Source organism: Trachemys scripta, chromosome 3, assembly GCF_013100865.1.
Source record: "Trachemys scripta elegans isolate TJP31775 chromosome 3, CAS_Tse_1.0, whole genome shotgun sequence".
NCBI lineage: Eukaryota > Metazoa > Chordata > Testudines > Emydidae > Trachemys > Trachemys scripta.
The window spans coordinates 60,757,061-60,829,149 of NC_048300.1; the positions used below are offsets into that span (position 1 = coordinate 60,757,061).

Below are 72,089 nucleotides of genomic sequence, written 5' to 3' on the forward strand. Positions count from 1 at the left end.
CTATGCCAATCCAGCCTGGGAATTTCTGTGGAGCAATGAAAGGAGTGGGAAGAGGCTGGGAAGGGGAAGATATGGAGAAGAGCTGAGGAATCTCTATTCCTATAGAGCAGTGGTTCTCTAACTTTTGTACTGGTGCCCCCTTTCACATAGCAAGTCTCTGAGTGCGACCCCCTCCCCTTATAAATGAAAAACACTTTTTAATATATTTAACACCATTATAAATGCTGGAGGCAAAGTGGGGCTTTGGGTGGAGGCTGATAGCTTGTGGGCCCCCCCCCATGTAATAACCTCACAACCCCCTGAGGGGTCCTGACCCCCAGTTTGAGAACCCCTGCTATAGAGTGTGGTCTCCTTCTTTCTCTCACTCTTGTTTTTGCCAAGCATGTAAAGCTTTGAAAAAAGAATTGCCTTCCTAGATAGATAGATAGATAGATAGATAGATAGATATTTTTTAATTGTCTGCCCAAATGAATTCCCAGGTCAGCTGCCCCATGCTGTCCCATCCAGGGATGGCTGATCTTCCGCAAACTAAACAAACGCTTGCAACAGCAACAATAAGCAACAGAATATTAACCACTAAATCAAACCATGTCCGGTTCCTCCCCCATGAGGGTTATCATTCTCCTTTTGTCAAAGGATAGAAAAGAAATACTGTGGGAAATCTAATCTGAACCAGGTAAAGAAACTGTGCCTACAAGATATTTTTGAGAGTGAATTCCTCTCCAAGAGACTTTGTGTGGAAACCATGACTAAGGAAGGGGTGATCCGGACCATAACATGCCTGGCGCACCCAGGTGTGTAAATAAATAGACCCAACCATGCCTCCATGTTGAATGGCTGAGAACAGTGCACATCCAACTGCAGGAGCCAAAGGAAAGAAAGAGAGAGCGTTCCTCTGAGCAGCTAGCTTTGCAGCACAGGCAGCTCCATAGAGCTGGAGAGAGGCCATCTAAGTCAGATTCACTGGTCGTGAGGGGCATGGGCAGAGCTGTGTGTGGGGAGCTGAGTACTAGAATAGCAGGGAGTTGGAGATGGGGTGTTTCAGATCACTGTTACCTTCATTCTCCTTCCTTCCCTCTCATTTACGGTGTCTTGACTCAGATTATATTGTAAGCTCTTTGGGACAGGAACCATGTCTGCATAAATGTGCAGCACCCAGAACAATGGGGCCTCCACCCTGATTGCCAATCATATATACATATAACTGAAAAGAAATCCCTCTAGAGTGGCACAGCTCCCCCATCCAGGCATCTCCCCCTGCTCCCATCCTACAGTGGAACAGCAGTTAACGTCTGCAAACACAGTTCACTCCATCCTTCAAGCGGCATTTTGGCTGTGGCTCTGGGAAAGGGGAGACAATCTGAAATCAAGGAGAGATTAAGGTGCTCAAGCGTCTTCCCTTCTGCTCTGCCAGGCACCTGAGTAGGTGTGCCACCACTCATGACTATTGAGTCATGCTGGCCAGGGCTTCCTCTTATAAAATCTTTAACTGCCTTTGTGGGTGGCTGTTGATCTGCCCTCTGGTAATTCAGCATCAGGTGACTGGGGTAGCACAAGTGCCTGCAACATGCCTTTCATGCAATATCTGACCCATTTGCCAGAACAGGACCTAATCAATGGGTTTTGCTGCCTGTCTGCCATCTTATCACCGGCTTGCTTCTCCTCCCTCTATAAATCTCTATCCAACAACCATGTCCATTGCAATGAAGGGTACAAGCAACTGAATTCACAAGCTCAGCCTGGGAATGTAGGGCACTAGTACTTAGAGTCACACTGCATGCTGCTGAGATCATCAGGTTCCCCACCCCAGCACTCCAGTGCCAGGAGCCACACTCCCAGCCCCGGAGCACAGGAGCCACCCACGAGCACCGTGATTGATACTGTGCCAGAGCCAAATTCAGAGGTATACGTTGGTTAGACTCCTCCACACTAACTTACATTCCTACCTCCTCGGGTAGCTTTCCTTTTACTCCCTCACCAGACCCTCTCAGGGCTCGTCTACACTGAAAATGCTGCAGCTGCACCATTGCAGTGCTTCAGTGAAGATGCTACCTATGCTGATGGGAGGACTTCTCCCATCGGTGTAGGTACCCACCTTCCCAAGAGGCAGTAGCTATGGCGGAAGGAGAAGCTGTCCCGTAGACATAATACTGGGGATTTGGTCAGTATAACCGTGTTGCTTAGAAGTATGGATTTTCCACACCCCTGAGCAACGTAGTGATACCGAGATAAGTTGATAGTGTAGACCAAGCCTCAGACCCACTTCCTGATCTATACTGGAGTCTCTAAGATGGTGTAGCTTGCACCTCAAGGACCTGGAAGAAAATATAGGTTACAGTAGGGCCTGGCCTACTTCAGATTATACTTCCTTGCAGCCTCCTGTAACCCACTAACCCCACTTTTTATCCTATGACTACAGGGGTGTTAACGGGCCACTTCTCCTTGAATGGTCCCTTAGATTATGCTTAACTATCTGTTCCACCTTGCATTTAGCTGTGACACTGGGAGTTCCTATCCCAGACCTGGAGAAGAGCTCTGCATAGTTGGAAAGCTTGTCTCTCTCCCCAACAGAAGTTGGTCCACTAAAAGCTACCACCTCACCTACCTTATCACTCTGATGTCCTGGGACCGACACATGGCTACAGCAACGCTGTATATTACAGCCTCCTGTTCATTATTTTTCTTACTTCAGCCTTCTTTTCTGACCTTTACACCTGGTTAGTCTCCGAGGGCCGAATGCAGAGGTAATGGGTAAGTTGTGGAGGTGTAGGCTATACATTGGTAAATTATGCGTAAATGAATGAATCTAAGCTGATGTGACATACTCTAACAGGGGTGGAAGTAGAGCAGGGTGAAATTTTTTGGCCACAACTTTTCTCAGCAAAAAATACAGATTTAGCAACACCAAAATGTTTCTTGAATTTGTTGTATACAGTGTTGTAGCCATGTCGCTCCCAGGATGGCAGAGCAACAAGATGTGTGAGATAATATCTTTTATTGGACCAACTTCTGCGGTCAAAGAAGAGCTCTGGGTGGCTCGAAAGCTTGTTTCCCTCCCCAACAGAAGTTGGTCCAATAAAAGGTATTACCTTGCCCACCTTATCTCTCGAAATTGTGTCTGTCTCACCCAACTGTTCCTGTTGAAAACAAAATCATTCCAAAAAAGTTAAAACCTTTCATTTCAACGTTTTCTAAAGGTTCTAATTTTTCATTTTGAAGTGACTTTTTGGTTTGAAATTTCCTTATGCTTTATCTTTTAAAAATGCAAAAATATTTTTTGAAAGCTTCAAATCTGAATGGAACATTTTGTTCAACCTGAAACAAACATTTTTTTAAACTTTTTGATTCACCAAATGTTTAAAAATATTCATTTTCAGTTTGACCCAAAACAAAGTTTTTCTCTCCAGTTTTTCAGAATTGCCGGCAAACTGATAAAAAGCATTATTTGCATAGCTGTAGTTCAGGTTCCAGTACCCTGCATAAGACTACATGTCTCTCTGTCAATTCAGACAAATGCCAGCTGCCAACACCCCCCTATGTAGACATGCAGAGTTATGTTGCTGACTCTTGCTAGCTGGTGGATTCTCTTAGCTCAAATGCAGGATGTAAGAGTGTTTGGAGGATCTCTGTGAGGCACATGGAATTGGAGGAAAGTGTCCCGCATGAGTAAGTCCAACCTCTAATTTATGTTGTTATGGCAGTTAACAATAAAGGAAACCACAGATAAGCTTGGACCACATCTAATGTGTAGTTACTCTGTGCAGAGCAAGATGGGAACTCCACTTGGTACCACAAGCACACTGTGGGGGCTGGAGGAAGGTTACCCCAATTTAGACTCTCAGCTGAATCTGGCCTTCAGTCTCTCAGTGGATCCACACAGCAGGGCACGGGTGTACCAGCTTTATAAATCCCAAGGGCGGCAGATAGTGTTTTGTTAATAGCACGAGAGGTGTTTCTTGCTGAGCAATGGTCAGAAGCGTGGAGATTACTGCTGTTACATGCCAAGGTACATACTGAGTTCCGAGTCATTTTGGAACTAGCTCATTCTTTCATTGCTATTGTTTCATTCTCCAAATGAGGGTCCCCCATCTTTAGAACAAGATTCAAAGTCAGGAGACGAGCAGATGGTAGGCTCTGACCCAATGGGAGGAGCTCCCTGCTGCCAGGTGATCGGTTTACAAAGAGTGGCTCACCTGAGCAGTGAATACATTTTAATAGACAGGGAGGCTCCACTGACTTTGGAACGGTGACCTGTGTAACATACAGTAGCTCTGTGATAAGAGGGTGCAACACCTTCAGGCATCCAAAGGTGAGTATCTCCTTTATTGTAATTGCCCAAGATTGTAGACTGCACCAGGATAGGATGCTGAGGGATCTTAGCCATCATTATTGAAGGACCACCCGCTTCCCATGAGGAGTTGTGGGCCTTCCTGTAGTTGATTCTGGTCACAATGTTTCTCCTGAGACCAGCAATACTGCTGCTATTCCAACCCTGCAATTGCTTCTCACTCCTGACCTGCAGCCACCTGCTATTCCAGCCCTGGGCTCCCCCCACACAGCTCTGCCAGTGCCCCTCACCCCTGACCTGCAGCCCCCCTGCTATCCCAGCCCTGGGCTCCCCTCACAGCTCTACCAGTGCCCCTCACCCCTGACCTGCAGCCCTCTTCATTCCCAGTCCTGGATTCCTGCTATTTCAGCCCTGGGCTCTCCACACTGCTCTGTTGATGCCCCTCTCCTCATTCCTGAATTCAGTTCTCCAAAAATGAAAGGCTAACCCTGAAACTCATTGCATCCTTGAATCTGTGCTTTTAACCCCAAAGATCCCAAAAGCCACTTTGGGCTCCATCTTGCTTCACAGGAAGAAAGTAGCAATAGGATGGATATTTCATCCTGAAACCACAGAAGAAATAATGTAACAAAACTGCCAAGCCTTAATCAAGGGAGAAACTTCCTTTCCAAAGCAACGTTGATGAGAGTAAAGACTCAGGAGAGTTTATTAATTCAGGCAACAGTTGCACATCACATGCATGTGAGGTCGTTATCTTACTATGCTAAGAGTTTGCCCCTCTACATCATACGTGATCTCAAAGCATTTTACAAACATTATTAATTATGCTTTAACGATTATTCTTTAATTTTCCCTTTAACCCAGTGGGGTAGATTAGTATCACCATCCCCATTTTAAACTTAAGGAAACAGACACAGAGTTGGGACGGCCCAGATCCTCAAAGCTATCTAGGCTTCTAACTTCCATTGAAATCTGCACCAAAGCGACTTGCCCAAGATGACACAGCAAGTCAGTGGCCGGAGCTGGGAATAGAGCTGAGGAATTCCGGTGCTGTCCCCTGCTCTAGCCACCAGCTCCTACTCCTTGCCTGGGTTCGAGGAGCCCACTGAAATCTTCTCTTTGTATCCAGAGACGGGATCTTCTTGGGTTACCTCAGTGCAAGTTTTCTTGTGCTGTTTTGCCATCGTTAGCACCCTTTTCTGAGTCAGAGGTCGCTAAGTGTATGCACCAGGCCCAGAGCTTGCACTAGTATGTGTGTAGTCATTCGGTGGTGTAGAACAGTGGTTCTCAACCAGGGATATGTACCCCTGGGGGCACACAGAGGTCTTCAAGGGCGTACATCAACTCATCTAGATATTTGCCTAGTTTTACAACAGGCAACATAAAAAGCACCAACAAAGTCAGTACAAACTAAAGTTTCAATGATTTCTTTATACTGCTCTATATACTATACTTTGAAATGTAAGTACAATATTTATATTCCAGTCGATTTATTTTATAACGGGTATGGTAACAATGAGAAGGTAAGACATTTTTCAGTACTAGTGTGCTGGGACACTTTTCTATTTTGATGTCTGATTCTGTAAACAAGTAGTTTTTAAGTGAGGTGAAACTTGGGGAACGCAAGACAAATCAACCTCCTGAAAGGGGTCCAGTAGTCTGGAAACGTTGAGAGCCATTGATGTAGAGTTCTATCTGCTTTGCTACCTAGTCCCAGCTCTGAGACACCCGTGGGCTGATTTGGTCATTAACATTCTTGATGTTGTAATTTGAATGAGAATGAAGGATGCACTTCAGTCTGTGGGTATACATGAGCATATGTCCCAGAGTGAGCTGAGCATCACGGCACGTATATAGTGTGTGATTGCATGGACGTGGAGGCATGAAGTATTCGTACATTCAAGAACAATATCATTTGGTAGTGATCAAATATCATGACATTTCACACAGTGAGCTCACAGGGGACAATGCAATTAGTCTGGGAAATGTTCTGACACTGGATCTTGTGATACAGCAGAGTGACTAATGATAGGTTTATAGCTGCTTAATGTCACTGAAGAGGCACAAAACAGCCAGCGTGTACCTGTGAATTCTGCCTTGAATTATTTAAAGTAGAAAAATCTTGGTTCTGGTTCTCTTCTTACAGGCAATTAAAACTAACAATCAGTAAAAACAAAAACACTCTTTGTCCCTACTCTGCCTGAAGGAGTAATGAAATAGCTGTAATATTAATATGTGTATACACACACACACACATTTCCTTTTCATTAACATAACAAAAAACAGCTGCATAGATTTTTGCTGCCACACTTGCACCCAGCTGCCCCCTCTTTAAAGTGCTAATCTTACTGAAAAGACTGAATTGGCAGCCCTAAATCAGTTCCTGATTCAGCTTGGTGGCATGAAGCAGCCCAGTTGGCTGAAGTAAGCTGCAGTTTCTCTCTGATGCATCATCTCCAGCGCTTCTCTAGAAACAAACCACCGCTTCCTCTGCAGCCAAAACTCCAGCTCTCAGTAGTGCTAGATGTAGCTGGAAAAAGTAACAGAGGGTCCTGTGGCACCTTTGAGACTAACAGAAGTACTGGGAGCATAAGCTTTCGTGGGTAAGAACCTCACTTCTTCAGATGTAGCTGGGCGGCTTAACTACATCAGCCTGAATTAGGAAGCACTTCAAGGCTTCCGATTCACCTCTTTAGGTGAGATTAATAACACATTATAGGAGCCTGTCTGTTTGCAACAGGGGCAGCTGTGTTTTCCATTGGCTAGCAGCCCATGCTGGTCATGTGACAGGATATTGACCTTTGTGACTGGGGCCAGGTTATAAAGTTTAGTCTCTTAGCAGTATTTACATGCGTCCTACCTTTAGTATATGGGATTATAGATTTTGTCTTCTTTCTCAGCTGTAAAGCCTGTATAACCCTGTCAATAGCTAAAATTGGGGGAGGGAGATTCAAACCTTTTTATCTCCTCTCTCCCCCTTAGCTTTCCACACACATGATCATTAAGCACTGGCCCCACTGAAATCAGTGGCAGTTTTGCCCTTGACTTCCATGGGGCCAGGATTTCAGCCTGTGTGTGTAGGGATTGTTTGGGAAGTATCGCAGCCCTGTTGAGAGTTAATTGCGCCCTGCTGTGCCTGTGAACAAAAGGAGAAAGGGCTGTCTAACCTGCAGGCCCTATGTTGGAAAAAGTTAGTCAGATAGTAAATAAAACTAACCTGGTGGATGTGATTCACTTGCATTTTCAGAAGTTTTTTTATAGGACTTGTCACAAAAGGCTGTTAAGGATCATTAATAGCTGCTGGATGAGGGGCAGAGTCTTGTTGTACATTAATCACTTTGCCAGCTTTTAAAGAAAGAGTCCTAGTCAAAGGCTGGTCCTCGGAGCAGAGGGAGCCAAACAGTCAGGTGCCCCAGAAGTTTGATGGTGCCCCAGGACTGGAGTGTGATGACAGTTATTTAAAGTTTTTATTAACGCTCTTGCAAAGGAAGGGGCAAAATCTCAAGTAGGAGCAGAGAGGTTATTGTACCTTTGTATTTGGCACTGGTGCGACCGCTACTGGAATGCTGTGTCCCGTTCTGGTGCCTGCCATTCAAGAAGGATGTTGATAAATTCAAGAGGACTGGGGGAAGAGCCACGAGAATGATTAAATGATTAGGAAACAGGATGTATAGTGATAGCTTGAGCTTCTTGAGTCTATTTAGCTTAACAGAGAGAAGGTTAAGGGGTGACTTGATTCCATAAGTACCTACATGGGGAACAAACATTTGATAATGGGCTCTTCAGCCTAGCAGAGAAAGGTACAACACACTCCAATGGCTGGAAGTCAAAGCTTGTCAAATTCAGACTAGAAATTAGCTGTACATTTTTTTGATAATGAGAGTAATTAACCATTGGAACAATTTACCAAGGGGTTGTGGTGGATCCTCCAGCACTGACAGTCTTTAAACCAAGATTGGATGTTTTTCTAAAAGAGCTGCTCTGGGAATGATTTTGGGGCAGTTCTCTGGCCTGTGCTATACAGGAGGTCAGACTAGATGATCACAATGGTCCCTTCTTGCTTTGGAATCTATGAATCTGTGGACTTTCTTGTTGGGACTCAGCTGTTTGAGCAGTTTGAAGTGGATTGAAAAGCACGGGGGACAAAGCAACATGATGCACTTTGAAATTCACCTTGGATAGGTGCAAGGTGACATTTCCTGGCACAAAATAACCTATTTTTCCCCTATCTGCCAAAGTACTGTGAATTTCCTCTGAGGAAAAATATTGGTGCCTGCCCTGAGTATAGAATCCACCCAAAAAACAAAGCAGGGGCTTGAGTGCATTAAAAACAGGACAGGAAATAAGCAAGAAATGTTTCTGATGGCACTAGGGTACATTGAACAATCCTCTTTTGTCTTTAAGAAAGCTCTAAGACTGACGATAGGCAAGACAGATGGTTAGAAGTGGAGTGAGATTACACATGAAGGGATGCAACAGGAAAACTAGAATTTCGTAGCCTGAAAAAGGTTGGATAGGATTTAGTGGAGGAATTTAAGAGTATGAAGGAAGCTCAGGGTTGCCAACCCGAGCATTTAAAAAGCATGTACCAGGCCTCAAAATACTGTGGGATTGGCTTAATAATAAAAGTTGAGTTTTTTGTTTTTGTTTTGTTTTTTTGCCTCCTGGCTTCTGAGCCTTCAGGGCACCCTGTGGTCACACTGTCAAGCTTTTCTCTGCAACCATGAGGGCTACACACTTTTTTTCCCCCTGACATCTAAGATGTTCATCTAATCACATGACTCCAGGAGATAGGGCTTTCAGAAGAACACCAAATAGCATGAGACTCACAGTAAAGTCATGAGAGTTGGCAACACTGGAAGCAGATCAGTGCCTGCTTTTATATGTAGTACCATGAGATAAGAACATGGGGTGACTCAGTGAAATCAATACCCAGGAGAGTGTCAGTGGAGAATCTGAGCGCATTTGGGACCTTCCTTTGAGGACTAGGTCTTGCAGATTTTGACCCAAGATATAATGTGCTGAGACTTAAAGGCGGCTGCCCAGTGCAGGCTCAAAGGCTGGTAAATGTCACTGAGTGCCTGGGAGTTCAAACATTCCTGCAAAACCTAACTGGCAGTTTCCAACTCTCAGAGCAATTTACTCAAATGATAGCTCTCTCCATGAGACTGGAAGAGATTTCATAACTGCACATGGGGTGGGGTTCCTTGTGCTTCACGGCGGACAGATTATCTCACGATCGCCACACCCCGCTTCTGAGACAGTCACCCTATGCCGTCTCCTCTCAACGTCACAGGTCACCTTTCTCTCCCTTCACCCGCCCTCTTTTTGTTTCTTGTCCCACCCCCCTCCCTAGCCAGGCCAGAATGGACTCGCCTGAACTGTATGTCACACAAAGGGGTTTGTCTCCCCTGCCATTTCCTCCCCTCCCTCTCCCTTTCCTGTCACCTACACTTCATTCTATCCGGGAAACCAGAGCGCAAGCGTTAACCCCTGGACTCACAGTGATCACGCTAGTGGAGATTGCCCTGGCAACGCTGAGGACTCATGTCTCCCCTCCCACACCTGAGTCAGGCAGCAGAGCATCACCCGATCAGGGAGCAATAGCAATACTGTACAATTCCGAGGAATCACAATTGTGATTTACACACAAAGGCCCCAATCTGGCAATTTACAGGACCTGGGCAGCCTGCTGCTCCTTCACAGCATCCCCATCCACATGTGGGCATTGCAGGACTGGGGCATAAATAGGCAGGATCCACTTTGCCCACCGCAGCCTCGTATGGGGTGGAATATGCAGCCATTTGAAAGTGGAGCAGTTGAGGACCGAAAGTGCAAGCACATCCTCTCTGCAGCATGGAATCTGAGCTGGACTATGGCCACGCAATGGGAATTAACTATTGTGAAAAGTGCGGTGGCATCTTCAGTGATTACAACTAGCCAGGAGAGCATCTCTCTTGAACTATAATAAAACTAAGAACAAGCAACACAGAGCCTTTCATCGGAGCCTCGAAGTGCTCGGCTGAGGTGAGAATTATTCTTATTTTAAGAAAAGAGCCTCCCACAGATAACATGCTCCAGATTTATCACACCCTTTTCCTGGTGTCGGCAGGTTCCCACAGCTTTTTACTTCTTGTGTGACCCTGGATTGGTGGATTCCCAGTCACTTCTGAGTTTTCAGTCAAGACTGACTGGCTGTCTAAAAGCTATGCTGTAACTCGCCCAGAAGTGATGGGTTTGGTGCAGAGATTACTCGGGGAGGTTCTTTGGCCTGTGGTATACAGTAGGCCAGACTAGATGATCACAATGATCTCTTCAGGCCTTAACACTTATGAATCTATTAAGAGTTGATGGAACCATAACATTTGTTGACCCCAGGACCATTGCAGGGTACAGCGTACAAATACTGAGAGGAGGGAACCTTAGCGCCTCACGCGGCCTCTCCTGAGCTGTTCCATAGGGACTGCAGCTAAGGGGCAGGAGCCTCCCCTTTGATTTGCATGTGCATCTTACACTTGCCTTTGAGGGAGTTCTGTCAGTAGTGTGGAGAACTGCACCTTTAAGAGAGTTGTGTTGTGTAATGTAGAGGCAGTTGACGCTGAGACACTGAATGACTCTGTCAAACACTTTGTCTCTGAGTGCTTACTGCACACTGCAGAGAGGGGTAAAGGCCCCAAGGGATGTTTCTGAGACAGCCCTTTAATGCTCTATCTACCAGTTTGGCTGAGTCTTTGTGATGCTGCTGTCTGTATCAGTCAACATCAGAGCCTGGCACCGGTTTTATGTCACTCTCTCAGCTTGGCAAGTCAAGGGACCTTTGCCAAATTGGACCTTCCCATCCTCACCAAGAGGCCCAAAGCAGGTGAGGGAACCCTTGCAGTGCACATGGAAATAGTGCCAGGAAGAGCTGGGGGAGAAAGGCTTGAAATAGCAGAGCTGAGCCCTTTCCGTGTCGTCATCAGCCCTGTACCTCAACACCTGGCATCTGCAGTCTGAAAATCACAGGTTTTGCCATCAGCCCAACCTGGAGTGCGGTGGGAGTGCACCTTCCCCCATGCTGTACGGCGTATGCTGGGCGCACACCTTCAGACTGTAATCCTGGAGGTGTCTGTCTATAGCATGTTGCGCCAGGCCACTTCTGGAGGTCGCATGTGATCTGGATGCCTGAGGAGTCATTCGAATCTTGTGTTTCTGATGACACATCCAAAAGGGCAGGGTTGACATTGTAAAAATAGACTCTTAAAGAGTTTCAGCCGATAAGATTACATCATGCAGGTAGAGTTGTGTAACTCAACCTAAGAGCACAGGTACTTCATAGTAAGTCCCCATGTGATGTAGGTGTGTCATGTACCCGGAACTACATATACACCACAATCATCAATCAGAACTGAACACTTCTGCCACCGTTCTGTTAGCTGTAAGTGGTAAACTTTTATAATCCCTGGGGCAAGCCCCTAGCAGTGACATGCGCTAAGCCAGTATATTAGCCAGGTTTGCCTGCATAACCTCATAAGCATTACAGGTATCCTTACATAGGTGGGCTGCAGCGTGAGAAGGTGTCATAGCATCCGCCATGCCAATGCGTGAACCCTGCAGTATTGACAAAGCATCAGAGGGGCCATTAGTACACACAGCCTCAGAGTGCATGTTCCTTAGTCCTACAGCTTGGCATCAGATCCCGATCCATGTCCCCTCCATGGTGCAAAGCCCTCAGGACCCTCTCAGTCCAACCAAGGTCCATGCTCATTGAGCAGAAAGCAAATCCTGAAGGAGGGTCATTCAAAATACTACTGCTAGGGTCACCATCACTCTGACCTCATCCTCTGCCCCTCTGAGGATCCCTCCCTCATTTCTTCAACCTTTTCTGCATCATACACAAACTTCTTGTTCTTATCTTCTAGGCCTTTTACATTTTAGCCCATCATGTCTATTTGTCCTGTTACCTTATAGTGACGGTCTTCTATTTAAGGCACTGGCCTGGGACACAGGCTATTTGGCCGGCATTTAGTCCCGAAAACTCCCTGTGTGACCTCAGGAAAATCATTCATCTCTTTGCCTCAGTTCCCCATCCTTTGTCTGGCTTGTTTATTTAGACAATAAGATCTTTGGGGCCTGGACTGTCTCTTCCTCTGGGTTTGTCCAGTGCTTCGTGCAATGGGATCCTGAATTTGGGCGGGGAAGGAGGGGTGTCTAGGTGCTACTCCAATACAAATAAATAGTAATAATAAATTCATTCCCGTGCAGAGGGCCAGCATAAGGCCTATGAACTACTTAAATCCTAATGCTTAAATGGGACTGTAGGGCATAGGTCTTGTGCCTATGCACTAAATTTACCCATAGTGAATAGGAATTTGCTCATGGGCCTGATCCCTTTCTCAGCAGCACAGTGGAGGAGCAGGGATCACTTGTGCTATAACGTCCATCCTAAATCTGGTACCATGGTCCTAGTCGGTTCAAGGTCTTCCCAATCTAACCTTTTACCAGCACAGGGCTCTCTCCTTTCTTCCATTCATGGGTGGGCAAGCTGCCCCCAAAGGCCAGGGGTTAGCAAAGTTTAGTCATTGTCCAGTGGTTAAAGCAGCTTCAGGGTGGCAACCAAAGGAAGATTGTGAATGAGTTTAAAACATCTCGGCATCAGCGTGATTTTGTCACAAGTCCTATGCTGGATGGGCCCTTCCCACCTTCTTTAGGTACCTCATCTCCTTTAATACTGCCGAGTAAATGAAAGGGGCGTCAAATGCATGGACAAGCTCCATGATGCTGCACAAAGGCAGCCTTTAATTTACTGGTGAGCACCATACGGAGTCCTCAAGACAAAATCCCATTGTGGGGATGAAATATTGTACACCTAAGTTTGAGTGCAAACTCAAATCCAGCCTCCCATGCATAGTCTTTACTTAGGGAGTCACGCGATTGAGCTGCGCGGGATCAGGCTTGTACCAATGGGGATAAGCCATCCCAAGGAATGGGGACTTTAGCTGCACTCCGAAGGGCACCCTGATGGCACCACTCCCTCAGGGGTCTCGTATCTCGTGAAGGGATCATTCCTCAGCCACACTATGGCTGTGGCATAGTCTCTGAGCATGGGTGCATCCAAGGCAGCTGCAAAAGTTCTTTTGCACCCAGCCTGGGAGAAGACGCAAAGGAGACTTCCAAAGAGCAGAAAACCTTGGTGGGAAGATGTGGGATCTTACCAAACAGAGCCGGTTCGCTCAATGAGCAGCAGGACACCGACCAGGGCCAGCTCTACCATTTTTGCCGCCCCAAGCAAAATAAATAAATAAAGCCGCTCGGACTGCCGAAGCACAAAAAAAAAGGCACCTGGACTGTGCTGCCCCAAGAATGGACAGAATGCCGCCCCTTAGCATGTGCCGCCCCAGGCACGTACTTCCTCTGCTGGTGCCTGGAGCCAGCCCTAACACCGATGTCCCCTAGCTTTGTAAACGTGTTAGTTCTCCAATCCCCTAGTGAAGTTTAACATTAGGGGCACGTTCCCATTCCCCTCCCCACCAGGCCCCGTGGTGCACAACCAATGGCTAATGAAGAGCAGAGTGGGTAACAGTCTGGGTTTGTCATGCAGCTTCCCTGAGGAGAGCTTTAGTTCTCCATCTTGGAGAAAGCCAGTTGGGTTCCTTCGTGTTGAGATTTCACTTTCAGAAGTGCCCCTAGGAGCAGCGTAGAAGCATGGCAGAGGGCACCTTCTTGGCTTCCAAAATAGTGGCAGCCAGGCAGACAGTCTCTGCATCTTACACAGATGGGAGCATCCACCGCATTGCTGGATGTACAAGATATTTGTGAATGAAATCAGTACAGCCTCCTAAAATACTTGCTCCCCTTCCCCTCTGCAGCACAATCTATGTTCAATGGGCTCTGTTAATACCCAGTGCTAGCGCGTCATGTCAAATATGCCAACACTCATGGGTGACATCCAATACACTCACCTCCAGGACAACCAGAGGATTAAGTCCATCTGATATGCCCACCTCCATGACAGAGGAAGAATGGAAAAAGGATGCTGGTGGTTTAGCACATTACTTGGCACCTGCTAAGTGCTTTTGATCGGTGGATACTAAAGGTGTGTCGGTATCATTCTCCCCATTTTACAAAGAGGTATAGTGAGACACTGAGAGGTGCCAGAACATGACGGCCATGGCTTGGCTGAACCATTGCTGATAGTGTTGTGTTGATGTAATACAGTACAACTTTTATTAAAATGTGCACAATGATCGGCTCCCGCTCTCCTCTACTTTGTAGGGCTCTCCTCTTCTTAGATAGTAAGTCCATTGAGGACCATTAGGGTCACATCTGCATCTATGTTTCTACTCCACCAGTACAATGGGGCTTCAATCCTGATACTAGTGGCAGAGTTAGAAGTAGACTGCTGGTCTCCTGCCGCCCTGGCCTGTGCTCTAACCATTTAGACAACATTCCTCTACCAGAGCCAGGAAGAGAATCTAAGAGTCCTGACTCCTAGTCTCCTTTGCTCAAATCCACCAAACCACAATCTCCTCTTAAAACTGGGAACAAAAATCACAGAGTCTAACCACTGAATCCCAGGTGCTCTCTCACCTTGAGGCAATACTAGAGGGGGGTCTGTTTACACACTGGAAGAACAACAGGCTGCAAAGCAGAAGGAGAAGCCAAAGAAAATCAAGATCAGAATTAAATTCTTTAATACAAAAAAAAGTTTGTTTGTCATCGTTGTAGTTGTTTTTAAAGATATATCTGTACTTTTGTGTTGGTTTGTTTAAAAATAAATATGTACTACGGAATATCTTGAAAAAATTCACTAGACACAATATGTATTGTTAATATCTTTTTCCCCGCAATTATTACAGATAAACAGTAGCACCAATAAATAAAATGATAACAAATATTAAAATTAAAAAAGGAGAAATTCAGGATGTAGAATTTTCTATTGTTCCTTTTTTTTTACATATATAAAAAAAATCGTAGCGTCTATTTAATCCGAATCACACATATACATAGACATATATATATATATATACACACACACAGCCAAATATATATATAGTATGTAGATGTATATCTAACCCTTGTCTCAATAGGAATGTGTAGGGGTGTCTGTTAGAGAAACTCAATTAAATAACTACCTAGAACATGCTACTGAGTCTGCCAACAATTGGGGAGATGGGTTGGGGCATAAAAGGGTTAAACTTATACACAATCAGTTAAAAAAAAGGAGGTATGGTTTATAAATAGTTGAAATTAAATATTAACAAGAAATACTGAAAAATCCCTACTCTTTAATTAAATTATGTTTAATTTCTAATTTAAAAAGGGATATTAAATAAGTATATAAAACACTTTCTCTTCCCGCCTCGGAAGCTTCTGTCTTAAGCATGACGCAGCGTGAATATATACATGATGGATGCAGGCACACACCCGCGTGTTTTCCTCCTCCTGAAAGCCATCAGTTGGCTGGGGAATTCGTAGTGGTTAGTAGTCACTTGTGGTGAGTCTGGTTTTAGACTGTCTTGTCTTTTGGGACGCTTTCATTTGGTACATTATTAGGCGTTGAAAGTTCAGTTGCAGGTGGTGGCTGGCAGCATTCTGACACAAACCAAGTATCCTTTTGATTATTGTTTTTTTAATCATAGAACTCGATTATATATATCCACATAGACATACAAACACTCATTGGTGTGCAGGGGTGTGAGTGTGTGTGTGTGTGTGTGTGTGCATACTGGCGCATATTACAGATATAGAGAGAGATGGCCAAGATTTTCAAAAGAGACTAGTGATTTGAGGTGATGGGTACCCAACTTGAGCCTCCTTAAAGAGGCCTGGTGTTTCGAGAAAGGGGAAAAATCAGGCCTCCTTAGGGTATCTCATATGAAGCACTCAAACAATGAAAGCATCCTAAATCACTAGGCACTTTCGAAAATCTTTGCTGTATATATATATATATAATAAGTACAGATAATTAGATATACAGACACACAAACACACATACACACACACCCCTACTGTGTATATACTTTTGATTAATATCCCTTTCCAGAAATCCGCATCTTGGACGCTCTTCAGTGGCAGCGCTGTGCATGAGGAGAGCAGACCGTGCTGTCTGGCTATGCACGGGTCCCCATTCTTGCTTCAGCGCCCTGCAGGCCCCTCTGTCGTTTTGCAGCCACCAGGGTGAGAAATCGAGTTTCTTGTGATACCTTCTCAAGGGGAACGGTTCGTGCGTCAGCTGCCCACCATCCTTAAGGCCAGACTCTACCCTCAGCAGAGTTTCTACAGCAAGTCAAATCAATACAAAATGTACACTGACATCCCGTGTCCCAGCAAGGCAGGTCATGAGACGAATAAGGGCAAAGGTTGGAGGGAAGGAGGGGGAAAAGAATCCTCAACCACGCAGAGGGCCCAGCGTGCCAATCCGTTTCCTTGACCTTTGACCCATAACACCCCAAGGCACCGCTCTTTGGAATTCCCTGCCCCTCCTCTCTGGTTCCTCTCCTCCCCGGCACGGGGAAGAGAAGGTGGTTTGTGGAACAGCCCACGCAACAGAGAAACAGCGGCGGCCGCACAAGTCAGTCAGAGTTAAGAAGGCTACACCCAGCGCTTTCCAGTCTCAGCTTGTTTCTTATGCCCCAAGTAGCCCGCTTGTGTCCACAGCAGTCGAGTATATCCAGTGAAGACACCAATAACATTAGCAATGTTAAAAAAATTCAGTGTGTGTACGTACACACTCGCGCGCACACACACATACAGATGTGGTTAAAATATATACACATATATAGATGTATGTATGTATATATATTTATACCTACATATAGGTCTGTATGGGAATCCCATAAAATACACCCCTATAGTCTTCCTGGCTCTGTTATTTAGCAGCATGAAAAGAAAAAAAAAATAAAATAAAACAGTTCAAAACCCAAAGGTGAATCCTGTGCGGCGGGTGCCTCGGGGAATGTTCCTTCCGGAGTCCATCGTCCGTACTGAAAGTGCTGTGCTCTACCGATCCTTCATTTTAGGGTTCATTTGGATTAGGGTTTGTTTTTTTCTTTCTTTCTTTCTTTTTCCATCCAGGCGAGAAATCAAGCTCCAGAAACAGGGCTGTTCCCCCTTCTTCTCCGCTGCTCACCGTCTCGGCTTTTCACATCTGCTGGGGAGGAGAGGGAGGAAGGAGAGAAAAGAGGTTACATTTGTGTGGCAGGGAGGGTGCTGACAAGTTTAAGACCGTGTTGAGGCTCTGCGGGGACAAGCTGAAGGCACCGCAGGGACCCAGGTAGTGATTCTTCCCGTACTAGAAGAGGGAGAAAAATCACTGAGAATATCAACCCAGCCAAATCACATCCCCCTGGGTTCTTAGGTTGTGGGGTGAGTTAGGAACAGAATTACAGCTGAAAAGCACCCCTTCTCCCTCCTCAACCTTCAAACCCACCCTGCTTCCCATCTGCCCCTTCTCACACTCACACACCAACTCATGCATAGGGACTGACCAACCCATGCAGAGACACACACCCCCACCCCAACTCCCAACTCCGCCTGTGGTTCCCATTGGAAGCAGTGCAGCCAAAACGGTCTCATGCAGGCAAGAAGATGAAAGGAAAGTGCATCTCATTCCACTAGCTGCTGCGAGCAGGGGTTAGTGCCAGAGAACAGCGACAGCCGCTTGTGGAAGCAGCAGGAGAAACGAGAGCTGGCCCTGCCCCGTAGGGCCCAACTTCAGAAACTCCAGCGGGGAGAGAGGGAGGAACTTCAGCTTAACCAGCTTTAAATCCGGAAACAGCTAAATCACCCGCTCCCATGGCTCCATCCTGCACTCCCGGCCAATGCACTAGCTCTGGAAACCTCTAATCATGCCACTCACCCCACCACAGGGAGGGCTTGGCAAGAAAGACTAATAATCCCTCAAGCCAGGAAGTTTTTTTTTTTTTTTTTTCACTTGGGAATATTTCCCACCCTTGAATTCTGAGGGGATGATTTCCAGCTGCTCCTGGGAGGGGGGAGGAGGTGGCGGGAGATAAAGGTCAAGGGCAGGGAGCTGTCTGGTCTCACTCTCTGTAACTCAAGAAGGGCTGGCTTGGCTCTGCCCACAGCACCAATCACTCTCCCGCTCAGGTTACACCTCCCTCCTCCCCCCAAAATTTCCTCTGCATTCACAAGCCCTGGCAGCGCCAGAAGTCTGGGCTTCCCGGGGTTTGGCACAAAGCAGGATGGCACGATGCTTTCGGAGTGTGAGCACCTCGCTCCCAGGGATGGCTGTAACACACGGACGCTGATCAACCACAAAACTACCACCAGGCAGGGGACGAGATGCCTCAGCTTCCAGCCGCTGGCCACGCAGGACCCTCGTTTTCATAGCCGCTTGCCCTCTTCGCCCCCAGCAGAAACAGCCTGACACCCTCTTACGGGAACTGAATCTTTGTGAATCGAGGCTGGAGTTTATAGCCACAGGCTGGTCCTTAGCAGTTCCTTTTACACATCTATACAGAGATTCTCTCACACACAGCAGCAGGCTCCTCAGCTGGTGTCAATCAGCATAGCTCCATTGAATTCAATGAGGTGACACTGATTTTCACCAGCTGAGGATCTGGCCCACCGTTTCTATGCAGGTCTGTCTCCAGCTATAGCTATGACTGATAGAGAAGACGTAAGTAGGCTGAAGACACGCACACAGGATGAACGGCTGGACAAACCACACTGTCTCTTTGTAGTCCCATCACACATGCAGCCAGCAAGAGTGTCCCTGCCTTGTGTACACTATGGACAGACCCACACATACCATGTCTCGTGGCAAAGCCTCACGTGCTCTCATTTCGTTGTTAGGGCATGTAGGGAGCTGTGTGCACACCACAGGGCAAGAGTCCCCTCCCTGGCATTTAGGAGCATGAGGGCAAAGAGAACTGCCGGCTCTAGGGGTGCGTGGGGGAGGGGGAGGGGAAAGGGAGGACTTCCTGGACTGTTTCCCATCTCCCCAGAGGGGTGTGAAAGAGTCACCCTCCAAACATACCAAGGGATATATTGTCTATGCAAAAGGGGGAGTGTAATCAAAGTGCGATAGAGGAGCCGTGTGCCTTTCCTAAACCAACCAATGGGCAGTATGCACACTGGGATATATATGGGGTTACAGGCTCGTTCCCTGCTTAACACAGCAACACAAAATCCACCAGGGTGTCCTGCTAGTGGGTACACTGGCCCCAAATGCCCCGTCTGTTGAAGCGTCCCATCCGATCCCTGCCAGCGCATTCGAAGCTCACAGCAGACAAACAGTAAACGCTGTCCCCTTCCCATTGCAAGGTGTCCCTCTGATCCCTGGCCCTTAGTACAGAGGAAAGGAGCGACCACAGAGCATTGGTGCCAGAAGCCAGCAGGAAGCAAGCTCCCTCTCTCTCTCTTTCTCTCTCTTTGTGTGTTTCTCTTTCATCCTTCAGGACACAAACCTGCAAGTGCGCTCGTTTAACTCAAGCTGCCTCGACTTGCAACGTGAGTCTGTGAATTTGCAGGAACATTTACAGGTCTGGGGATCTTGTACAAACAAGTGCTTTCTCCTCTCTGAGCAAGGCTCACAGTGACTGCAAAAAGGCAAAAGGAAAGAAGTCTAAGCTACAGCGCTTCAGCAGGAAGAAAATACACATGCAACACCCTACACATCCAAGCAACCCCAAGCCCCCTCCCCGCAGCTCCCCACGGCCCCATTGGAGCATCACTGGCTGACGGACTCGCACGGCAGCGCTCCGACAGGCCCGGAACCTAGTCGCGACAACACCCACTTGCGTTAGCGTAAAGAGACAGAAAACAGGCTCGCAGCATGGTATTCACCAATCCCGCATTGGGGCCAATCCGCACGGGGGCAGGGAGGTGAGAGAACCACCCTGACTACAGCTGGGTTAGCAACGGGCCCCTGAAATGGAATGTCCAAGCTACAAAGAGGCCAGCAGGTAGTCGGTTAAACCCCCGTGGTCTCTCCTCCCCTGGAGAGGCAGGCAGGGCTCAACTGTGCAGTGAGGGCAGAGAAGACCCCTGCCCCTTGCTGCTACAGTTGAGTTTTGTCTTGTCCTTCCTTGGGCACTGGGGGATTTAATTCATTCTTTAAGCCCCCAGCCCACTCCAGACCTGCCACCTGAGAGACTATTAGGAGAAAGGGTGTGAATTTACAATGCAGAATTGTGTGAACCAGAGTGAGAGAGAGAGAGAGAGAGAGAGAGAGAGAGAGAGAGGAAGAAGCCACCAAATACAGCAGATGCAGAGAGCCCCCTTAAGATACCCAGCCTTCCACTTCTCTAGGCTTGTGTTTTCATCAGACACACACGCACATGCACACACGCATGCACAGCTGAGGCCAGTCTCCTGTCGCCCGCCTTGCAGCAGGGACTGGCGGAGGACGGAAGCCGAGATGGGAAGGGGGATTGCACAGGCGCATTATAAGGCTTGATTACAGCGCAATGAGCCCGCCCGGCCACCACATTCCTGTGCCCTCGGAAACGACTGCAGCCGCTCGTCATAGAGAGGAGATGCCAAGCAAGCAAAAGCCACCTGCCCTGAGCTGCGCTACCCCTGCCCAGTGCCAGAGCTGTGCCACCACCAGTGCTGCCCCGCAGGGCTAGGAGCCAACCAGTGATTCGGAGGCGAGGGGGGAGATTTTGAGTGTGCTGCAAGCGGGCTGATTGGTTTGGGACAGAGTCTATGAGCACATGACACAAACGTACAAGCTGAGCGGTTTGTACCGGCTTTTCTTGCGCTTTCTCTTTTGCCCCTTCCCCTTTCCTCGCTTTGATTTTCTGGAAGAAAAACCAAAAAAAAAAAAACAGAAAAAAAGAGAGAGAGAGAGAGAGAGAGAGAGGAAGAGAGAGAGAGAGAAAAAAAACGGAAGAAAACGGAAAGGAAAAAAATACAGCCGTGTGTGTCCATTTGGGGGAGGGGGAAACACCCGGGGCAGGGCCAGGGAACTGGTCTCTGGGATGATGTGCTCATCACACCATTCACACTGGCCTTCTCATGCTCCCCACCACAACCACAGGGCAGAGAGGCCTTTAGATCAAAGGCAACCTGGACCAGTCCCAATAACAGCATCCTATTGCCCTGCTGCTACTGCCTCAAGGGTAGGAGGGCTTTGCGGGCGGGGCGGTGGAGTGGGGAGGTGGGGAAGGGTGCAGAGAGACTCAGCAAGCGTGGCCCAAACTCTGGGAGGGCCGGCAACAGAGCGTCCGTCACTGACGGACAAGAAGAAACCAGAACAGAGAGACTCCCCTCCTTCTTGATAAACTAAAGCACTGGGCCCAGACATGCCCAGGTGTGCAGGACAAGCTGCAACACCAGCGCTGCCCCATGTGCCAGATGCATCGCCAGTATTCCAAAGGGAACGTCAGTGCTGCAGAGAATTCCACCGCCGTGACCAGCCGGGCCAGAGTTAATACGTGCTGGGACAGAGAGTGGAGTGGAGAGTGGGCGTGGTGGGGGGGGGGCGGGGGGGGGGGGGGGAGGAGGGAGGGGGGGGGGAAGTGTTAAATCTTTGCCACAGGAGCCTCGCTACTAAGGGGTAACGAGTTGAAAGCGTTTGGTCAAAGCTCTCCCAGCCCTTTGCCCCGCACCCACTGCCCTCGTGGCAGCCTGGGGCAGCTTGGCATAGGCAGTGGCCCGCTCACTTGTGGCACATCGGGCACCCAACCTGTTTCCCTTCGCTGCAGCGGCTGCATGGGTAGATCGAGTGAGTGATTCCTGCAGGCAGGTGAGCAGCAGGGCAGGAGGAGTCAGAACCTGAGTGACTCACTCGCTCCTCCTTGCTGCTGGCTGGCTCCTGACTGTCAGCCCATGGCTGGGAGCTCCAGGGATCCCACCCACTGGCAGCTTCCTACCTGCTCTGCATGAAGGAGGAAGAGGCCTGACCTAGTTCTGACACCTGGGAGGGGAAACAGACCCCTCTTTGCCAGCCAAGCAGTTTTCAAACCTCCCCCTCCCCCTTCCACCTAGCGCTGCCCAAGAGAGGAGCGGACGGAGCCAAGAGACTGACTCATTTTACACCTTCTTCTTCCAAATCCATCCATCGCTTCTGATTGGCAGGCGGGTCTGGGAGGAGCCGGCACCGATCTGGCTGCCAATGGCAGAGCAGGGGGACAGCCTGCTCTACCCTCTCCAGCTGCACTAGCACCAGCGCAAGGGACACACGGGACAGAGACAGCAGACAAAGTCCCAGGGTTTGTCAGTCGAGTGAGCCCTTGCACCAAAGCCCTCCTCCTCCCCAGCTCTGCCTCCTTCCTCCCTTCCCCGGCTCAGTCCACCTTGGCTGGGTGGAGAAGGGCGAGGAGAGGGGGCGGGAGGACCCTGAGGGTAACTGGCAGGGCGTTTCTTGGGCCCTGTTCAAGCCTGTTTGCTGGCACCAGCAACTGAGCATTAATTTCCTTCCAAACTCTCTCCTAGCTGCAGGCAAAGAGAGCGTCCCAGGAACACAAGGAGAGTTATGGGGTGGGGGCGAAGGGAGGGAAATGTCCTTTGGGGGAGATTTCCACGCCTTGCCAACTACAGAGAGACGTTAAAGACAAATGTACTTAGTGGGTGGAGGTGGGGACGGAAGCAGCAAGCACAACAGAGACTTCAGTCCGACCCAAACCAAACTGTCGCTAGCGTGCAGGAATGGCATAGAGAAGGGGAGGTGCTGCGGGTCAGGTTAGAGGAGAGGGAATGTTGCACAAACAGAGGGGAACAGGCCAGCTGCTTCGCCCACCCCCCACGGCACCAGCGCTCACACGGCCCAGCTCTCTCACACCTTCGAAGCACAGAGTCACTCAGACTGATCCACCACTGCACACACTAGTCCAGAGAGGAGGAGCCTTGGGCTGAAGCCTCGGGGACGTTGGCCTGATGGAACCATGAGCCGAATTCCAGGGAAGGCGGGAAGCAACTCTGGCTGCACAGCTGACCAGGAGGGCGTTCTCTCTCTTTCTCTCTCTTTCTGCCTCATCTCCCCATGCCCCAGCTCCATCACTTCCCTAGCTGGCACTGTGCATCCAAAGGGCAGAGCCGCTAGCCCAGCCAGGCGCAGTCCAGCTCTCCCACTCCCAGGGAGGGGGTCACACTTTCCTCTTTATGATTTGATTTGTGCTGGGTGAGTGCAGGATCCTTTGTTCCTCCCTCTCTGTTATCGTTGCCGTGAGCAGATGGCGCCAGGGTAATTTTTGTGACCATTTTTGGAAAAGTTCTACCCTGACCCCTTCCATGTCACCCGAGCAAATCCACAAGTTTGACCGAGATTCTACCTCTTGCTAAAGCCTCCGCCGGGAACGTTCACACATGCCGCTAGGCGAGCTAACGTGGCTCCTTTCCTTCTCCCACCCGCCTCTCAATGAGCAGTGTCCAGCCCCATATAGTGTTCGCCTTGCCTCCACCGGGCCTCGAGTGCAACCTCTTCCTGATGCCAAGCACGGCTCTTGTTCAGAGAGAGAGGCCCTGCCAGGAACCAAAGCTGAGATGGATAGTCTGGCTGCTGAAAGAGTCTCTGCGCAAGCTGATGCGAAAGAAGCCAGCAAGCTCTCACCAAAACAGCGGGGAAAAAGAAAGGCAGCGATTGCCAGTGACCACAGCAACACCCGGGTGCTGCACCAGAATCCATTCCTGAATGGCACCGAACTCCATTCCAAGATTTCTCTGACACTTTATGTAATGTGTCAGGGAGCCACTGTCATGTGGGGTCAGGCAGGGAGCAGACTCCTGCAGTCCAGAATAAGACGGAAGAACCCTCGGAACTGGATTTCTGTGCTCTTCCGGAATGGATTCAGGGTATAACCTCCTAACAGCACCACTTGCTTATGAAAGAAACAACGCCTAGATCTGAGCATCTCCTGCTGTCAAAGGAGCAAAGAGGGGGAAATAAACCACCAGCCAACCACCAGAAGGAAAAGGAGGAAAAGGCTCGTCACTTACTTTTCTTGTTTAGCTTTGACGTCTTTCTTTGGTCTGCGGGGCAAGAGAACAAATGCTGGCTTAGAAGGGAGCCAATGGCAAGCCCTTACTCTACTGTCCTCCCCTTCACCATCCCAGCCCCCCCATCCCCAGGGATAGCAATCCCACCGCTGTGCCCTGGGCACTTTGCACATAGGCCCCATCTATCCCGACTGGCTGAGTGACCTCCCTGGAGGGGTTTGTCCTCCTTTTGCAACCCGTTGGCAGCCAAGGGGCTCCACGGGACAAGGGTTATCATCAGCCCTCCCCGTACTCTCCTCCAACCCCCCGGCAGCCTCTAGAAAGGTGGTGACGTCACCAGCGAAGGACCCTTTGCTCCCCAGCCCCTCTGTGAACCAGCTTGGAGCAGACCTGCAGTCTCAGGCCAGGGTCCCTAACCCCCAATGCCAGTAAAAAGGAAAGGCCAGCTCCCCATGGGCAGGTGCATTCTGAGGGCAGCTGGCGCCCTGGAGATCCCCAGCGTGGCTCCATCCTCACCTGCATTCACATTTACTGTGCTGTAAGAAGCTCATGTGCACTATGTGCTGACTCTGATGGGGTTTAATTCTCATTATCTGGAAGGAAAGACACAGAGAGAGTCACAATCATGGGCCAGTTGGGGCTGATCGGCATCTCTGCCGAGGAGCACAGACAGAAGAAACATTCCCAGCCCCCACTGTCTCTCTGAGGAGGGCACCAGAGCTCCTAGTGGTACTTCCAGGCGCATCCCCATGGTCAGTGGAGCCCTTTGCACGCCTGGCAGGAAGCAGCACCAAGCTCAGCCTAGGGCTTTATTTTTTCAGATGTGAAGTGGAGCTGGTGCTGGTGACAAGTGCAGAGTGACAGCCCTGGACACTGGTACAGGAGCAAGGGCAGCTGTGCAAGCTTCCCCCATGCTGCCCTGTCCACAGACTTCCTCCCTAGTGACATTTCTAAAGGCCGACACTTGCTTCATCAGTACCAGGCCCCTCTAAGACTGACAAGAGAACAGCTGATTTCACAGCAGCCACAAAACTGCCCTCAACTGGAGACGAACTTCAGTCCCTACCAACACGAGTGGCATTTAAACCAAGATTCCACAGCCCACTCCTGATCACCTGCCCCATCCTGGATTCAAACTGGTGCTTTCCAGGTGTAAGGCTCTGGGAGCAAACTCTTGATCCCCCGAGTCGCCCAGGCCGCTCATGCAGAATGAAAGCCGCTGCGTAGCAAGACATGGGAACCATTCAGTGCTGCAGAGCCACGATTCCTGCACTCAGCACTGGAATCATCCCTGTAGGGCCAGCTCTTCAGCTGGTGTCAATCAGTGCAGCTCCAGCAAAGTTACTTAAGCCACGGATCAGACCCTCTGTATTTATATTGCACTCATCACGGCGGTCTCTGAACCCAGCTGGGACGCTAGCACTGGTGCTTCCAGCAGAGATCTGCTGCTGTGCTCCTGCTCCCAGTGCATGTGCACACCGGCCAGCTACGGTGAGTCCAGTGTGAAGGGGCAGGAAGAAATGCGTCCCTATTTACAGCACCTTGCATAATGGGTCCCCGATGCTGATCGGAGCCTGAGCTGCTGCTGCAATATAAATAATACTGCAAGGTTCTCAACACACAAAGTCAAATTTGGCTCAGGAGTGTGTTTAGTGTCAACATAGTCCCATGTGGTCTCTTGTCCATACCACAAAGCCACTGCAATATTTACAGTCTCTGCTTGAGGGGCCCCGGGCTGGAACGGGGGTGGGAGGAGGCTGCAGGTCAGGAGTGAGGAACTGTGTATGGGGAACCCAGGATTGGAATAGCAGGGGTAGTGCTGGTCAGGCTCAGGGGCATCAGCATTGCTGTGGGGGTGAGAGGCGGGAACCCGGCCAGTGTGGAGCTACAGTGGCTGATCTATATGGGAAACGCTTTCACAGAGAGCCTCTTGCCAGTACGCCTGGCCTTCGCCAACCTCGGACTTTCCTGAGCACTGAATTCAGCAGTTTCAGAACAAAAGCGAGAAAGGCACAGAGACTTTTCCACTTGACACTGCAGCAGTTGCATTTCTTAGAGCCCCTTCCCACCCCTGCTGGGCCATTGGAGCTAATGGCCCAAATCCCCAGCTCTGCTGGTAAAGGCTGACCTGACATGCCCTCCAGGGGAGAGTTCAGAGAGGGCATCCTCTTTTACACTACACTCAGCCGCCACAGGAGCACGTGCTGCCTGATACAAGTACCAGAGCAAGAGTTAATGTGGAACAAGGGGCTGGGAAGATTCCCTACCCAGCCTCCGAGATAACACCGGGAAGTCATTAGAAGTGCTCCCTTTATAATGCAGCTTCTCTGTCTGTGGTTAGCGAGTTAACTCCACTGACCCAGAAAATGGATTCTCCCCTTAACCGTAAATGGAAGCAACTCCTGTTAAATCCACTTGGTGCAGCCATTGGAGATCAGACCCCCAAAGCAATGTCTCATCACACCAGCCTATGGCTAGAAGTGAGACTTGACCACCCCCCTTTCCCCTCCCTAAGACTCCAGAGGAGGCCCATCTGCCTTCTCTGTAGAAGTCTCCCTCCTTCTTCTCCTTGGCTGCCTCAGAGTGAGCAAGTTACAGTGACAAAGGGGATGACCGAGGGCAGGAGGCATCATCCCCTCGGCCATCCCCATTCTCCAGCCATGTCCTCACCTCCATGGTGACGTTGTGCACCTCCATGGGGACGCATTCTAGGCCCTCGTCACCACAGCAGCCTGCACACCTCAGCAGGGGTACGCAGGACGGCTTGAAGATGTACTCCACCTCATCGGGATACTCCTGGAAAATGTCCACCAGGGTCTCAATCGTCCTGCAGAAGCTGCGCTCATAGACCTCCAGGAACCTGATAACTATGAGGTGGGAGGGAGGGAAGGAGAGAAAGAGAGGGAATGAATTAACAGCAGCTCGGCCTGGGAACACTCACACCTTCCCCTTAAAATGAGACAAACAGTTGCAATTACTGATCCCTCTGCCCTATGTTGGGGGCCCTGCTGCCCTGATCTGCCTCTGCAGTACAGAGTCCCTCATCTTCACCCCACCAAGCTGAGGGGGCCCCCATTGGTGCAAATTAACTTCCCAGATATCCTGTTAACTCCTTAGGGGAAGGGGGGCTCTTGCCTGAATTAGCTGCTGCTTCTGGGTAGCAGAGGAAGGATGGAAGTGGGAAGATAACTGTCTAGGCTGATCTAAGTCACCTGGCCCCGATGCCTCCTCTACCTGCCTTCCTACCCCTGTTATCTGACACACTCCATCGGACTCCCTGCCACTAAATGCCTTAGCTCAGCCAAAAAGCACCTGACGCTGACACGGATGGTTTTGGGTGGGGGTGAGTCATTAGTAGGATTTATCTTTCACCCCATTCAAAGTGTCAAATTCTCATCCAATGGACATGGGGAATGCCATCTCATCCAATGGACATGGGGAATGCCATAATCTAAAGTGGGAAGTGACTCCCAAAAGGTCAGGACAGAGGGGACAGACTCCACCACTGCTGATCTTTGGGAACAGAAGCGCTCTTGGGGTGAAGGAGAATGGGTTTGAATCATTAAAAGTGCATTCCCACTCTTCCATGCTGTCCCTCCCCCATTCTACTTTCCTGTCCACCCACCCAGAGCCTGCCTGTCAGATCCAGAGCATCCATTCCAATATGCCACCTTCTGCAGCACTACACTGCCTGTTAACGACATTTGCCAGAGGATCAGTCCCTAATTCCCCGGATTCTCTCAGCCAAACCACGGTTTCTCAGCCCAGGAAATCCAGGGTCAGAGGAGTGGAGGAATCAAAGCCACCTCTCAGCATCCAGGGTAATAACTGGGCCACATACTAGAATGAGACGGAGTGGGGTGCAGACCTGCCTTTACTTCCTCCCTTTCACTCTGAGTACCCAAGCAAACTAAATATCAGGTGCTGGGACCCTCTCTGATTTCACAAGTGTTTCCGAGTCTGGTGCCAAAGATTCATCTCACTGCTTGGGCAAGGGGTGGAGAGATTTAAAGAGGTGATAGATGAATACACAGACAAAGCCCTGTTCTGCGGATAGCAAATGCACGGCACCCTACAGTCCAGCATGCGTTCTAGAGAGGAAGTTTCAAAGAGCAGAGGGAGAGTGTATGCATAGGGAGACGGTGGCTGGCCTGTGCTGCTCCACATTAGAATGACACGCCTGCACTGTATGCACACAGTCCTGTAATGGTGAGGTCGATAACCCCATGTGATAAGCACAAACTGCTTGCATCATGGAAAAAATGGTCTCTACTAAGCGTTTCTGGAGCGCCCTGAACCTGTGACAAACTAGCATAAAGGTTACTTTGCCACAAAAATACAAAAGCTGCAGGGCTCTGAGCTCAGGGCCCACAGTTAATTGTTGAAAGTTAATTCTAGGTCATGCAGAGCTGACAGTGTCACAGTATTACCGGCAGCGGGTGCGAGGGGGAGGAGCATCTGTTTGGGAATTGAAAGTGTCAGAGAGCACAAGCACCTATTAAAAAGGGAAAGTGGCTCAGGGAAGGGAAATGTGACTTGCAAGACAGGGACTGGTTGCTAGCATTCTTCCTCCAGAAGAGTCATTCCCCCTCTCCTCTGCAAGCCTGCCTCTCATCTCCTTCCCTGTCTTGTCTGTGTCACCTCCTTCTTCTTGTTCCCCTTCAGGGTGACCTTAACCTTAAAAGAGACTACCTCTATACAGTAGATTTAAACAATTTAGCCCGTGGGAAATTACACAGGTCCAGAGACAGCCATGGAGGTGCACTGCTGATTATTCACACCCTCCCAGTGTTAAGGATCTGGGAACTGTCGCAATACAAATAAGTCTGGGATAAAAATGCGGATGGATCCATGCAGGGGTGGAATCCCTACATGTGCAAACTAAACACTACTACATGTGCTAGTCTAGTCATGACAGGCAGAAACTGAAACTGACTAGAAACTAAAGTGAAACTGACCAGCCTGATTCCATTGTCCAAACTGAGTGTGTCAGAAGGGAAAACCAACTACATAAATGGTGAAAAAATACATTTGGCTTTTAAAAATTCATTATTTTTTTTTATAACCTAAGGGGTGATTAGCAACATAAGGAAGGCGATTCCATTTCTAAGGCCAGATTTATTGGTGGATTCCAAATACATTGCTTTGCCAGAACAGCACCAAGCAGCTGAATCATGCCAGTGACTGTGGTCTATAGTTTGGTTTCAAAACTGCATGTGCAGTTTCCTTTGCAGAGTCTTTTGTTTCATTTGTACAGTCTCCAGTCCTTACACGTTCAGCAGTGCCCTGACCATAGTGCCGGGGATTCATGCTGCCAAACCCAGAATGTCCCCATAGGAAATCTCCAGTAGAAGCCGCAGCCTTTACTTGCTGCTGTTTTTTTGTGTTTGAATATGAAAGATTATTTTCAGGACCATGTGTCAGCTTCTGAAGAGGGGGAGGGGAATCTGTACCCAAATTTAAATCAGAATGTTCTGCCCACAAAGGGGCAGATCTCACCAGATGCATTGATTTATTTGAGTTTAAGGTGCTCAGTACTTAGCAGGATCAAGCCCAAATTTGGAGCTGAGTGGTGGAGAGACACCATGCTAGAAAAGAGGGTGGTGCTCACAGAATGGGTCTGTGATTGGTTCACTGCTGTGCCCATCACTGGCTGAGCAGCTATATATACATACTGTTCTTTTAAAAATAAAAAGCGCAATCACAAGAGCTGGTGGTTTCCTTTATTTATACCAGAAAAATCTTTTCTCGTGGAGCAAACAAAGAGTGTTTGTCTGGCTTCTCTACAACGGCCTGTGCCACAAAACCACATGGAAGGATCTCTGAGCAGCAGGGGGGCTAGGTCTACAATTACAAATAGTCCCCAAATTGGATCAAGTCCATCCCAAATGTAATCCTGGCTGAAGCGGGTGGGTCAGTGAAGAGGCCACAGAAACAAAATGACCTTTCGTCCCAGGACCTTTATAAAGCATGAAGCTGTATGACTCCCTTGTGGAGTAGCTGAGTATTATCACCCCATTTCACAGAGGGGGAAACAGAGGCATGGGGAGGGGAGCAAGGGGGAAGGAATGGGATCTGACTTCCCAAGGTCTCGGAGCAAATTAGAAGCCGAGCCAGGAAGATAACCCATGACTCCTGATTTCTACTACCCTGAGCTAACCATAGACATATTTACATCGCAAAACCAGGAATAGAACCTATGAGTCCTGATTCTTAATCCCTCTGCTCCAATCAATAGACCAATCTCTCTTCCCTTCCCATCGCCATTCTTGTGATGTGGAACCAGGAGTGGGTGGAAATTAAGAACCCTCCAGGACAACGGGCACCGTTCAACTCCTCCTCTCACCAGTAAGATGGATGGGAGCACATAGGGGGCACAGACCAGGGTATTAGCTGCTACTCGTTTCTACCACTAGCAGAGGGACTGGGTACCAAAATAAGCCTCGCAGCGGGCTCAACCCTGCTTCCTCTGAAGTCAATAAGCCTTTCACACTGTTCACGGGGCAGTCTGCCAGCAAACCAGAAATGGATGACAATGCAAAATGGACACCTTGTAACAAATCTAGCCTGCTGGAAATCTCTGGCAACACTCCTATGGCTTGTCATGCCAATAAAGTTATTGAAATTGAAACTGAGTGTGGCAGGGAGGGGTTCAGTCCCTAGGTGCACTGCTAGAGCCCCCTGCTGCCCTGCTGTGGGAATAACATCGAGGGTCACAACCTGCCAGGCCTTGCCACTCAAGATGAGGATAAAGACAAGCTGGGGCCGTGGATAGCCATTGCCAGCGTGACAGTGGCTTTCTCCAGCATGAAGGTGGAAAAGAACGGTAACCCTGTCTGAGATGTGGCACAGAAGGTCACCTCACCCTACTGCTCCAAAGTCCACAGTGCTGTAATCCCCAGTCTGAATCAAGAACTACAGAGAGAAAGCTGAGCCATTAAAATATACAGGTTCCCACAAGTCAGAAGAGGGCTACCAAGGCTTGCCATCTGATAGCTTGGTGCCTACTGCGGTTCTAGTCTATACCCAGATTTATTCAGCCCTCCATCCAAACACCTGATTTACTACCCATTATAGTCTTTGAGCAGCTAGCGTTATTTGAGATAGCAATGACTTGAGAAGCACCAAGGTCTCACTTCCTTTTCATCTGGTATCCCCATAGGTACTAGACTGCCAGCAATGAACTGAATCAAATCAACTGGGCTATGGTACCAACTAATACACTCTCTAGGCCTGCTACCTCAAACAGAGCAAAAGGGAATGTGCTTCAGGTCTGTCACTATATAGTGCAACCCTCTCCTCCTTCCAAGAGTTCTGGCTGAGAGTCTGGAAAATTAGCCCTGGCTTCTTCTTCTTCTTTTTTTTTTTTTAAGATGAGCTATCTGACTGGCTCAGGAAGATCCAGGTGCTGATTGGTTCTTTGTCTGATGATCAGATCTTATCACTGAGCAGGGCACAGGGAGTGCGCATGGGAAAGAGGAGAGGGAGGCAGGCAGCAAAAATGACAAACTCCTTCCTGTGACATTAGGGAACTACTCATAGCCACTCAGCTTCTGGTAAATTGTTTTTTCCCCCGGCATTCTGGGAAATGGGCAATGGGTTCATAAGGATCTCTGCAATATCTTCCATTGGATTGATACAGCCTGTGTCCCTCTATCTCTCCAGAAAAGATGAAGGAAGAGAAAAGCCTGCTCTTCAGACAGGCCCACCTGTTTCACAAAACAGCTTTCCAAATTAAAGAGCAGTTCTGACTAATATGAAGCCACAAAAGGGTTAAATCTGGTGTCTCACATTTCAAGTCATATTCTCCCCCCCCCCCCCCGCACACTTTGCTCCTGCTTTCCAGAAGGTGGCAGTATTGGTCCTCAGGTTCTTCCCAGCAGCTTGGCTCAATGTCTCCCCCAAAGCACCCCATTCCCCACCTCCCAGAGATTCTGCTCTTCCTAATTGCTTGTAAGCCCTGTAGCTGTTGAGAAGAAAGAGGCAAGCCGCTTACCTTCATTGGGTTTCCTCTCCCCATCCCCCAGGGTCGGAGCTGCCTGCGACAACTGCAAAGATAATAGAAAATTAGTCAAAACACAAAGTCATTATCCTGTCCCCAGGGGCGGTTAGGGAGCTGAGCCGCTTCCCAGGATTCCAACCTCAAGTTCCAGAATGCTGCGGTAACAATGCCACTGGAAGCAACAGTGTTTCGGAGCATTATTGTAGCATTCGGATGCATTCCAGCCCCCCTAGTTCCATCCCAACCCTCTTCTCCCCTTGGAAAATAAAGCCGCCACAAAGGAGCATGTCTGACTTCCCTGTTACAACCTTACAGGGAGAAGTGTTGCATGCGGGGAGAAGTTATTAGTAAAGGCTTTTGCCGGCTTTAAGGGGAAGTGTTCCCCCCCCTCCTGCCCCATGTGACTGCAAGACAAGCACAGAGAAACCTTTGTCTTCTCTTTCCTCCAGAGCAGAAGAAAATGAAATAAAAATAACACCTTTGGCCTGGGCTTAAAAGGGGGTGGGGCAGAGACACAGCATCCAGGCAAAGGCAATTCACCCCAGTGTGTGTATGAGAGAGAGCCAGAGAGGGCACTTGGGAGTGGAGTGGAGTGGAGTGGAGTGGGTGGGGATTTGGTTTAATGCAACATCACTTTAAAAAAGAACACAGAGAAATTAACTGCTCAAAGGCATTTCGAATTATTAAGGTCAAAAAACAGAGCGGGAATCTGGGCGGGGGAGAAAAACAACATTGGTGACCTTCTAACGCTGACATGACAAATACGCTAGGAGATTTGTCCACGTTCATGTTCCAAGGAAAGTTAGTGGAAGGTATTTCAAAAAGGGGCCTAGGTTACAAAGCAGGCTAGCAAGTGCAGACGGATTGGGTACTGCTTTTAAAGGGACAACAGCCCTTTTTTTTTCTAGCTTCCCTCTCACTCCTAAATTAGTCTCTGTTATAAAGGTAAATCATTTGAGCTGGCATTATGTGGGCGGGGGAGGAGGGTGAGAAAAGTCTCATGGTTTGAAAGGTCATCTCTGCTCTTACCATGTTTGCCGCTGAGTGGTGGCAACGGTTGGGTGTTGATATTTAGCTTTATGTCAGAGTGATTAACTGTTACGTCACTCCCTCACATAATAACTGCCCAAAACTACCCTTGCTCTCTCCCACTCCCCCGGCATGAAGGGCATTGCGCACCACAGTACAATGGGGCCACAGATCTGGGCCAGAGCCTCTGTGCTGCAGAACCAAGTCTAGGCCCCTCAGCTCCCTCTGTCACACTTTCCTAACCAAAAAAAAAAAACACCCCTCCTGCTCTTTTTGTAATGACAAGAGACACTTCTGACTAACTGACAAGCATTAATGGAATTAACTAACCTGCCCCCCACCCAGAGGGAGAGATGGAGAGAAAGCATTACTGTGTTTTATCAGAGAACTGTTTTAAATTTCAGGTGAGACCTTAAAAACCCATCTCCTGTCTGCTCGGTGTGAGCATTATAGCTCTGATTGCCTTTTCCATAAGGCAGACTTCACCCTGCTGTCCTTGACCAAAACCATCCACTCACTCGCTATTTGTGCAATGTGCTGCCATCTGCATGTCCTCCACCCCAGAGACAGCTGCATTTCAGAGGAGCTGTATTAAAGTGCTTTGGGATGAGTGATGATATATAATGCAATATATTATTTATCACTGATCATATTAGGCTTTTTAAAACAATAATCACTGTCATCTCACAAATGGCCAGGTACGTGACTGGAGCCAGCCAGCCCAGGACAGTGTGAGGCCTGCCAAATAGATCAGCTACCTATATGCTTCCACACAGACCCACACACAACCTAGCATCACCAGCTTTAAGAGGAGGGAGGAGATGGAGCTTCCAGAGCAGGAGAAGAAACCCCTCTCCCAATTATTCCCCACGGCCGGTGTATAGTTCCCTCTAGTTAAGGTTCCCCTGATCTGCTTCCCAATGCCACTGAAGCACATAAGCTCCTGGCCCTAGGTATAACATGCAAATCCAACCTTCAGTCATCCAGTTAAGGGCCTATTCCCCATGGGAAGAGAAGCTAACTGCCCTCACTCTGTGTTAGGGCTGTGATATCAGCTTTAAAAGAGGACTCCCAGGAACACTTTCATTCCTGAAGGGTGAAGGTCACTGCAACAGCACAAACAAAATGGAGGAGGAAGAGGTTGCAGCAGCCCTCCAGAACCAGCCCAAGCCTGAAGACCAAGGGCCAAAAGGGACAGAAAAGCATCAGCTGTGCCCTAGCGAAGGAAGGAAATCACCAACCAGATCAGTCTGTTCAATCTACAAGGCCCAAAAGTACTGTTAGGGTAGGGCTCTGAGTCAGGCACAGCATGACCATTGCCCGCTACTGAGAACTGGCTTGGAGACATCTTTACAGCTCAGCTGTGCCTACTCGCTTTCTGGGGCCACTAGCCTCCCCTGCCACGTGCCCCCCACGTTGCCGGCAGGTGTCAGGAAACAGGTGTAAGCAGCTCATTTTCACTCCTCACCTGCAACCCAGCCCATACCTCGTTCTTCAGCAGAACCCACCGTCTCACAACCAGCACCTGGCGCAGCAGCTAGAACCCATTCTAGGAAGTAACCAAACTCTAACCCGTGATTTTACTGCTATCAAGATGTGTGAGTGTGTGTGCAAACTGCTAGCTAACAAAGTCTGCAAGCGTGTTAAAAGTCATACAACAGTCTGGGAAGTCACCTGAACTGGATTGCGGTGCCTGCCTGAAATCAACCCCTCATGCCATTCCTGACTCCCAACTGGCCCGAAAAGAAGGCGATTTCACAGCAGGCTTCTGGAATTATTAATAATACAAGGTCTCCCTAGAGGCCCTGCTCCACTAGCATATTTCTCTCACTCCTTTTCCCTTTCCAATCACTGGTACCCACGGAGCCTGTCTGTTAAGGCAGCATTACTTGGATGGAAGGGACCTTGCCTCACATTAGACCAGGCAGCTATGTATCACAGAAGGGGCAACTGAAAAACAAAAACGGAAGAGCCCTTCAGGGGACAACAAGGCCCAGTGCCCTTCGGTGGGAGCCTGAAGGTCATGCTGCCTGGACTCTCTCTCCTCTACTGGCTTTTGGAACTACTCATCACTTCCGTAATACGATTGCTTTCCATGTTTTTCTATGGCATGGATGCAGTCCCCGAGCTAGTGGCAGGTAAATCGCCTTGGGGTAGGGGCTGTACAAGAAGAAGCTTCTTTTGTGCTCTGTGCTCTTTGCAGGTTGTTGGGAATTTGTGGTTTGAAATCAGATAAACACTCCCCAACACAGTCAGCTCCTGACTCACCCTGTCTGTATCTGCACCTTCTCTGTCCCTTGTCTGATTGACTGAGGGATCCAGTTCTAATGCGAAGCAAGTTATTCTCTTGAGGAAGAGAAAAGGTTAATTCAATCGTTCCCCCCCACCACAACCCTTCTCTTCCTTCCCCTCCCCCTAATCTCTGCAGGCTCATTAAAAGAGCTTTGTAACTGTTTGGGGCTGGAACAAACAATCCAGCCACTTTGGGAGGGACTCTGGGACGGGAGTTAAGGCACTTTCAGTCTTAGGCGCTAGAAATTCTTCTCAGAGGTTTCTACGCAAGGAGGAGGCTTTACTGCAACCTTTCCCCATTGTACATGCAGAGAGAGGTCAGTAATCCTGCAAGCCGCTGGCAGACAGCATGGGGACCTGTGAGACAGAGTAGAATGGGGCAAGAGAATCTAGGTTTGTCCAAGAATTAGAGATCCTCTGGGATGACAGTGCAGAATCCCCCTTTTTGCTCCCAAGACCTGCTCCTGTTAGTTTGTTCTCAGAGCAAGAGCGAGAAGCAACTTTGGGGAAGGTGACCCGCTGTGGCTTGTCTACTCAGCGTGGAAGAGGCTGGGGAAGTTAGTTCTCCTGTCGTTTCCAATGTGGCCTGGCTCATAGACACACCAAAAGCAGGAGCCTGGTGGGTGTGAGATCATTAACAGTCTAGTCACAGACTCTCTTTCCCTCCCTCCCTCAGTGTCTGATCACTGCCGGATCCCTATGGCAATACAGCTGGTGTACCCAAATCTCTCCACATTCCACGGCAGGAAGGGAAGAGTTCGGGCTCCCAGGATAGTCTCACCCTGGGGTCACTCCTAGGAGGCTGCAGTTTAGAATCAAACCCAACAAACAAAAAAATGATGGGGCCGGCCTGTGCTTCCTTGTTTTCTAGGGAAAAGGGGCTGTGGGAAAGTCAACTTACCCTCTCCCCAAACCCACAGCCCCACCTGACCCTGAGAGGAGTGAGGACAGGGTGGCAGGGCAGGGCTGGCTAACATTTGGGAAGGGTGGTATTCTAACTGCATTCTCCTTCCACCCTCCCCCTCATTACAAAGGATACTCCCCACAAGTAGACCGGAATACCTGCAGCAGCATCGCCCATCCCAGGCCACCAACTCACAATTTCCCACTGTCCCAGCCTCCCAGCAAGTAGTGATAATAATAGTAACAGCCTCAACAATGAGTAATTATAACTCTGCCTTTACTAAAGCGGCATTGTAATACCAGCCCCTCTCCTCTGCATTTATTAAAGCAGCATTGCATTACCTGTACCTTGCTTTTCCCATGAGACCTGGGCCAGAGCTTTATTTAATTCTCCCCAGCGTGTCTGGCTAGGCAGATAAGTTTATTCAGCACCACTGCTTGATAAACAGTGGAGGTAAAATATTATCATCAAAGCGCGAACCTCGGGTCCCAACACAAAGAGTCATGTTTTATGACATGCCCACGGTCATCGCCATGCTGCCTACGTGAGATCTGTCTAGCACCAGTATTTCTAATGTTCCCACCACCATAGTATCTAGGCGACCAACATACAAATAAGGGCAGAACTCACATCTGTCTGCAGGAACCTGGCGGTCTGTCTGTCTAGGCACTTATCTGGCCCCCATCTCTGTACTATCGGAGGAGCATCTCACAATCTTTAATGCCTTAATCCTCACAACACTCTGTGAGGCAGGGATGCCTCTTCCCTGCCACTCTGTTATTCCTCCTTATTTATTCCTACCTTTTCCCTCTGTCTCCTTCGTTCCTTGTCATTATCCTCCACTGGTGAGGAGAGACTTTTGCAGAAGGCTTTTTGCACTGTGTTCTGAAAACGGCCAGACTTGTGTTCTGTCCTATCTGCCGGTTTCAAAGTTTTTTGGTTGCTGTTTTTTTTTAAACCACCTTAACATGAGACAAGCCAAGGACAGGCCAGTGATATCACCATAACTTAACACATGACACTCTCCAATAGGAGAGAAGCCTGGTTTTCTATCAAGTGCAGGCTAATTTGCTGCTGTCACTAAGAAAGTGGCAATATAACAGGCTAGCAACAAAGCGTGTGATGCCTGCCAGACTTTAGTTACATCTGAAATGGCTTCTAATTGAGGAGTTACCTTCTAGTGTCAGTGCGGAGCAAACAATGTGAACAGCAGGTTAGTTTACAAATTAGATTTATTTTCACACTGGAGGGCCTGGCCCTCAGTGATGGCCTCCCCAAATTCCTGAAGACAAATGGCAGAAGAAAACTAACTTATTCTTATCCCTCCAATTATAATATATGCCCACCTAGCCAATGTACACCACAGTCACCTGGACGCTCAATCTAACCCGTTTAAAATCTCTTGGCAACACATCCCCCTTGACTCCCTTAAAAAGAGACAGGTTTGTACAAAGAGGTGTATTTTTTAAGGAGGCCAAACCGATTTCGGATCCTTGGGAATGCTAGGGAGGCTAGGGAGAGAAGGGGGAAATCGGAGTTCTGAAATCTCAGCGGGGACATGTATTTTGCAAATCAGTCTGGATGAAATACAGAATCCATTCTGTCCCCTTTGATCTCTATTTGTTCTCGGAGCGCCAGGCAGTAACATGCCCGAGAGATCTAACTAAAGAACAAATAGGGCAAAACAGCCCTTTGCAATGTCAGGAGACAGAGGACGAGGCTTACAGCCCAGGCACGGTGCTCCCAGAAGCTGATGCAAGAAGTCAGCGTGCCGCTTACATGCCCGGGAAGCGATGACGGGGCCAAGCACGGGGATCATGTCCGCCTTTGGATTTCAAATAAGGCTCCCAACTTCTACGAAACTCCACGGGCAACAGATCCGTCCCATTCCCAGGAGGAAGAGGAGAGTGGGGACGGGCTGAACAGCGAGTGGGAAACCAGGACTCCTCCAGGAACTCATAAAATCCCGGATCTCTCTCCCCAAGTACAAGGGTGCCTGCTGGCCATTACACTCAAAGTGCATCTGTCTGTGTGTGTTCACTGTAGCTCACGCACCTTTCTCGGTGTTTATCTGAGGGCGTGCGGCGTCTGGGGCTACTTCTATAGGAGATGCACGGCACCGCACACACAGTCGTGCCCTTGCACACGCACGCAGAGACAGCTGCATATGTGACTTCCATGCCCCTAGCCTGGGCGCGGGGCAGGCAAGGGGTGCTCGCTCTCCCCACGGGCATCCAGGAGTTCCCAGCCTCGAGGCACAGTCGGTGGCAGTCGCAGGCAGGGGGGGCGGGGAGGGGGGGAGGAAGACCACGCCGGACAGGGGGAAGGCGCCCCCTACACTCACACACACAGACACACACACACACACAAAGCCCCCCCACCCCCCTTACCTTGGCGTTGTGGAGATAGAGCAGCGCCGCCAGCCCCCAGTGGATCCAAGTGAACAGAAAGTTCATGATTCCTGGAGCAGGTCGGGGGTGGCTTGCTGAGCTTTTGATGTCTCTCTCTGGCCGCCTGTCTCCTTCCCTTTCTCTCTACTCCTCCGTGCCCTCGTCCTCCCTCTCCTGGAGCCGCTCCCCTGGGCGATTTCTGCAAAGCTTGCGGCCAGGGGGGAACTCTTCAGTCTCGGGTTTCACCCCTCCATGAGCCCGGCTCTCTAACCGCCAAAGGAACAGACACCCCCCCTTTTCTTCCCTCTCTCTCTCTCCCTCTCTCTTGTTCCCTGCACAAAGCTCAGCCTTCTCCGTCCGGCCCGGTTCCGATCCGACCCCCGGGGGGACAATCCACGCTCCAAACGGCACCGATTTGTAACAGATTTCCCCTCGGAGAGGTAAGAAAAACCCACGCGCGCGCACACAAAAAAAGTTTGCCCGAAAGTTTCAATGCATTTTCCAGTCTTCGGGTTGGTTTCCTGCGGCTGCTCCCAAACTGGAGTTTCCTTTCAGGGGAGGGGGGCTGATCCCCGCTTTGGATCCCTGTCTCAGCCCGGTTCTGCTCTCCTGCAGCTGGGAGGGATCGGGGGTGGGGATCGGATCCCTTTCCTTCTTTCCACCGCTTTCAAAATCCAAACTGGCCGGGGAGTGGAGGGAAAATCCAAGCCGGTAAGAGTGGGGGCGGGGGGGAATAAATTAATGATTGGGTAAAAATAATAATTAATAACAAATCCCAGCGCACAGGGAGAGCTGCTCCTCCTAGTCTGCTCTGCTCCCTCCTGTGCGGCTCTGGCTCGCTCGCTCGCCTTTCGTGGCGGAGAGTCTGGCTGCACTTTGCTGTCGCTCGCTCGTGAACGTCAGGCAAGAGCCACAGCCCAGCGCTCTCTTTCTCTCCCTGCCTCGCTTCGCCCTCCCTCTGCAACTGCACTGCTCGGCCAGCTCCGCTCCTGACTCAAAGAGCTTACTAAGCCCCGCCCAGCTCCACCCTCTCCCCTCCCTCCTCTGGCAGGGGGGCCAAATTCTGCCGGGGGGGGGGGCGAGGTTCCAATTCGCACACAGCCTGCTCCTTCCGAACGCTCTCCGCAGAGTCGTGTGGTGCTGGCAATTGCTTGCAGCCAGAGGAACTGGGGATCCGCTCCAGTGCCCCCAGCCTCTTTCACTTCCCCCCCCCACAAGTCACGATTGTGTTCCCCCTTTTGCCAGCCCCTGTGGGCACGTGTTCAAAAAACCAGAATTCACCTTGTGAATGGGGCTTGCTCCAAACCAAAGCAAAAGGCATGGGGGTGGGGGGGAGCTATATCCTCACCCGCTAATCCCAAAGGACCTCTGACCCCAACATCCTATGATCTCTTAGCACCTAGGTAAGGGAGCATTCGCTCCTCCTGTGTATGTTTGACTTCCCTCCAGCCTGTGTGCTTTCGTGTCAGCTCAAAGGACCTGTGGGTGCACACTGGTGTGCTGTGGGGACCATTCTGTCAGACAAACCTCAATCGGCTTCCCGGGGGTTAAAAATCTGTGCAGACGAAATGTGGACCCCACACACATTCCCCAATCAAGATCCTTCACTCCTGCCACCCACAATATTTCATCCTTTGGAGAATACTGTTTTTATCCCTTCCTTTTTCTTGCAATAATTTACATGTGTTAAAATAGAGAGAGAGATCTCCTGCCTCCTGGCCATCGGGTAGATTGCACGTTCAACCTGGGCAAATTCCTTGAGTTCACCACAGAGTGCTGAAAGGGGAAGGGGGTGGAAATGGGGAAGGGCATATTCTCATTAGAAAGCAGTTTATTTCCAGCACAGTGCCACTAGGCCTGCGATGATACAGAGAAGCATTGACTCTATAGAGGCACCTGCTGGTGGAGGAAAACACACACACAAAAATCATTTTATTTCCCTTCGTGGTTCTTCGATTTGCTCTTCTTTCTGTTGGCTTATCTTGGAATCCCTTTTGTGTTGCCATCTGATGCAGCATTCGCCAATGGGGGGGGGGGGGGGGGCTCAGTCTTGCTGATCCGGTCTAGGACTTGGCCTGAGTAAGGACTGACTCACTTCCAGCAACTGCAGTGGTGGGCTCCTTGTGTGCACTGCAGGATTTGCAGCAGAGGGGAGAGGTCAGAGCTTTGTAGAAGCCTGAGGAGGGTCCGTGGTCCTGCTTGCAACAGGGCAGGAGGGTTGTTCAAACATTGCAAAAGACTCCCTCCTTTTTTCTAATTGTTACAAAGACTCCTTCTGAGGCAGCAAATTGCAAATTACTGGACTTTCCTTTAAATGTCACTGCCAAAAATTGCCTCAGGGCTGATAGGCGCACAGGAAGGGGGTAGGATATTTCTCTAAATAAAGCTAAAATAAAAGGTCCCACATTCTGGACCTTTTCCAACAGTGTTTTGTGCAGATCCCTATATGCAGTCCAATCCTCCTGTCCTGGCCCCTGCATCACTCTCCATGGGCAGCAGACAGCTGGGCCTATGGGGAGGGAGAATTGCACAGTTTTCTTTATTCCGTGTAAAGTCCAACAGACTTTTTTTAATTAGTTTTTTTTATGAATGAATGTTGTTATGAATCAAATAATCCATAACTTTAACAATCCTGTGTCTGGGTGAAATTGACAAGGCCTACGCATCACAGTAATCTATCAACATAATTTTCAATCCACCAATGGGTCATATCCCCATAAAGCTACAATGTACTGTAAATAATGTACAGCATCCTCACTTCTAAAATTACCCCTATAACATTGCTCACCTGGTCTTATGTTTCACCTGGATCTTTATACCGGCAAACATCCTTTTACCAAAAAAGCAGCCAAACTGAAATCTGACCAAATGTTCATGTAGCTGCATGAATTCAGGCACAAGTGAGAAGACTCATGTGCCTTCCCATGTTAAGGTTCTACTGCAGCTAATGTGAGGCAATAGCTGTGAGCATTTCTATGGTGCCTAGAATGTTTATTAGAGGTGCCATACATCAACAAAGAAACTAAACAAACGTTCATGCCATATTTCCTGTATGGTTCTTATTCTTTTACTCATGATAACAAGTCATAAGTAGCTGGAGGATGGGAGGAAGAATTTAATGGCCAAGATGTTAAATAATGGGTACCTAAAAATCCTAAACCCATATTTAGGCTCTTAAGTAAGTGGCCTGGTTTTTAAAATGTCTGAGCAGTGACTTATTTGGTACCTGCTAGGTGCTGAGTACTTTTAATAACCAGGCCATTTAGGACTTATTCTTGTACCATTGAAGTCAATGGGAGATTTTCTCTTGACTTCAATGGGCACAAAATCTAGGTGCTTAAATATTAATTTAAAGTGGTCTGAAAAAATGGGGGTGTCTATCATAATCTGGGAGCAGGAGCTTCACTAAGACAGTGCTTGAACTGCATCCCTCAGTGATCTGGCTCAAATTTTAAATATTTATTTTTGACAGATCTGCGACTCCCTCCTTCACCCCCCCGCCCCCTGTTCACACATACACTGTAAGCACTGAATTTCTAAGCCTAACCTTGGGCCTCCATTTTTGGAAATCTTGACCCATGCTAGTAATATTCTTCAGTTAATCACTTGATTAACCCTGAAAACATGCAGAAATATCAAGCCATTTTCAGTAACATTGCACTAATTGGAAGAGCTGGCCGTTTGTAGGCTGGCAAGCCAGGTTTCCAAAAACTGCATTCTCATTGTTTTTTTCTCCCCCTGCTTTCTGACCCCTGAAGGAACAACCGGAACAATTCTAAGGGATCCCTAAGCAAATTTCAAAATGGAATGGGAAGTCTGAGAAAAGTGGACATTAAAAACCAAACAAAAGAGTGTTTTCTTAGAATTCCATCTTGTGGGCAACTCTGATGGAATCTGGATTTGGATAATCTAAATTGGGAGAGAAGTCAGGGAAACAAAAAATTATTTTAAACATTTTAGTGCCAGAGCTATTTCTTAATACACAAATCACTCTCTGATTTCATATAAAGTCCCCCAGTGCCAAGCCTGAAGCATAGCACCAGAAAAAGATGTAGCTTGGTCAGTTCTCCCATCAGATCTGCAAAAAAAGCCAAAAAACAGTATTGTACCATACTGGGAAAAGCTGTGAGTTGACAGGTCTGAATCCTAATGATTCAAATATGTTTCAGTTGATTATTTTTCCTTGAGAAATCACAGCTATGCAATATATAGTAGCTTGAGTATGGTATAGTCAATTGCTAAACTGTGGGTGGGTGGGGTAGATAGATCAGTGAATCGTTCAATCCTTTTTTTTTCTTTCTTCACTTGCACTAACAGAAACAACTCTAGGTGTAACAAAAGGTTTTCTTTCTGCGATGCTTTGCCAACGCTCCCTCTGGTGTGGTATAAATAGAATACAGGCAGCGGGCAATGTTAATACAGTTTGTATTTGCAGTCATTAGAGATGCCCATGCACCACCCACTGGCAGCTTCACTTGCCTCTGTCATTTGGGAGTTTATGTGGAAATTCTCAGTTTCTGGAAATAAAAAATGCATGGTACACTGTGCACCATCACACATGCTGTCACTATATATTACTTTTACATCTTGGGTGGCGTTTTTCCACTGTCAGATGCTAAATCGGGCACATCTGGAGACCCAAAGAAGAGCTCTGGGTAGCTCAAAAGCTTGTCTCACCAATAGACATTGATCCAAAAAAAGTTATGACCTCACCTGCCTTGTCTCCCTCATGCACTGGGACCAACACGGCTACAGCAACACTGCAAACAACATTTACAGATAACAGCTTTAAGTTTCTTAGGGCTTTTAATCACAGACTGCACACACTCCAATGATTATCCTAATGAAACTATGTTTAGGACTGTTTAAATCTAGGGAGCTTTCTTAATGATGGATGCCTTCTCCATGTGAACTTGAAAGGTTATCATACACACATGCATATACACAGCCACACTGTAAAACCATCAGATTAGGAAATTAAATGCTGGGATGCTTCCCAGTTAATAAAAACAAAAGATACAAGCAGAAAAAAGGAAAAATGAGATACATAAGATAACGGGATTGTAAACTCTTCAGCTCTCAGCATCTTCTGCATGACCTTTGTTTTTCCTGGTGGGTGCTCCTTTCCACCTCCTCCCCCTTACAAGCAGCGGGCAGGGCCTCAGGGAGAAGAGGCTGAGCAAGGATGGGGCCTTGGGGCGGAGAGGTGGGTGGCTCCTCAGGAAGACACTGAGTAGGGGCTTGCGCCCCGGAACACTCATGGAATCAGTGCCTATGGTCTTCTGGACTCTCAGGATACATCTACACGTCAATTAAACATGTGTGGCTGGCCCATGTCAGCTAACTTGGGTTTGCCCATCTAGGGCTGTGTGGCTATAAAACTGCTGTGTAGAGGTTTGGGCTAAGGCTGCAGGCCGAGCCCTGGGACCCTGCAAGAAGGGAGGGTCCCAGAGCCCAGGCTCCAGCCCAAGCCTGGATATCTACACTGCAATTTTTAACCTCACATCCCAAGCCCTGCGAACCCGAGTCAGCTGACAGGGGCCAGCTGCGGCCACGCCACAGGGCTTTTATTCCAGTATAGACATACCTTCATAAGGTAGCAGCCTGAAATTGTAGTCAACAGGGTTTTCTGCTGCCACAATGGAACTTTAGTGGAACTTCAGGTGCAAGGAGAAACTGATCAAAGGCTGGCGTAGCCTGTTTGTTGATGTCGTGACTTCCTCTCCCCAAGGCGGCCGGACTTGGAGATTCTGGAAGGTCAGTCTTCCCCCAAATGGCTCATTGACCCAAAAGCCGAGCTTCTGGGCCTTTCTGTTGATCCTTATAGTATGCATACTACAATTGCTCTGTCTTATAGCCCCTCTCTTCAATGTCTTCAGTCCAATGAGGTTCAAATGAGGTCATCTTTAGCTAGTATCGGTTCTGGAAAACTCCACTTTAAATCAGTAATTCAAAAGGATATTTGGATGTTTGCCTGCTGGCTGCCACAGAAGCTGAAAGTCCAAGTCTCATACAAAAAAATGCAGACATGCCACTTTTGAGGAAGTTGGCATAGTCTTCTCTGGGGAGAATATTTTAAGCTGTCATGCCACCAATTTTACAGGAAGGTTAATGTAAAAGAAACTCTATAAAAATAGCTGAATAAAAAACCATCCAGGCAACAGCTATTCACCCAACAGCCATCTATCAGCAACAATACAAATAAATTCAGACTTATGATCATCTTTTCCCTTTGTTTTCTACTAGTCTAAAAATAGACTAATGTTCTTTCTGGAACTAGGCTATAGGTGAAACAGCTTTACCTTCCAAAATCTACATCTTGATAGAGAAAAGTTACTTTAAAGCTTACCCAGTGAACACCCATTTAAAAATATAAATGTTATATTTATATCAGGTCTGTATTCCCATATACACAGTTTTTCACACACAGGGACTACAATAACTCTTCCAAAACTAGAAGGGTAAGAGGAAAGGGACTTTGGTTCATAGAATCATAGAACCATAGGGTCAGGAGGGACCACAAGGGTCATCTCGTCTAATCCCCAGCCGTGATGCAGGATTTGTTGTCTTCACTATATGTACATCATGTTAAATTCTACCTGGGAGTAAAAATGAATGGAGCTTTGCCCCGTTCCCTTGCTGCATGTTTCATGATGGTTACTGTGTGGGTAAGCTAACATTTTAACTACCCAAATCATGTATATAATGCAGTGTGTCCATGCACGTGCACACAGAGATTCAAAATCCCCTGAAAGAGTAGGGCAATGGCCTGTTGTTGTTATTATTTATTGTGGTAGCCACCCAAATGGGCTACGTGCTTTCCAAGCACAGAGGACGACACAGTCCCTGCCATAAAGAATCAATCACATTCTGACAGAATATTTCAATAAACATCTGGATGTCTGCTTTGCTCTCTAGGGAGTTGTACGCTACACTTCCACTGACGCATATTATGTCTCTGATTGTTTGCCTTCCTCCCCAGGAGAATTTAGCCAGTTTGTAAATGCAATAGAGAGGACGTTGGGTAAGATGTAATGAAGCTGCCGTCACAATTTTGAAATGAAAGTGCCCCATTTTCATTGAATCATAAACACCCTTCTGCCCTCTTTCACACAAAACAGTTTTCAAAAGTGCTAAACCTACCATCTCAACCAAAGGTTAGGTTCATAGGCCACTCAATGTTATGAAACTTGAAGATTCGGATCCTGAAGTCTACTCCTGTCCCTTTAAAAGTCATTACTCTACTTTGGGTTGATTTAGTTGGGAATTGGTCCTGCTTTGAGCAGGGGGCTGGACTAGATGACCTCTTGAGGTCCCTTCCAACCCTGATATTCTATGATTCTATGATTCTATGAACCTTCCACGATTATCCTGGAGTCTCTAGGAATTAAAGATTAATCTTTAATTAAAGATTATGTCATGTGATGAAACCTCCAGGACTATGTCCAACCAAAATTGGCAACCCTAGAGTTGGGGCGGGATCATTTTCTCTGCCCCACCTTCGAGATTTATGTCACTGATTTGTATTGGGCTTGTTTTTATGTGTCTCAGTAGCAAGGCATGACACCCTGCTCCGGCCTGGACAGCATTGCCATAGGAACAGTCCAGAGTCAGAGGAAGGACCAAAACGCTCCTAGAGAACATTGTGTGCTCGTTTCAACTGCTAGGTACTGGGGCTGTCAGATACACGACTTTCACCTCACACATGATGGGCACAGTGGCAAAATAATCCAGGCAGGCTTTTGTTCCCGGCTAACGTGAATTTCACAATCTAGTGCTATCTAAAAAAAAACCTGAAGCCAGCCTCATTGCACATACCGGTAAGTGTATGTCACATAAAGGCACCCTCATATCAATCACATTGCCTAGGGGATTGGGAAACCTACTCAGTCTGCACCGCGAGGTACTGTTTCTAATTCTCTGTTAACATGCCAGGCTGCCTGTACTTTCCTGGCAGTTTTGCTATACCACTCTTTGGAGATTTCTCTCCTGGTTCTGGGTGTGCTCAGCCAGATGGATATTGCGATATCTGCAACTGACAAAAGCCTCTCCTGAGATGGAGTTTTTCTTTATGTTTCAAAAAACAGATTTAAGAGCAGCCTGTCATCTTGGAGGTCGGCATTAATTGTTTGGAAGGAAAACATCTTGTGGTGACTGGGAGGTTTATTTTGTACCTTATCAGTTCATTTATTGATTACCATATAGCTAGGTCTCTCTGTCCAACAGTCCCTGCTCGGTTAATGTTCATGTACTGTGGAGCACCAGATTTGCCCTGGGTAATTATGGGTATACCATGGGGACAGCGCTACCAATCAGCTTGAGCATGTAACATTTCACTCTGCCACATCACACCAATGACCCTCGGAAGCCCCTGAGTGTTGAGTGGATTCTGCTGTGCAGGTGCTTTTGTCTGATATTTGAACTATACAGACTCTCTGTGGTATTCTTGGAAGGCCTACCTAGCATCAAAGGGACCATCTGAAGAGCAGGGTGTATTCCTGGAAGATCTGGGGGCCTCTACAGGCTCTCCCTTGTTTAATGATATATGCTAGGTCCAAGATGCAGTTCTGCTTTGATGTTGGATTGCATCCTCCAGTGCATGGAAGTTGGGACTAGTGGCAGGCAGGGCCGGCTCAAGCATTTTTGCCGCCCCAAGCACACACAAAAAAAAAAAAAAAAAAGCCGCGATCGCAATCAGCAGCAGCTCTACCGCTGCTTCATTCTATGGCGGCAATTCGGCGACAGGTCCTTCGCTCCGAGAGGGAGTGATGGCCCCGCCACCAAATTGCCATCGAACGGCCGGACGTGCCGCCCCCCTCTTCACTGGCCGCCCCAGGCACCTGCTTGCTACGCTGGTGCCTGGAGCCAGCCCTGGTGGCAGGTTTATTCCTTCCTGCACGGTTTCGTTTGAAGAAGCTGCCTTTTATTTCTTTATGAAGTGGGCAGTAAGAATGGAGTATCCTCATTAGTTCACAAGACTCTGGGATGCAAGTTATTTGGGCCTGCTGACAAAGAGACCATCTACTGGTAAGCAAAGGAAACACAAAGTATATGATGCTTATTCCTGGCTGCTCCGGTGTCTCTCAGCTGCAGTCAGACAAGACCAGAGAAGAAGAAAAAACTCAAAGGAGGGGGGGATCTAACAGCACACGATCCCTTTCCCCAAAACTCAACAGCATGCAAACAAGCCAAGCCAAAGTCCATCCAACCAAGAAGAAGCAGACCCTTCTGCCAGCGCTGCTGATAAAATGAGATTCTTAACACCGTCATCTGCAGCAGACCCAGAGACTTCCAGACATCCGCAATACTTCAGCACTGAGATACCCTTCTCTACAGAGCAGCAGATTATATGACAGGAGGAGTGTTGCTGCTGCATATTGTACTTTGACTTGCTTTGGCAACACCTAGGTTGAGCTAGAAGTAAAAACCATAATAGTTCTTACATCACAGTTGCAATAATGTGTGGCATGCAGGCCTGGTCAGAAAGGGGTGATCAGAGGATTGTATGAGGGCACAGTCTCAGTGCCCCAGGAGAGGCAGCTCTCGCAGCAGAACTATATTCTATATTAGACCTCATCTTGACCAATTGAGGAATTCGTCACAGAACTAAAAATTAGTGATTGTTAGGGTGCAAAGTCCCAACTGGTCATATATATATGACTTTATTCTACATAGATATAGATTAGATTTGGTGCTTTAAAAGGCCAATTGCACAAAGCTGAAAACAAGTCTGAGCCAGGTGGAATAAAGTCAAGTCAGGTGGAATAAAGAAAGAATAGAATAAAATAGAAAAATGTGAATGATATTTGGGAACTATTTAAAAACACTTTACAAGATGTTCAAAAAGCCATAATCTCAAAATTTGAGAAAGAAGGCCACACTCATAAAAAATAAAATAAAAAATAGCCTGGCTTAGAGGGGAAGCAAAAGGAGATAGAAAAAAAATGGGAAAAGGGGAACATTTAATAGCAATGAATATAAATCAGAAGCTAGGAATTTTAGAAAACTTGTAAGGAAAGCAAAAGGACACATGGAGAAACCCATCGCCAACAGAGTTAAGGATAATCGGAAGGAGGGGTTTTTGAGCATATTAGGAACAGAAGGAATCCTAACAATGGTATAGGTCCATTATGAGATGGAAATGGTAGAATTGTCAATAATAATGCAGAAAAGGCAAAAGTGTTCAATAAATATTTCTATCCTGTGTTAGGGAAAAAGCCAGATGAAGTATTTATATCATATGTTGATGAAATACTTTCTATTCCTACAGGAATTAAATAGTAGCTACAAGAGACAGACATTTTTAAATCAGCAGGCCCAGATAACTTGCATCCCAAAGTTTTAAAAGAGCTGGCTGAAGAGCTTTCTGGACCATTAATATTGTGTTTTCAATAAGACTTAGAACACTGGGGAAGTTCCAGAGGACTGGAAGAAAGCTAATGTGGTGCCAATATTTAAAAAGGATAAATGGGATATGACCCAGGTAGTCATAACCCTGACTGCTTGATGTCGATCCTGGGCAAAATAACAAAACAGTTCATATGGGACTTGATTAATAGAGAATTAAAATGAGGATAAAAAAATAATGCAAATCAACATGGGTTTATGGAAAATTGATCTTGTCAAACTAACTTAAACAACAAGGAGTCTGGTGGCACCTTAAAGACTAACAGATTTATTTGGGCATAAGCTTTCGTGCGTAAAAACCTCACTTCTTCGGATGCATGCATCCGAAGAAGTGAGGTTTTTACTCACAAAAGCTTATGCCCAAATAAATCTGTTAGTCTTTAAGGTGCCACCAGACTCCTTGTTGTTTTTGTAGATACAGACTAACACGGCTACCCCCTGATATTCAAACTAACTTGATATCTTTTTTTATGGGATTACAAGATTGGATGATAAAAGTAATAGTGTTGATATAAAATAGTAAGACTTCTGTAAGGTATTTGAATTGGTACTGCATGGCATTTTGATTAAGAAACAACAATACAGAATCCACATGGTGCACATTAAATTGATTAAAAACTGGCTAAGTGTTAGGTCTCAAAATATAATTGCAAATGGGAAATCATCATTAAGGGTATGTGATTCTAGGGGTGTCCCACAGGGATCACTTCTTGTCCCTACATTATTTATCAGTGATTTTATGTTTCCTTCCAGGTCATTAATAAACATGTTAAAGTTTGCAGATGACACAAAGATTGGGAGAGTGGTAAATAATGAAGAAGGCAGGTCACTGAAGCAGAGCGATCTGGATCTCTTGGTAAGCAGCTGGGGTGGGTATGGGATTTCAATATGGAAATCAGACTTCAATATTAGGGTTTTGATTAACTATAGGTATAGAAAAGTATTGGTAAGTGTAACAGGATACCATCCTAAAGGAGTTTTAACTGCCATTCTGGCTGACACAAACTAACAGCAGGCAGAAAATCCAAAGTTGGGGCTGAAAACCTATTCATCTCACAATGACACTGTGAAGCATAGCATGCTGCTCTGATAGTGAATTCCCTGACCGGTCTCAGGCTGTGTGACAGCCTTAGCGGGTTTTTGCGCCCAGGGTGTGATTGGAATTCTCATAATTCTATCTAGGTACTTATATCCTCCCCCCCATCCCCTCCTTGTGATAGTATCTGAGTACCTCACAATCTTTAAGATAGGGAAGTACTACTATCCCCACGTTATAGATGAGGATCAGACCACTGGAGCACGTCTTGACTATAGCACTAGCTCAGATTTTCACGCTGTCTATATTTCCTTCTGCCGGGGGTGCAGCGGTTGAGACGAGATACTCGGCATATGATCAAATCTACACTAGGACATTCCCCAGGGGACTACCCATTTGTGATTCTGTTAGTTTTTCTCGTTATCTTTATTTATAGAAGCTAGATATAGAAAAGGCCCATGAGATCAGCTGACACCCTTTCCCACCCCCAAGACTGCAGGAATAAAATAGCCTTCACACCCACAGTTAGACTGAGTGTGAATTTCAGCCTTGATGAAGGTAGCTATTAGGATTGGCTACTTGTTTGGTCAATGGCATGAGAAAATAGGGACTCTTTGAACTTTGCCTTCCAAACCATGTAAGCCACTGCCTGAAAACTCAATCATAAGACAGGCCCAATGGGCAGAGAACTATACCATCTACCTGCTTCTTGCAACAGGGTAGCTATGGAATGCCATCAAATAGGGATGTGGATTGGAAACATCGTTAATTTACTGGGAATCAGGGATGTGAGTGTTCTTTGGAATGTTTACACACACTTCGCAATGGCACGTGGCTGGAAGAGGGGTGTGATTCCATGACTCGAGTGCCCTGATACCATGCTGATGGGTGCTGCAGAAATGCATCAAGAAGAAGCCAAATCCTGACATTGTTACTCAGAGGAAACCCCACTGAAGTTGAAGGGAGTTGTTTGCTTGAAATATGGACTGAGAACAAATGAGTGAGGATTTCAGGATCTGGGAGAGTTATTAAAACTTCATAATTAAGGGCATGTGATTTGACTTTTCAAGGGCATGTGTGCTAGCTGCTGTGGATGGAAACACGCCCATGTGAAATGTACCTCATATTTCCTACACCCCCAAAATCACACTGTGCAGCCTGTTCTAGTAAAAGCTGTATAGGGCCTTATCCAAAGCCCAGGGAAGTCAATGGGAGTATTCACATTAACTTCAATGGGCTTTGGATTAAGCTTATACAGGGCTGTTAAGCACCCTATCAGAAAAAAGGTACCACTCCCCTGGTTCCTGTTGCAGACAGCAGGGAACATAGTAAGTCTGAAAATATTCTTGAATCCCATATCTTTAATGCAGTACATTGTGCCAAAACAACCCTGCCATGTATGGCTAAACTCCCCACACCTCTGCTCTCTTTTTCAGCAGAACTTGGTACAATTGCCTCGGCAGCATTCTCCGTCTTTCATCCAGAAGTGTCCCAAAGTGCTTCACAAACTGTATACTGTATATACTGTGAGAAATCCAGCATCCTCTGGGGTAGAGCTGCATTTCTGTCACACTCAGCCGGCAACGCCACACAAACAGGGGAGGCAAAGAGCAACAACTCACAACTGAGAGTTTGACGTGTTTATATACAAATAATAAAAAAGGCAGGGACTTCTGCTATCATTGTTTACTATTGTGTATGCAGCAGGTATATCTATAGATAATGTAAGCAAAATAGTGGAGGTCATACAGGCATACAGATTCGGGGGTATTTATATGGGAAGAGATAGGGCAGTGAGGAAGGATAGATAAGGCAGTGTAGGAGGAAAAGAGACAGAGGAATTTTGAGCAGTATATTTGAGAAGACCTTGGGAGTGAAGTTAGAACCTTTCAAGACAATATTTTAAATAGCCCTGAAAATGAGAACAGATTTTTCTGCAGAACAATTGTCTTTTTTTTTTCCATGTAAACATAGATGAAGGAAGGATAAATTGACAAAAACTCGATCACGTTAACAAATATATGTAAAAATACTAAACAAATCCTAACTGAACATCACATTCCAGACCCTCTCTGCAGCCCTAAACAGCCTGAAATGCACAAGGGTAAAGAGAGTAAAGGGCCACTAGTAATTCCAAAATCCAGTCTCCTGTGATTACCGGCCAACCTTTAAACAAAATGCCTTCACACACTGTCAACCGTAACTGTAATTCCATTGTCTTTACATGCTGGCCATTGATCTCCCAGTTGAGAAAACAGTCAAGCAGAACACAGTGTGTAATACAGAAATCTAGAGGAGACAAAGAGAAAGTCCATCAGGGAGAGAGAAATATTGTTCAGTACAGATCACCAAGCAAAATCTACACAAATTCCAGAAGATAAGAATTGTTAATAATTTCCTCCTCTGAGTGGTCGGCCCTGGCCTCTTCTGCAACCTCTTGTTCCCATGAAGATAACATTTTTGAATTAAAAAAATCTTGGCACCATTCATGTATATCCATATATATATGATATAAACTATTGCAGAGTTTCCCTGGATAAAACACTGGAACATTTCCATCCCTGTGCTAGAAATCTTTGACTTTAGACAATCAAATTTCTGTTATCTATGATGGGTTGTATGGGACATTTGAGGAAATATGGACATGTCTGAAAAGTTAAACTTTCTGCATTTTCTTTCAAGTAAACTCCAAGCTCTGTCTCCAACAGACATACATACAGTACTAAGTGTTCTTGGGATCGGAAAGTGAACCATTAATTCCACCACACAGCAAACACCTGCAGCTGCTCCTGTAATCCAAAATACTGTTTTTTTGTATCCATCACATTTTTTTCTTTTAAGGATCTGATTAAGCTCCCAGTGGGGGCTAAATCAAGCCCTAAAATAGTATCTGGACCTTCCAGAGGATTCCATGCCATTTAAACTTTTTTGCACATTCCACTACTCAAAGGTTTGTAGCCCCAGTGTTAATTTCCAGTATTTCCAAGATTGTATGTGTTTTTGTTTTGGTAACAATGTATTTTCTTAAATAAATTGCTTTTCAGGGACTGGGTTGTGGCTCTCCATCTCTGACTGCAATGTCCTGGATCTGTACTCACTGTGTGCAGACTTTTCGGCACACAGTTCAACAAATCATCCTTCATGTGCTCAATAATCCTGGAATAAAAGCATCAGTTCCACTTTTGTCAATTCTTTCCATTGCCTGGTGCCGGAAACTTCATCCTCAGAGACAGCCCCCAGCCAAATCACCAATTTCAGAAGTGGACTTGCCTGATATGAAGGAAAATGGTAAACTGCTTGCATCTCCAGATATGGGAAATGTGACCAATAGTGTACAGAATAATATCATAATCACAGAGAGTGTTTGGCTTGTGGGCTGCAAAGGAACTGTAAAAATGGGCATTTCTTACTGTGCATCTCTGGTCCCTTTGTATATTTAGATTCATAGTAACTTACTCTACTAACTAAAACACATGTGTATTGCTTTTTGCCTGAGTTAGCTGTCCAGGAGCCATACAACTCTGAGAGAGCAAGCTGGAGTCTGTTCACAGAATCATCAACTTCATTCCAGCTTTATTACTGTCATGAATCAGAAAGAACCCAGCTTGACAATCAGATCCCAGACTGAGATTGCAGGGCTAACACTTACTGTAAATAAACCATTGTTTTACTTGTAAACTGAAAAATTTTATCTGGAGTCAATGGTAACATGGTGTCCCATGGTACCATTTTTAGAGGCGCCTTTAAAAAGCAATATAAACAACTTATCCTTTCTTGGAAGGGAAATAGGAAAAGAACATAATCATAATAACGTTGCATATCTACAGCTCCTTCAATTCCAGGATCTTTACAAATATTAATGAATTAAGCTTTATAAGCACCCTCTATAAAAGGTACCATTATCTTCATTTTGCAGATAGGGAAACTCAAGCATATAGAGAAATGATTTTCCTAAAGTCATCCACAGAGTTTGTGGCAGGGCTGAGAACAGAACACAGATCTTCTTGCTCCAAGTCCTTTGGTTTTTAACTGTAAGAGCATCCTTCCTCTCATATTTTATACTGTAGTTTATAATTCATATATAAAACATCTAGGTAAAACAATTCTTTCTATCTGTCTGTCTATCTATCACATTTATATTGTTTCTCCTTACAATAGCTGGATAGCTAATTACTGCAGCAAAAATCAATAAGAAATATATAGCTATATATAAGCAGTCTCTACTGATATTCTGTTTGGGGCAAGTGCCATTAAAACTCAAGTTTGAAGAGGTGGAAAGAATGTGGTATCTGTGTGATGGCAGATCAGAGAGGAAAGGGAGGTTGCAGAGAAGGAAGGAAACAAAATTTTTTCAAGTACTCAGCGAGCATGTAAGAAAGCCAAATCTCTCATGGAGTAACAGCACATGGCTCCTTTATTGGTATGAGCTGATAAGGGAAGTGTGTTCTTTGCTTGCACACCATCTAGTACTGTCTCTGTCGAGGAATGACATTTGTTCACAAATCCCAAGCCTCTAGCCCCTTGGCCATGTTTATTCCAAAGAATTTTGCTTCTCTTGTGAATGAGGACAGAGAGTCTTCACTGGAGCCATGATTTTCTTTTCTTGTGGAATACCATGTTATTTTCTTCTTATTATTTTTTACAGCATCCAAAAGTGTGCTAGATACATCACACGTAACTGTTCATGCTGTAGTTTCAGAAAACTGGAAGTTTTCAATAGATAATATGATGACCTAATTTACATATGATTCTTCAGAGACAATAAAAAAAACTCCACCTTAGATGCAACGAGCCATTTGTGCAAAATTATACAATTGAGGCACAGTGGATTTTTCTCCTGATCCCCAAAAACATGATCAGCTCAAGCCTTGAAACATGAGGATAATAATCTGTGCCCTTGAGAGAGGAACACATATAACTTTTACATGAAATATTACCTCACCACATTGCTGATAAATGCCTACAATGATCAGCATAAGTGTGTTATTGTCGCCTACTTCATATATATATATATATATATATATTGTATGTGTACACACCCATGCACCCGGGAAGTACTGTATGCCACGCTTTGCACCTCCCTCTTCCATGAGGAGGAAACCCAAGACTTACTCCTAACACACTGAGGGACAGATACAATCTTTCCATTGACCTCAGTGGAGCTGGATAGGGCCCTAACTTAGCAGAAGGAGGATAGTTTCACAGAAATCTCACCTTAATAGGAAATATCACACTTTTAAAAAAGATTGTTTCTGATGGTTCTTTACATGACAAATCTAGGTCTTGTCTTGTCTGGCATTCTATGGGTGGCTGGAGATCTACTGGTATTATTACCTCACAAGAAAGTGAAAAATGCAGAGAGAGGTAGGGATCTTTTTACTCACAGTGTTTAAAACTTTTGGGGTTTTGTTTGTTTTTGTTAACACCTAGAGACAGCAAAAAAAAAAAACCCTAATAAACACTTGGGGGAAACATCTGAGATCCCCACTTCAATTAAGGCATTAGAAAACTCTCAAAACACAACTGAGACATCGATGAAGATTTCCTCCAAGGAAGACCAGACTTGAAATCCCTGCTATTTCTAAGGTAAGAAACAGGCTTCAAACACTTCCTCTTCCCGTTTTTTGTTTTTTTTTTGGGGGGGGGGGTTGTTTTTTAAAGCCCACTTTTCAGGCTTTTTTTATGCAACATAAACAAACAAAAAGGCTACAAACCCAATTTTATTTTTCATTTGCAGGGCACCTGCAACATATTTGTTATTACACCTACATACAGTACACATACAAACCCCATGTCATGGAGCACTTCTGGGAGTTCATTGGGTCATGGGGGATTCATAGTCAAATGTGTTGCTCTTTTTTTTATTCCCTGCAGTTTGATGACATCTTTCTGATATCAGGATGCCCAAAGCTGTACACAATATACTAGACCTCACCTTCCAAGTGCTTCTGAGGGTGCTGTGCTGCCAGGGAGATCGTTGCAGAGGGGAAGGCTCTCCCTGCGGAGGCTGAGGGATCAGTGAGCTTAGGGGCAAAGTTTCCCACAGATCCCCAGGCTACATGAGTTTAAGTGCTCACATGTCTCTTCCGTGGCCCCAGTGTTCTCCCCCCTGAGGGGAGAATTTGAGGAGATTTTGTGTGGTAAATGTCATGAAGTTTCCTGGAACCCATGGGAGAATTCAGTATGGCCTTTTGTAATCTGAGCATTATCTAGAAGGATGTGTTCTTTATAATGCCCCCATGCTGCTTACACTGAAGAGTCCTGTCTGCGGTAGCATAATTACCGATTGTTGAGAAAGGGTGCGGCTGAACCTGGTCTGAATACAGCCAAATTGCAAGAGCAGGCCAAGATGAACTGTGTTCGGTACCTTTTCAGGAACCACAGCTCACCTTTTGCTACAGGATAGCTCTTTGTTCTCATTATTCCAGTTGGAAGTATAGGCCAGATTTTTTTTTAACTTAAGCAAAAATTCTCTCTTCTCTTGCTACCTGTTCAAAGCTCTAACAAGCCCTGACGATTTGGAACCTCATTTAACTAGAGACTGTTTCATCCAGACATTTGCCTGTTACTGCAGAAGACTCTGATGCTCCATGAATCCCAAACCTCTCTGCACCTTCCCTACATCCATTCATTGGTCTCTGTCATGTACTTCTAGTACACTCTAGGTTGCAGGGCTGCTAATAGCAGGTTATGCTCTTGTACCAGATATGTACTGGCTACAGATATTCCTTTACAGAGAGAAATACTAAAGATTTGTCCCTGAGATCTTTTAATGCACTGCTAGGAATGGCTGTTGTGTGCTTAAGTATACTATAATAGTATAATACAGTATAATTAACATTATAATACAGTTTAACATTTTATTACATCTCCCTCATTACATTTTAAGTTCCTAGCATTTACAAAAATAGACACTATCATGCTATCTTTAAAGTTCAGTACAGATCAGTCTGCTAAGTGTCTCTGAATCACACTGGTTTTCTAATTGCACAGCCCAAATATGTAACAACTTGGTCATCTGGCTGTCCATTAGTTGCAACCACTGCCTGTAGTCAGTTTTGAATCTTTAAGTCATTGTCTTCTTCTTTTGCACCAGCCATTTGTAGAGTTTGCTCTGTTGATTGTTCTTTCTGAGAAAAAAAATGTAGCTATTGATGGTTTCTGTGAACTCTCCACTGTCAGTCTTGATCACATATGATCTGGGCACTGCATTCTTTTTCTTTATGACAGCTGGCATTCTCCATCCATTTTCCCCATCCAGTATGACACAAACATGGTCCCCAGGTTCTAGACCCTGAACTATATTCAGTAGCTGTTATTGGTGTTAATCTGTAGTTCAGAAGAGCAAGGAATGGAACTTCCTGCTGTAGGATTTTCTTGGCTGTCTATACAACTCTCCCAGCCTCTCCATTTGCTTGTGAGTAATGTAAGCTGCTAGTAACATAATCAAAATCATATTTTGTTCAGAATTATTTAAATTCTGCTGCAGTGAATTGTGATACGTTTTCCTTCACTAGTTGTTTGGAATACCAAGATGAGCAAAAGTGCACTTCAATTTCTCAATAATACTGCAAAATGTTTTGTCTTTCAAGTACCTTATTTCTATATGCCCAGAAAAATAGTCCAGTATGATCAGGTCATGATGTCCTCTGAATTTGCATAAATCTGCAGCTAGTCTCTTCCAAGGTCTGTCTAGTAGAGGTATTTGTATGGTTCATCATTGTCTCTTGAGGTTATTTGTACTAGATCTCCTTTCAAAAGTCCAGTGTCACCAAATTCTCCATAGAGTTCTTACACTTTTCTCACGAGGCCCATCATGGCTTCCATGCTGCAGCTGAGAACGATGTTGGCATTTGAGTTTTTGATCACATGTACTCTGAATGCAAAGCTTTCGTCTTTGTAAATTGTTTCTGTGGTGAACTGGTCCATACAGCTCAGAATACCTCCAGGGCTAATCCGGGCTGTGTCAGGTGATTTCAACTCTGGGAGGGTTGAAGGTAATTGTCAATCCCTCCTGAGATTTTTTTTTTTTTTGCTCCTGAGTCAATTTTAAAGACAACAATCTTTCTATGAATACTCGGTTTCACTCTCCAGGCAGGCTCTGTGTCATCATGTGTGATAGTTACCAGAAACAATGGCCCTTGATTGTCTGTAATATTAGTCAACTTCCTGACTGCCTTGATATGGTAAACACCTCCAAAATGTCCATATTTTGTACATTTATTACACCTTGTGCCTTTGGCTAAATATTCATCTGTTGGGCTATGAATTTTTCCACATCTTGTATATTTAGAATGAAAGGTTTTGTAATTTGCCTTGGACTCCCGCATAGATTCAGGGCTTTTATGGTAATGACTTTTAGCTCTCATGTTGTGTCTATTTCCAGCTTCTAAGTTAGTTTCGGGTTTTTCAAGTTGCTCCGGCCTTTTGAGCCAATGTATGCAGAGCTCTTTCAAAAGATTCAACATTTTATTTTGGTTCTTAAATTCTCTGATGAAACCATGCTCTTTCATAAACCACATTTCTCTGAGGTATAAAGTGTGCATCAAACACCCAGAACCCTTTCATAGGTCTCTTTGTGACTGTCTACAGTAAAGGCAAAAGATTTAAAGATATGTTCTGCCTGCTTCCCCATAACACAAATTAAAGAAGATACCTGAATATCTCTAATTTCGAGGTGGAGTTTTGTAACAACGCAAAATCTTGCAAAATACTTCTTCCAGTCTGTCCATTCTGAAGGTGTATCAAAGCTGAAGGTCTCTGGGGCATTGAAGAGCAACATGTTCATGATCTCTGCATCCTTTGTTGCTTTGTTCCTGCTCTCCACTGCCAACAGTTAGGTTGCCCTTACTTCTGACACCATGTCATGTACTCCTTGTATACGGTAGGTTCCATGGCTGCTACTAGCAGATCATACTCTTGTACCAGACATGGACTGGCTACAGAGCTTATTTCCTAGAGAGAGCTACACCAGATGTCTTCAGTGTAAGATCCTTGAATGCACTGCCAAGAATGCACTTGTTGATGGAAGGATCTCAGACATTATTCCTTGGAATCCATGTCCAATTCTCTTCCCAGGTGTCACAGGGTCCGCACAGGTTCCCCCCTTCTCACCCTGTGCCCTGTGCTTAGGCTGGTAAAATAAGAGTTCTCACACCTTCTTCCGGTGTTTCACCCTTGTGCTTTATTTTACAGTGTCACCGTGTAGTCCCCTTTATCCCCCAATAGTTATCCCCTTTCTAACCCATTCCAGGGTCTCTTGGCCCTTGAGGCTACCTTCCTGTGATGAGGAGACAGAGCTGTAGCCTCCTGTCCCCACCCAGGCTAGCCTCCTAACTGACTTTTGTTCAGGGCTTTTATAGCCCTCCTAGCCTTTAGCCCAGCTGTCGTTGTTTAGCTCAGTCTATTGCAGTGAGCCAGCCCTCATTAGGGCCCACAGCTGGGCTCCCTGCTGGCTGCTTTGAGCCTCTGCCCCTGGCCCCTCTGCCCGAAAGCAGGGCATAGCAAGCATTTTAGCAGGGCATTCAAGGGGTTTTACCCATGCCCTGCCACACCAGGTCTTTGATTTTATCCCTTCACCCATTCCCCTGAATCTATACGTCTGGCCTTGGCTCCTAGGAAACAGCATACAATCCTGTTTGGATTACAGGATGTCTCTCTTCTGTAGAATGGTTGGCTTGGTTGGGTCAGCATAAAGAGGCTTCTTTGGAGCAGAATGTAGAGAGGGCTTTTATTAGTGGAAAAGTGGGTGTGGACAGATCAGCCTAGGCTGTGCACTTGTGGCTTGGCTAATGTGGTGTATCAAGAGGCAGAGCAAGAGTTATGCCCCTGGAAAGTGGCACATGGTTTCATCACAGAAAGAAGCACCATTAGAGTAACACTCTAAACTCATTTTTATTACACAATCACAACGCTTTCCCTGAACCCAATGTTCTGGTGGTGTGCTTATGAGCACAAATCTACTAGTTCCTATTCCTTAGATTATTATGTAAGCGTGAATAATCATTTTCAGAAGTTACAGTTGAGCACATCATTACTGAGAGACTGAATCAAACAGGGGCCCAAATGAACTTCAATCACGTCTTCAGCTTACACACATGCACAACCACACTCTTTCTCTTCCTCCATTCTCTCCATCTCCCCTCTCTCCCTCCTCCTTGCTTTCCCTCTCAGCCATCTCCACTCTCTCTTTCTCAGTTTCTCTTCAGATCCCATTTCATTTTCTGCCCTATTCTATGGCCCTCAGCTCTTACCAGCCTGTCCCCTATCAGGCTCAGCAGTTCAGGGCATTGTCACTCTTCCCTCCACTGATTTTCAAATATACCTGAACAACAGTATACCGACGCCTTGTCTAAATCATACCGGAGCTACAACAGAGACAGCAGGGGGTTGCTCATGGGGGAAAAAGGGCCACATAAACTCAAAAGCCACTACAACAGATACTGAAGCCCTATTCTCTTTGATGGCCATGGGTGAAAACCAAGCAAGGACTGCAGGATTTACCTCAAAAGGCCTGTAGCTCGCTATTAGAGAAACTGAACCTGTGCCACCAAGCAAGCTAAACTAGGACCGTTAAGTGGGACATTTTCCTATCAATCTCCCATGTAAAACCCTCATTCTAAGTTTGTGAGTGACCTTGAAGTAGATTGTTAGAGTTCCTTTTGGAGAATAAGATCAGCTGGGTGGGGGAAGGTCAGAGAAGACCCATAGCTGGTGGCTCCTTGTTTGCCTGCCTCACTGAGCTTTGTGATGACCACTTTAATCACAGCTGCACTGACCCAAGTGTCTGGTTCATCAAAAGAAACCCGAGCTCAGTGTCTATTCTGGGAAATTCAGTGGGAAGGGAAGGGGGTGGAGGTGGGGGGTGGGTGGGAGTCTGACAAGAAGATACTGTTTCCATGGTTTCAGGCCTCTTTCTTTCTCAGTGCTCCCTCTCTCCTCTTCAGCAGCTAATTCCTCCTGCCCAGGCCTCAGGCCCAGCTCTCTGCCTTCTACTGGGATTCACCTTTCCAGGCTAGGCACTGGCTCACAACACAACTCATCAAATCCTTCACTGCTGGAACAAGGGGGCAAATTCATCCCTGGCGTTGACATCAATGGATTTGCATCTGCTTACACCAAGGCTGATTGTGACCCCGCCCCCTCCTGGTGTCTATTATTTGTTGTTCTTCCCACTGAGCTTTCAGGTTGTGCTGCCTACTGCCAGCCTTCTCTTTCCCTCCAAATTGTGCTGCCCTCTCACATGGGTGAGGCCTGGCTAGATACACGAATTCACTGCTCAGAGACTTGCAAGAATATGGGGGGAAACCACTCCACCACTAGCATGGACAAAGCTGCCTCTCTCCTGCTCTTTCTCTTGGGGCAGGGGGTTCTCCAAGTTCACTCCATTTCCCTCTCTGAGCTTCCCCTTCAAAGCCCCCCACACACACTACATCAACCGTCTCTCTATTTTGGAGGAGAGGTGGACATGGATCCAGCTCTGCTCCAGGTCGCTGTGGTGGAAATTCCTTCCCAAGGGACTGAATACAGTCTCAACAGAGCTCCCAGCCCCTGCCAGGATGGAGAGCTAGTGACCAGGTGCAGGTCATTCTCTCTCACTCTCTTTCTCTCATTTTCACCCCCCCCCCCCCCCAAGCTCCCATTCCAAGCAGGTCCTTTCCACAGAACACAAGAAGCAGCAGAATTCCTGGCTGGAGACTGTTAGGGCAAAGAGTCGATTCAAAGATATCTTTTCTGTTGCCCCAGGGTCTAGCCTTTTTTCACTGGGAACACCCCCGCCCCCTTTCCCGTGAGGGAGTGAGCACAGCAGAGCTTAGAAACAGGCTCATGGATACAAGTCCCAACACAAGAGACGGGGAAACGGGCCTGTAAAGCAGGCTACCCTGTCATTAAAATATGAAAAGGATTAAGCTTATCGTCTGCTTAGGAAACAGAGGAGAAGTGGGAAGTGGCAGTGTAAGGGGCCTAAAGCTTAGCTAGCTTTGTTTGTCTTTTATCCCTGGTGGGGAGAACTAAGCAGTGTTTACAAATATGCTGACAACCCAGCCCAGCCCATGCTCCAGAAACACAACATCTCCGCTCCTGGCCTGCAATCAAGCCTCGGCATCGCCTCCCTGCAGCCAGCAAGGAGTAATAAATCAGAGCAGCGATCCAAACCATGACACAACTTTTGAGTAACAGTTTGCTGTGCCTGGTGGCACAGAGCAGACTGGTGTCCACACATCCCACTGGCAATTGCTCTGGTAACAAAAATATTATTGTCTGTTCTGCAGTGGGATATTAAAGACCCCAAGGCACTTTGTGTAAGAGTTGGGATTTAGCCAGAGCTCTATGTTCCCTGTCTCTAAACGCTGTGATGCAATAACTCTGCCATGGCCTGGGCACCCATTAGCCCCCATCCAGTAGGTATTTAGACACTGTAAATGAGCATGATGCATGAGCTGGCCCCTCTGCACAGGGGTGAATTACACCCAGAGAGCGCTTTGAAGTCCTTTGGGATGAAAGGCGCTGTATAAATCATTACAATTTGTTATGATTAAAGATAAACTTTCCCTCTGCTCTCCTTCCCATGTACTCATCTTGTGTCTTACTTACTGGAAATTCACTCCTCCCACTGCCATTAGTTCCTAAAACCTGTGTATTTTGATCTCTAGAGGGTGCTAGAGAGCAATGTTTAACTTCCCTGACTAACAAGACTATTTACTTGTGGTCCCTGTTGAGCGTAAACTAAGAAGTACCTTGGGGTAAGGGTCCCATTACATAGGTGGCTCTCTCATTCCTCATCACTCTCAAACTGAACACAAGTGGGGATTAGCCAGGGGCAGGGAGCGTGCCACATGTGTACAGTGCAGCAGCATTCCACACTAGGGTACTCTTTGCCAGTCAGAGACCATGGGGACCTGGGATGAGAGTGGAGGGGCCTTAGCACAGACACGTGTCAGCAACATCCAGACTCTACATGCTGTTAGTGGACCCTTTAGTATTGCCCACTTCAATCCCTCTGAAACACATATGCCTGGAAATTAGGTGCTTGAGTGCCAGGATGATGGGTGCGGTATAAGACCCAGAATACAATAGGGACAAGAAACTATTTTGTGTAATTGTGTTCTTCTAAGTCTTGGAGCAATGAACGGCTGTATCCAGCCAGGCAGGGTAGCATGGAGTGAGCCTTCGGCCACATCTGCACTGGGATCTGGGGGTGCAGTTCCCAGCTTATGTAGACATATCTGTACTAACTCTGATTGAGCTAATGTGCTAAAAATAGTAGTGTAGTTGCAGTAGCATGGGCAGCAGCAAGCAGCAGTGTGGTCTAACCACCCCAAGAGGACACTCTCCTGGATCCCATGGGTATGTGCTCAGGGTGGCTAGCCTGTGCCAGCACTCACCACTGCCTGTGCTACCATGGCTATGCTACTGTTTTCAGTCTGCTAACTCAACGTCTACATGAGCTGGGAGTCACACCCCCAGCTCCAAGTGTAGATGTAACCCTAGCATGAACACACGCACACATACACACACACACACACACATACTGCCTGTAATCTTATCCAAGAATTGGATCATTCCTGAACCCTACTAGGAATTTATGCAAACTTCAGGCACTTTGCAAGTTCAAACATAAAAGAAACATTTTTGCCCTTTGCATTTCCCCGTGATGAGAATGAACAGCTGAGACCAGGCAGAAATGAGGTAGGGTTCACCCTGCCAAATTGATTATTTGAAAAATGACCAGTCCTGGTGGCTTTCATTCTCCTTTCTGTGGCAGGACCCAGGTAGAGTCGTGAAGCTTAGGAAAGCCCTTCTGCTTCTAGTAAGAGGTGTTTCTCATTTTATTCCTTCACACTGTGTTTCCTGAAGGACACGGGTGCCCAATATTGGCCACGCTAAGGGTATGTATTGGCATTTTTCCAGACCCTCAAGGCCTGCATGTTAACTACATATAAATGTACATAAGGTTTTAATCAGAGCTAAATGTTCATAGTTGTTATTTTTTATTTGGACAGTAACAGCACACTGCCCCTTCCAAAATACAGAGGAGAACAAACTAGGCTTTGAGAATGGCAGGGGAAGTTGTAACAAGAGAAACTGGCCCAGATTCTCTGGAAGCAACTTCATCCCCACTTTTACCTTGGGGTGGTGACACGCATTATGCACTACACAGTCAGTTAAAGAATCCATTTGGGGTCCTGTGACCCTAAGAGCATCCCAATACTGGAGGGCAAGGGGCTCACTGGTATCTGGTAGTGAGTTTCAGCTGGCCTGACCAATTCAACATACCCCAATTCACTTATGTCATAATCTGTATCTAATAGGTGTCATGTAAGGTATCATTGGAAAACCAAGAGCACATTGATCATTAATATTCTTGCATGGTGTATGTATGATAAACGCCCTAAGGACTGTACAAATGTGAAAGAAATATGGGATTAAAATGTGTTTGAACCAGAAAACTCTGGGGAGTGGGTAAACCATTTTTTTCCAAAGGAAAGGCTGATGCCTCCATCCAAGTGCCATCACAGACAATTGGCAATCACAGTCCAGTGGCCATTCAGTGGCCTATCAGCAGCTGCAGGCACAGATCAATTTGCAATGTAGAAAGCACCAATGGTGAAGAAATCCACATGGAGCCTTCTCTTTCATATGCCATGGCACCTTTCCTCACAGCAGCGGCAGTGAACTTCGAGAAAGATACATTTCCAAAGTTCCCTGGAGTGAAAAAGAGAGGGGCAAAGAACCCAAGTGATCTTTCACCTAAGAAGACAAAGGCCCCAAGCACTTTGGACTTTGTGGAAGATCCTGATCAAACGGGTGGTCAGCCATCTTGCTGGAAGGAGATGCAGTAAGACTCTTAACATGAACCAAGACTGGACTTTTGTTATGTCTTAGTCACTAGAAAGTGTTTTTCACTTTTGTTTGTTTGTAACCATTTCTGATTTTATCCCTTATACTCAAACTCACTTAAACCAACGCACTATCTCTTTTTGATTAAATAAACTTGTTTTACTTTTATTCTAAATCAACCCAGCACTGATTTGACTTGAAGTGATTATTATCTCCAGTTAAAGCATATGTGCTTTTGTCTCTTGAAAGGGGCACAGGACCTAATTAGACTTCTGAATGTTCTAGGAGAGGGCTAGGCATTTCAGGGCAGGCAGGTTTGGGGAAATTCGGGCCTGGGGTGTGTCAGGGTCACTTGGCTAGTAGTAACCAAAGCTGGTGGAGACTAGAGTGTGACTGTGGAACAAGCAGGCTGCTGGAGTCAGAGTTGCTGACCCAGGGCTGTCCAACACACCGAGATTCAGCATGTGCTTGTGGGCTGGCTGTGAGCTTCCAAACAGGGAGCTCCAGCAGCACAGCATTTTAAGGCATTCAGAGTTACAGGACCAATTGTGACAAAATCTTTCACTGGCCTGATGCACCACAAGCTGTTCCCAGAGCAACCAGCGGCAGAGCGTGGCAGAGGGTGGCGAATTGCATAGTGAGAGAGCTCTGTCGATGCCAGAGCACTGACTGTAGATGCACTTTGACGACAGAAGGAGCGTTGTGTGGATGTGTACAACCGATGTAATTAAAGTGGCTTATGATCGTCGACATAACTTACATCGATTTAACTCTATAGTGTAGACGTGGCCTCAGGCAGGGGCTGCTCCAGGCACCAGCGCACCAAGCGCGTGCCTGGGGCGGCAAGCCGCGGGGGACAGCCTGCTGGTTGTCGTGAGGACGGCAGTCAGGCGGCCTTCAGCGGCATGCCTGCAGGAGGTCTGCCGGCCCCATGGCTTCGGCGGCAATTTGGTGGCGGGTACGCCGAAGCCACGGGACCAGCGGACCTCCCACAGGCATGCCGCCGAATCCGCGTTACCAGCGGACTTCCTGCAGGCGCGCCGCTGAAAGCCGCCTGACTGCCGTGCTGGGGCTGCAAAATACATAGAGCCGCCCCTGGCCTTAGGTTTGTCTTTTACCTGTAACCTTATATTTCTAAACCCTTCTATTGCTTTTATTTGAATCTTTAACTCAAGCTCTGTTAAATAAACTTCAGTTTGGTTTTACTATAGATATGTCAGAGGGCAGGTCTACACTACCGCTTAACTCAATCTAACTTATGTCGCTCAGGGGTGTGGGGGAAAAAACCAACTGACGCAAGTTTTGCATTGTTCACACCAGCACTGTGCCGATGAGATAGCGCTTTCCTGTCAACATAACGTATCTTCACCAGACATGCTGCAGCCGCAGTTTTGTTGTATAGACTTGCCGTAAATGCCTTGTGCTAAGGAGGGTATTGAACTGACGTGAAATCAGTGAACCGGGGTGCACTGCCTCCACAGAGGCAGTGGATCGGTGTATGTTGTGGGTGTCCAGAAGACAAGGGACTGGGCACTGGAGTGTTACAAAGTGAGGTGTATAAATTGCTAGCTACCAGAGAGAAAGAGTGGGGCTTGAAGAGTGGAATGCTTGTGTTGGAGGATTTCTCAGGTAGGCACAGACAAGATCCTCTCATCATAGAATATCAGGGTTGGAAGGGACCTCGGGAGATCATCTAGTCCAACCCCCTGCTCAAAGCAGGACCAATCCGCAGACAGATTTTTGCCCCAGATCCCTAAATGGCCCCCTCAAGGATTGAACCCTGGGTTTAGCAGACCAATGCTCAAACCACTGAGCTATCCCTCCCCTCATAAAATATATGGAGATATACCTATCTCATAGACCCTGAAAGGTCATTGAGTCCAATCCCCTGCCTTCACTAGGCAGGACCAAGTACCAATTTTGTCCCAGATCCCTAAATGGCCCCCTCAAGGATTGAACTTGCAACCCTGGGGTTAGCAAGCCAATGCTCTGATTTACCCCAGAAACCTCAGGTAACTCCAAAATGTGTCACAGCTACCATTAGAAGGAAATGTCACTGTTTGACGCAGACAGACACTTCTTTGTCATAATGTAAGCAGCTACAAGGATCACCTGGAGGTTCTCCACAGACCTCCATTGGTGTATGAACCACTGACGAAGAATCAGTTTGTTAGGTAACTGCTATTTTGATTTGTTCCGTTTCATAACAGAAAAAGTATGTTCACAAATCAAAGTAATTTCAAAGACTCTTACACAAATATCAGTCCTCATGTAACTCTGAATATCTGTCACTCAGCAGGCATTTATAGAGACGCATTAAGTGTTCTCCATCACAAAACCTCAGTCCAATTTTAGCAGAACATAGGCTTCAGGTTCAGCTGGAAATGGGTCTGCAAACAAGCTGAATGTTTTGTCCCTCTGAAAGTCTTTGAATGGTTGAACAAATTAATCTTGATGTTCCTTGATCTTTTCAGCATGGGGATTGCTGTCACTTTGGTATTTCCTGAGAACTTGTTGGAAAAAAAGAAGGGTCATTCTACTGAAGACGTCCATGAAAAAGCGACCTCTGTGTTTGGAAGACTGTCACCTTGCATGCAAGAGCAAGGAATATCTACTTCTGGCCTTGAATTTGGAGATTCAAGTTACTATAGGAGTGTGCTGCTGTCCATGATAGAGGCAAGATCACAGAACCCTTTGCAATCTTCAAGCACATCAACACTTCAGCCTTCCTGATTAAAAATGCCTCCATCTCTTTCAGAGAAACAACAAACCTTACCAAAAAACCCTCCTCCTGCTAAGCTAGCGGAATGCCAACCAGTGCAGTAGATCATGATATTTACCTTTGATTTCTTTCAGGAATGCCTTAAATTGGGTATGTCTTAGGCTATGTTATCTAATAAGCCCACTGGAGCAACAATAGTTGAGGCCTTATATCTTCCCCCCACAAGTTTGCCTGCCATATGATGCCAATGGCACTGAATTCATTTCTCTTCACACTCACCCAGCTGAGCAATGAGATCACTGAGGACACACCAACTCTTGTGATGCCAGCAAATAGTCATAAATCAAAGCCCAGAGATTCTGCATGTTCCAGCAGATTTTTAAGAAGCACAGCCTCCATAAAGAAAAATAAGTATTTGGGTTACAGAAGCACAGTCAGTACATTTGTTTTTAACATGGATAAGTAGAGAAATTCCCTCGTAATGTCCTTGAGCATCTCTACAATGTTATGAAATACTGTCAATCTGTTCCTCTTTATTGGATTGTTATTTGGCTCAAACTCAATTCATCATTGGCTAACTTTATTCAGGGCAACAGTTTTTACTTAGATTCATATCTTGGGAGGCCAGAAGGGAGCATTGTGATCTTCTAGTTTGATGTCCTGCATAACAAAAGTAGGGCACTGCCAAATTTTCACGGTCCATTTTGATCAATTTCACGATCAGAGGTTTTCCAAATTGGCCGATTTCACGTTTTCAGATGTTTACCTCTGAAATTTCAGGGTGTCGTAACCATGGGGGTTCCGACCAAAAGGGGGTCGCAAAACTGATGTAGGGGGGTCGCGGGATTGCCACCTTCATTTCTGTGCTGCCTTCGAAGCTGGGCTCTGAAGGCAGCAGCCACAGAGCTTCCTGCAGCAGGGGAGATTCCCGGATGTGGGTCTGATCTCTCCCTGAGAGCAGCCATGCAGGGGAAGGGGAAGAGGAAGTCCTGTCCCTCCCCAGCCTGGTGGACTTGCAGCTGGTGCCCAGTGAATGGTGGGTGCCCCCAGCTGGAGTGCCCAAGCCCTGCCCATCCCCCACCCCTCTAATAGCTAGATTGCACTGGGGAGATTTGATTTCACAGTCCATGACATGTTTTCATGGCCATGAATTTGGTAGGGCCCTAAACATTAGGCCATATAATTTCACCCAGGCCTTGTTTCACAACATGCGAGCTGATAGCAGGGCTGGGAAAAGTCAGAAGATTTTCTTTGCAAGCAGGACACTAATTTAAAAATAAAGAAAGTCAGAAATCTTAAATTCTGCAGAATCTGAGGGGCACAAGGATGTAGTGATATGGGGGATTCTGCATCACTGGCAGTCTTCCTAAAATATATGCTCCTAGCTCGACCAGAAATGATGGGCTTGATGCAGGAATCACGGGGTGAGTTTCTATGGCCTGTGTTATGCAGGAGGTCAGATTAGATGATCATGATGGTCCTGACTGGCCTTAAAATTTATGAATCTAAGAAAAGAAGTTCCTTAGTGGGCTCTGGTTTTTCTACCACAGCTCTAGAGCTTCTAGGCATCTCTACAACAGAATTTGTCTACCTAGTAATACATTTTCAGCCTCTCTTCCATTTCCTATGTGTCCCTCCTCCCAACCCCATCCTCACTTTTAGGAAGGCCAAGGGATCTGGTAGCCTGTGAAACATCAGAAATAACATCATTTTAGAAGTACCTGTCATGACCCTACAAGTCTTGAACCTGGATCCACAGTCAATTGTTGGTTTTCTCCTCCTACTGCTACTAATCAATTGAGCTGGAGAAGCCATGAAACCTGAAGTTATACCAGGGATGACTTCCCAGGGCCTGATTGGAGGAACACTGGGAACTCTGATTGGTCAGGGCTTCCTATTTAAACCCGAATTGAGGCACAGGAAGTTATTTGCACATCTGGGCTCTACCTGGTTGCTACGTTGGATCCTGCCTTCTTGCCTGCCTCCTGAACCCTGATTCCCTGACCTATTCCTGGCTCCTGCTTTATTCCTGATCCTTGCCCCTGGTCCCTGAATCTGGCTCTGACCCTTGGCTTGACTCTCCAACTCTGAGCTGTGGCTCGACTCCTGACTCCAACTCCAGTTCCACTCATTGGTTTGACTTTCCGACTCCAGTTCTGAGCCTTGGCTCAACTCCTGACTGTGACTCTGGCTCAATTCCTTGGCATGAGCCTCTAACTTCAGCTCTGCCCCTTGTCTTGACTCCCAACTCCAACTCCTGCCCCAACCACTAGATCTGGCCACCTACCTCTTGGTCCTGACAGTTTGTGTGGACCACTGCCCCAAGAGGTGGGCCCAGGAAAAGATTGAGGATGGAGCCAATCAGTCAACCTCAGTTTCAAGAAGAACCAGGCTTACCCTGACTGCCCTCAGGTGGACAACCAAGCACTATATCTCAAAGTGCACAATTGACCACTAAGAACCAACTGTTGTGGGAGCAGGTGAGCCAACACCATAACAAGAACACAACACTGTGGGCACAACCCACAGTTTCTGCCCCAGAACAGGGTCCCTCAGTCCCCTGCCAGAATGGTTTGACAGAAGTCATTGGGATTCCGGGGGGGTTATGAATCAACGCCACCTCCACTTCCCTGTCCATTCCCAGGCTTATGCTCCTGACAAGGCCAAAATAGGCCTGGTAATTAGTCTATTGACGGGGGAAACTTTGGATTGGGCCTCCCCTTTGCTGGAAGGCAATAGCCTGGTATTGTCAAACTGGGACACTTTTCTTCAGTCAATATTGTCAAAGTATGTTGACCGTCATCATGCCCACTTAGCAGAAGCTGCATTAAGGAAGCTTCAGCAGAGACAGGGCATCACCACCTCTTACATGGCGCACTTCCACCGGTGCATTGCAGACATTCAGTGGAATGAGGCAGCATGATGATACCAATTCCAATGAGCCCTGCAGGAGGAAATTAATGATGAGTTGGCCCAGATAATGAATTCTGCAGGTCTGGACACTTTCATCAGCCTTGCTATGAAATTGATGCTATTGCTGAATTGATGACCAATTGCAAGAGCAGAGAGAGGAAAAGAAGGGCTCCCTCTAGTCCCGTTGTCCCCGTGCAAGTCCATCAACACATACCCTGCCTACTGAACCAATGTAGATAGATCTAGCCTACAGGCAGCTTGCCCCCAAAAAGAAAGAATGGCACAAAAAATGCCACCTATGTTTTTATTGTGGTGAATCTGGTCAAGCTGTAGCTGCTTGTCTCATACAAATCCCAAAGAACTCAGGAAATGAACTGGCCCATGACACTGGTTGTCTTCATTAAGAAGAAAGATGGCAGCCTCCGTCTCTGTGTATATTACCTATCCTTGAATCAAATCACAATCAGGAATCAATACCCTCTGCCCCTAATTCCTGAGATATTGGATTGTGTAGGGATTGCCCAAATATTTGCAGAGCTAGACCTTCAGGGGGCCTACAATTTTGTGCAGGTGATAAATGGAAAATGGCGTTTAGGATCCATTATGGCTGCTTCCAGTATTTAGTAATGCCGTTAGGCCTAATGAACACCCCAGCCACTTTCCAACATTTCCTCAGTGATGTGTTACAGGATATATTACACTACAACATTTTGGTCTATTTTGACAACATACTAATTTTTCCAACAACCCAGAGAAGCACAATTTCCACATCAGGACAGTCCTAGAGAGACTAAGGCAACATGGCCTTTATGCTAAATTAGAAAAATGCACTTTTGATCAAACCACTATTGAGTTTCTGGATTTTATCCTGGCTCCTAAAGGAATTAAGATGGATACATACAAGGTTCAGGCTGTTCGTGATTGGGCCATTCCCTGAAATGTCCATGACCTGCAATGCTTTCTAGGCTTTTCCAACTTTTATCATTGGTTCATCCCAAATTTCTCAAAGCAGATCATACCTCTCACAACACTACTTGGCAAGAACATTCTGTTCCATTGGCCCTCTGAGGCCCAAACTGCTTTTGAACCATTAAGCTACCCTTTACCACTGCTTCTATATTGGCTCACCCAGACATCCCACAGGATTTTGTTGTAGAAGCAGATACCTCCAGTATGACGATTGGAGTGTGATTCTCACAAAGACACTGGGCTGAGCATATTTTACATCTCTGTGCCTATTTCTCTCAGAAACACACCCCTGCAGAGCAGAACTATGAAATCCTGGACAAAGAACTTCTACCCACCAAAATAACCTTCCAGGAATGGTGTCATTACCTCATGGTGGCCCACCATCCAGGCCAGGTTTTTATTGACCATA

General features: G+C 46.8%; 1 protein-coding gene across 6 annotated transcripts; it reads right to left on the minus strand.

Annotated features, from left to right (window-relative positions):
* Nucleotides 1-15,091: 15,091 nt before the first annotated feature.
* Nucleotides 15,092-39,781, minus strand: VEGFA (vascular endothelial growth factor A). 6 transcript variants are annotated; one of them, XM_034764858.1, is made up of 8 exons: nt 38,793-39,781; nt 32,172-32,223; nt 26,846-27,042; nt 24,692-24,768; nt 24,176-24,208; nt 20,986-21,039; nt 19,702-19,833; nt 15,092-17,417 (listed from the first exon to the last, which is right to left on the minus strand). In XM_034764858.1, exons 1-8 carry the CDS (start codon nt 38,856-38,858, stop codon nt 17,396-17,398), a joined length of 633 nt encoding a protein of 210 aa, XP_034620749.1. In that variant the 5' UTR covers nt 38,859-39,781; the 3' UTR covers nt 15,092-17,395. The 6 variants fall into 6 exon arrangements, with proteins under 6 accessions (XP_034620749.1, XP_034620748.1, XP_034620750.1 ...); XM_034764857.1 differs by having other exon boundaries at nt 20,968-21,039; XM_034764859.1 differs by lacking the exon at nt 20,986-21,039.
* Between the last annotated feature and the right edge of the window lie 32,308 nt (nt 39,782-72,089).

Bases quoted from the DNA above. Each gene is read 5' to 3' on its own strand.
- VEGFA (XM_034764857.1), bottom strand. From the start codon at position 38,858: ATGAACTTTCTGTTCACTTGGATCCACTGGGGGCTGGCGGCGCTGCTC. The intron at 32,224-38,792 runs GTAAGGGGGGTG...TTATCTTTGCAG, and splicing joins TCTATCTCCACAACGCCAAG to TTGTCGCAGGCAGCTCCGAC. The intron at 27,043-32,171 runs GTAAGCGGCTTG...CCCACCTCATAG, and splicing joins GGAGAGGAAACCCAATGAAG to TTATCAGGTTCCTGGAGGTC.